Here is a 72,089-nt window from a genome sequence, read left to right on the forward strand (position 1 = left end):
CCTTAATGGGCCAGGGGCACCAGCCCCCCCAAGGCCCATGCGCATGGGAGAGGGGAAACCCTAAGGGGGAGGGCCTCCACTTGACTTGGGAGGCACTCCTTCCCCCTTTGGCCACCCCCCAAGCTCCATCTAGGGCTGGCCGCACCCCTTGAGGGGGAAACCCTAGATGGGGGGCGCAGCCCTCCCCCTCCCCTATATATATTGGGGTTTTGGGGCTGCCCAACACACGAGAACATCTCTCTTTCGGCGCAGCCCTACCCCTCTCCCTCCTCCTCCTCTCCCGCGGTGCTTGGCGAAGCCCTGCGGGATTGCCACGCTCCTCCATCACCACCACGCCGTCGTGTTGCTGCTGGATGGAGTCTTTCCCAACCTCTCCCTCTCTTCTTGCTGGATCAAGGCGTGGGAGATGTCACCGGGCTGCACGTGTGTTGAACGCGGAGGCACCGTTCTTCGGTGCTTAGATCGAAATCAACCGCGATCTGAATCGCTACGAGTACGACTCCTTCATCCGCGTTCTTGCAACGCTTCCGCATCGCGATCTACAATGGTATGTAGATGCACTCCCCTTCCCCTCGTTGATAGATTACTCCATAGATTGATCTTGGTGTTGCGTAGAAAATTTTGAATTTCTGCTACGTTACCCAATAGTGGCATCATGAGCTAGGTCTATGCGTAGTTTCTATGCATGAGTAGAACACAAAGTAGTTGTGGGCATAGATGTTGCCAATTGTTCTTGCCGTTATTAGTCTTATCTTGTTTCGGCCGTATTGTGGGATGAAGCGGCCCGGACCGACCTTACACGTACGCTTACGTGAGACAGGTTCCACCGACTGACATGCACTAGTTGCATAAGGTGGCTAGCGGGTGTCTGTCTCTCCCACTTTAGTCGGAATGGATTCGATGAAAAGGGTCCTTATGAAGGGTAAATAGAAATTGGCATATCACGTTGTGGTTTTACGTAGGTAAGAAACGTTCTTGCTAGAAACCTATACAAGCCACGTAAAAACTTGCAACAACAATTAGAGGACGTCTAACTTGTTTTTGCAGCATGTGCTATGTGATGTGATATGGCCAGAAGATGTGATGAATGATATATGTGATGTATGAGATTGATCATATTCTTGTAATAGGAATCACGACTTGCATGTCGATGAGTATGACAACCGGCAGGAGCCATAGGAGTTGTCTTTATTTTTGTATGACCTGCGTGTCATTGAATAACGCCATGTAAATTACTTTACTTTATTGCTAAGCGCGTTAGCCATAGAAGTAGAAGTAATCATTGGCGTGACAACTTCATGAAGACACAATGATGGAGATCATGATGATGGAGATCATGGTGTCATGCCGGTGACAAAGATGATCATGGTGCCCCGAAGATGGAGATCAAAGGAGCAAAATGATATTGGCCATATCATGTCACTATTTGATTGCATGTGATGTTTATCATGTTTTGCATCTTATTTGCTTAGAACGACGGTAGTAAGTAAGATGATCCCTCACTAAAATTTCAAGAGAAGTGTTCCCCCTAACTGTGCACCGTTGCGAAGGTTCGTTGTTTCGAAGCACCACGTGATGATCGGGTGTGATAGATTCTAACGTTCGAATACAACGGGTGTTGACGAGCCTAGCATGTACAGACATGGCCTCGGAACACATGCAAAACACTTAGGTTGACTTGACGAGCCTAGCATGTACAGACATGGCCTCGGAACACAAGAGACCGAAAGGTCAAACATGAGTCGTATAGTAGATACGATCAACATGGAGATGTTCACCGATGATGACTAGTCCGTCTCATGTGATGATCGGACACGGCCTAGTTTGACTCTGGTCATGTATCACTTAGATGACTAGAGGGATGTCTATCTGAGTGGGAGTTCATTAATCAGATGAACTTGATTATCATGAACATAGTCAAAGGTCTTTGCAAATTATGTCATAGCTTACGCTTTAGTTCTGTTGTTTAAGGTATGTTCCTAGAGAAAATTTAGTTGAAAGTTAATAGTAGCAATTATGCGGACTGGGTCCGTAAACTGAGGAGTGTCCTCATTGCTGCACAGAAGGCTTATGTCCTTAATGCACCGCTCGGTGTGCTGAACCTCAGCGTCGTCTGTAGATGTTACGAAACATCTGACATACACGTTTTGATGACTACGTGATGGTTCAGTGCATATTGCTAACGGTTTAGAATTGTGGCACCAAAGACGGTTTTGAAACGTCGCAGAACATATGAGATGTTCCGAAGACTGAAATTGGGATTTCAGACTAGTGCCCACGTCAAGAGGTATGAGACCTCTGACAAGTTTCTTAAGCCTGCAAACTAAGGGAGAAAAGCTCAATCGTTGAGCATGTCCTCAGATTGTCTGAGTATCACAATCTCTTGAATCGAGTGGGAGTTAATCTCCCAGATGAGATAGTGATGGTTCTCCATAGTCACTGCCACCAAGCTAGTAGAGCTTCGTGATGAACTATAACATATCAGGGATAGTTATGATGATCCTTGAGCTATTCGCGATGTTTGACACCGCGAAAGTAGAAATCAAGAAGGAGCATCAATTGTTGATGGTTAGTAAAACCACTAGTTTAAGAAGGGCAAGGGCAAAAGGGATACTTCATGAAACAGCAAATCGTTTGCTGCTCTAGTGAAGAATCCCAAGGTTGAACCCAAACCCGAGACTATGTGCTTCTGTAATGAGGGGAACGTTCACTGAAGCGGAACTACCCTAGACACTTGGTAGATGAGAAGGCAGGCAAGGTCGACAGAAGTATATTGGATATACATTATATGAATGTGTACTTTACTAGTACTCCTAGCAGCACCAGGGTATTAGATACCGGTTCGGTTGCTAAGTGTTAGTAACTCGAAATAAAAGCTGTGGAATAAACGGAGACTAGCTAAAGGTGAGATGACGATATGTGTTGGAAATGTTTCCAAGGTTGATGTGATAAAGCATCGCATGCTCCCTCTACCATCGAGATTTGGTGTTTGCGTTGAGCATGATTGGATTATGTTTATCGCAATACGGTTATTCATTTAAGGAGAATAATGGTTACTCTGTTTATTTGAATAATACCTTCAATTGTCTTGCACCTAAAATGAATCTCGATTGTAGTGATACACATGTTCGTGCCAAAAGATATAAAATAGTAATGATAGTACCACATACTTGTGGCACTGCAATTTGAGTCATATTGGTATAGAATGCATGAAGAAGCTCCATGTAGATGGATCTTTGGACTCAGTCGTTTTTGAAAAGATTGAGACATGCGAACCATGTCTATTGGTATATATGCATGAAGAAACTCCATGCAGATGGATCGTTTGGACTCACTTGATTTCGAATCACTTGAGACATGCAAATCATACCACATGGGCAAGATGACTGAAAGTCCTCGTTTTCAGTAAGATGGAACAAGAGAGAAACTTGTTGGAAGTAATACATTTTGATGTGTGCAGTCCAATGAGTGCTGAGGCATGCAGTGGATATCGTTATGTTCTTACCTCACAGATGATTTGAGTAGATGCTGAGTGTATTTACTTGATGAAACACAACTCTGAATTATTGAAAGGTTCAAGTAATTTCAGAGTGAAGTTGAAGATCGTCGTGACAAGAGGATAAAATGTCTGTGATATGATCATAGAGATGAGTATCTGAGTTACGAGTTTGGCACACAATTAAGACATTGTGGAAAGTGTTTCACAATTAATACCGCCTGGAACACCATAGTGTGATGGTGTGTCCGAACATCATAACTGCACCCTATTGGATATGGTGCATACCATGATGTCTCTTATCGAATTACCACTTTCGTTTATGGGTTAGGCATTAGAGACAACCACATTCACTTTAAATAGGGCACCACGCAATTCCGTTGAGACGACACCGTTTAGAGAAACCCAAGTTGTCGTTTCTCCAAAGTTTGGGGCTGCGATGCTTATGTGAAAAAGTTTTAGGCTGATAAACTCGAACCCAAAACGGATAAATGCGTCTTCATAGAATACCCAAAACAGTTGGGTATACCTCCTATTTCAGATCTGGAAGCAAAAGTAATTGCTTCTAGAAAGAGGTCCTTTCTCGAGGAAAAGTTTCTCTCGAAAGAGTTGAGTGGGAGGATGGTGGAGACTTGATAAGGTTATTGAACCGTCACTTCAACTAGTGTGTAGCAGGGCACAGGAAGTTGTTCCTGTGGCACCTACACCAATTGAAGTGGAAGCTTATGATAGTGATCATGACACTTCGGATCAAGTCACTACCAAACCTCGTAGGACGACGAGGATGCGTGCTACTTCAGAGTGGTACGTGATCCTGTCTGAAAGTCATGTTGTTAGACAACAATGAACCTACGAGCTATGGAGAAGCGATGGTGGGCCCATATTCCGACAAATGGTTAGAAGCCATGAAATCCGAGATAAATGGATCTTTAAGAAGAAGACAGACGTGGACGGTAATGTTACCGTCTATGAAGCTCAACTTGTGGCAAAGAGTATTTCCACAAGTTCAAGGAGTTGACTACGATGAGATTTTCTCATCCGTAGCGATGCTTAAGTTCGTCGAAATCATGTTAGCATTAGCTGCATTTATGAAATCTGGCAGATGGATGTCAAAACAAGTTTCCTTACCAGTTTTCGTAAGGAAAGGTTGTATGTGATACGATCAGAAAGGTTTTGTCGATCCTAAGGATGCTAAAAGGTATGCTAGCTCCAGGGATCCTTCCATGGACTAGAGCAAGCATCTCGGAGTCAGAATATACGCTTTGATGGAGTGATCAAAGTTTTTGGGTTTATACAAAGTTTGTTAGAAACTTGTATTTACAATAAAGTGAGTGGGAGCGCTACAACATTTCTGATAAGTATACGTGAATGACATATTGTTGATCCGAAATGATGTAAAATTTCTGGAAAGCATAAAGGGTTGTTTGAAAGGAATTTTTCAAAGGAAGACCTGGATAAAGCTGCTTACATATTGGGCATCAAGATCTATAGAGATAGATCAAGACGCCCGATGATACTTTCAAAGAACGCACACCTTGACATGATTTTGAAAGAGTTCAAAATAGATCAGCAAAGAAGGAGTTCTTGGCTGTGTTACAAGGTGTGAGTATTGAGTAAGACTCAAGACCTGACCACAGCAGAAGAGAGAGAAAGGACGAAGGTCGTCCCCTATGCTTCAGACGTAGGCTCTACAGTATGTTGTGCTGTGTACCACACATGAAGTGTGCCTTGCCATGAGTTGGTCAAGGAGTACAATAGTGATCCGGGAATGGATCACATGACAGCGGTCGAACTTATCCTTAGTATCTAGTGGACTAAGGAATTTTCTCGATTATGGAGGTGAAAAGGAGTTCGTCGTAAAGGGTTACGTCGATGCGAACTTTGACACTAATCCGGATGACTCTGAGTAGTAAACCGGATTCGTATAGTAGAGCAATTATTTGAAATGGCTCCAAATGGCGCGTGGTAGCATCCACAAGATGACATAGATATTCGTAAAGCACACACGGATCTGAAAGGTTCAGACCCGTTGACTAATAACCTCTCTCACAAGCATAACATGATCAAACCAGAACTCATTGAGTGTTAATCACATAGTGATGTGAACTAGATTGTTGACTCTAGTAAACTCTTTGGATGTTGGTCGCATGGTGATGTGACCTGTCAGTGTTAATCACATGGTGATGTGAACTAGATTATTGACTCTAGTGCAAGTGGGAGACTATTGGAAATATGCCCTAGAGGCAATAATAAATAGGTTATTATTATATTTCCTTGTTCATGATAATCGTTTATTATCCATGCTAGAATTGTATTGATAGGAAACTCAGATGCATGTGTGGATACATAGACAACACCATGTCCCTGGTAAGCCTCTAGGAGACTAGCTCGTTGATCAATAGATGGTTACGGTTTCCTGACCATGGACATTGGATGTCGTTGATAACGGGATCACATCATTAGGAGACTGATGTGATGGACAAGACCCAATCCTAAGCCTAGCACAAGATCGTGTAGTTCGTTTGCTCAGAGCTTTTCTAATGTCAAGTATCACTTCCTTGGACCATGAGATTGTGCAACTCCCGGATACCGTAGGAATGCTTTGGGTGCACCAAACGTCACAACGTAACTGGGTGGCTATAAAGGTGCACTACAGGTATCTCCGAAAGTGTCTGTTGGGTTGGCACGAATCGAGACTGGGATTTGTCACTCCGTGTAAACGGAGAGGTATCTCTGGGCCCACTCGGTAGGACATCATCATAATGTGCACAATGTGACCAAGGAGTTGATCACGGGATGATGTGAGTTACGGAACGAGTAAAGAGACTTGCCGGTAACGAGATTGAACAAGGTATCGGGATACCGACGATCGAATCTCGGGCAAGTAACATACCGATGGACAAAGGGAATTGCATACGGGATTGATTGAATCCCCGACATCGTGGTTCATCCGATGAGATCATCGTGGAACATGTGGGAGCCAACATGGGTATCCAGATCCCGCTGTTGGTTATTGACCGGAGAACGTCTCGGTCATGTCTGCATGGTTCCCGAGCCCGTAGGGTCTACACACTTAAGGTTCGATGACGCTAGGGTTATAGGGAAAGTATGTACGTGGTTACCGAATGTTGTTAGGAGTCCCGGATGAGATCCCGGACGTCACGAGGAGTTCCGGAATGGTCCGGAGGTAAAGATTTATATATGGAAAGTTGTTGTTCGGGTTCCGGGAAAAGTTCGGGTTTTCTCGGTATTGTACCGGGAAGCTTCCAGAAGGTTTCGAAGGATTCCGGAGGGATCCGGAGGTCCGGAAAATGTTCCACCACGTCCAATACAGCAGCATGGGCTGTAAGGGGCGCCCTAGCCTTAATGGGCCAGGGGCACCAGCCCCCCCAAGGCCCATGCGCATGGGAGAGGGGAATCCCTAAGGGGGAGGGCCTCCACTTGACTTGGGAGGCACTCCTCCCCCCTTTGGCCGCCCCCCAAGCCCCATCTAGGGCTGGCCGCACCCCTTGAGGGGGAAACCCTAGATGGGGGGCGCAGCCCTCCCCCTCCCCTATATATATTGGGGTTTTGGGGCTGCCCAACACACGAGAACATCTCTCTTTCGGCGCAGCCCTACCCCTCTCCCTCCTCCTCCTCTCCCGCGGTGCTTGGCGAAGCCCTGCGGGATTGCCACGCTCCTCCATCACCACCACGCCGTCGTGTTGCTGCTGGATGGAGTCTTCCCCAACCTCTCCCTCTCTCCTTGCTGGATCAAGGCGTGGGAGACGTCACCGGGCTGCACGTGTGTTGAACGCGGAGGCACCGTTCTTCGGTGCTTAGATCGAAATCAACCGCGATCTGAATCGCTAAGAGTACGACTCCTTCATCCGCGTTCTTGCAACGCTTCCGCATCGCGATCTACAATGGTATGTAGATGCACTCCCCTTCCCCTTGTTGATAGATTACTCCATAGATTGATCTTGGTGATGCGTAGAAAATTTTGAATTTCTGCTACGTTACCCAACAACCTTGTCTATCCCACCATGGCCGTCGACCACGAAGGACTTGCCTCACTAGGTTAGATCTTCACGAAGTAGGCGATCTCCTTGCCCATACAAACTCCTTGATTCAACTCCACAATCTTGACGGAGGCTCCCAAGTGACACCTAACCAATCTAGGAGACACCACTCTCCAAGAGGTAACAAATGGTGTGTTGATGATGAACTCCTTGCACTTCTGCTTCAAATGATAGTCTCCCCAACACTCAACTCTCTCTCTCACAGGATTAGATTTGGTGGAAAGATGATTTGAGTGGAAAGCAACTTGGGGAAGGCTAGAGATCAAGATTTATGTGGTTGGAATGGAATATCTTGACCTCAACACAAGTGTAGGTGGTTCTCCCTCAGAAAATGTATGTTGGAAGTGTAGGCATGTTCTGATGGCTTTCTCCACAAATGAAGAGTGGGTGGAGGGGTATATATAGCCTCCACACAAAATCTAACCATTACACACAAATCACCAAACTCGGTGGGACCGATTCAGAGAACTCGGTCAGACTGATTTAGTTCATAATGTGACCGATAGGCATTTAGGTGGGACCGATATGATCAACTCGGTAGGACCGATGTGCTAGGGTTAGGGTAAAGCCTCAACTCGGTTTGACCGATTACACAAACTCGGTGGGACCGATTTGGGTAATAAGCGAAACAGAGAGTTGGCCAGGCAAACTCGGTGGGACCCATTGCATACCTTGGTGGGACCTAAATTATTGCAATATGCAACAGAGAGTTTGCAAGCCCATCTCAGTGAGACCGAGATCCCATCGGTGAGACCGAATTGATTAGGGTTTCTGGCAGTGGCTATGTCAAGAGAACTCGCTGGCGCCGGATAGAAAGTTTCGGTGGGGCCGTGTTTGACTTTCGGTTTGGGACATATGTGGATGTGAGAAAGTGGTTGAGGGCTTTGGAGCATATCACTAAGCACTTTGAGCAAGCAAGCCATTAAGCAACACCTCATCCCCTCTTAATAGTATTGGATTTCCTATGGACTCAATGTGATCTTGGATCACTAAAATAGAAAATGTAGAGTCCCGAGCTTTGAGCCTGAGCCAATCCTTTGTCCTTATCATCTTGAAGGGGTTCCACATCCTCTAGTCCATGCCACTCCATTGTTGAACTTATATGAAACATACTAGGTAAAAGCATTAGTCCAACAAGAGATATGTTGACATTAATTACCAAAATCTCCCAGGGAGCACTTGTGCTTTCACATGGGCATTATTTAAAAGGGAAAGATCTATACATTAGCCTACTACGTGATCAGCAAACCGGAGATTCCGGATTCTACGCGCATAGTCCTTGTTTTTTTACATGTTTATTTATTTCATCAGTTGATAGGTGGGACCCATGAGACAAGTAGGACATAGTAACGACAATGCAATAGTATTTCCCACATATACAAATTTGACCAGTCAACTGGACAAAATACGGAGCTCTACGACAAGCTAGTGACCGTATAATTACTGTAACTCGTATTCAATGATGTATTGAGCTTATTCTGAAGTCCAATGACCGTATCGTGCTTCGACCTCAACTTCAGTGACCATTAGTGTATTTATCTCTATTCTTATCTCTGATCTTATAGCGGAGTTGGTGATGATGGTGTGCCTGCCAACTTGCAATATAGGCCGTCCGATCTATATCTAACGGATAGGAAGGAAACTATGACAATTTACCCGCACTCCTCTCCACATTTGCAGATAAAGCCTTCCCTCGTTCATCCTTTTCTCCCACAAGATCTCGATGTTTCGTGCAATGGACGGCCATCTTGCTAGTCTCTAGGAATATTATGAGGGGGGTGTCTCCAACAGTGTTCCTCGGCTTGCACCTAGCATCACAGTGGTTGAACTTGGAGTCATTCATCTGGTACATGTGGCATCTCAGATCTGGACACAAGATGACATACACCGTCAAGGTCCACGGTCAAGGGGGTCAGGGCGTACGCGACCTCTCACTGTGTCCGCCATTTGAAGCGGCGCACCGGCCCAGGGCGCCGCCCCTACACTCCCAGCTGTACCCGCCTCCTCGCCACATTCAAAAACCTACATTTAAACCCACGTGGAATGAGAGAAACCAACTCCGGCCACACACGTCCGTTCAGGGCATCTCCAATGGTTGTAAGATAGTTGTTGGTAGACTTTGCCACATAGGATTTTTGATGATGTGTCATACAATATATAAGGGAAGAGAGGAAGGTTGTATGTACATGAACCAACACCTCTTGCACAAGCTCCAATGTAGAATGAGAGTGCACCTTATTTATTATCTCACATCCTATTGGGAAAACTAGATGCAATCCATTGGAGTTGTTGTATGTTAAGGTGTTGGTTGATGACATGGCATATTTTACCAACAAGCTAACATACAAACTATTGGAAATGCCCTCAGGAGCAGGACGCCGGACAAGCTCCTCCTTCCACCATTTTGTCCACTCTTTCGGTGGCATCCGATGAGAAGGAAGAGCAGTTCTCCGGCATAAGAGCCGTCTGGGTGGCTCGCCGAGCCCGACAGTTACGAGCGAGGTAGCTCGCTTCTCTACCTACCTCGCCTAGCCCGTCCGAGGCAGTTGACGCACTAAGCTAGCGCGTGGTTCCGCAGCTGGCCTCTCCAATACAACTCGAGGAAGAGTGCTGAATTGCTCCATGCCGGCTTGTCGGGGAGCACGGCAGCACGGGCATCGTCGCTGCCCTCGACGCTGCCGCGTCATACATTGCCTCCAGTGTCTGCAACTGCGCCATCCGCCATCGACGCGCGCGTAGCCGCGACATGCAGGCAGAGAAAGAAGCCAGCGCGAATGTCGATGAGGTGACGCGGCAACACGTCCCCGCCCGTCGCCATCATCGAGGAGAAGTAGAACATGGGAGGAAGCCGCCGATTGTATCCCATGAACGCCACCGTCGAGGCGACGCCGACGAATACAGCCGGTGTCTTGCACGATTCTTCTTCTGCCGGATGCTGGAGGAGGACAAAGAGATCGGGCGGCAACCATTTAGATTAGGTATTTTAATTCTAGCAGGCTGGTTGTAATGGGAGTATTATAAGTAGTAGCATGCAAACTACATACGGAGCAAAATGAGTGAATCTACACTCTAAAATATGTCTACATATACATCTGTATCACTAGTACACGTCGGTGCTATACAAACGGTTTTTAACCCCTTTCCGCGATGGCATTTGGAACCATCGCCTAGTGAGTGTGGGCAATAGGGGGGGTCCTTCCCACACGACCCAGAAACCGTCGGGGATATGCCCTCCTGGCACACACGCTCGGCAAAATGAGGTCATGTGCGACCGGCGAGCGCTCAAATACGGAAATACGTACAGTAGAGCTAAAAAATACAATTATACAGGCGAAATTGTTTCCGGTCGCAAGTACATCCCACACGGTCAGTCCCCGGTAAACGTTTCCGTTCGTATGTACATCCCACACAGTCGCTCCAAGGAAAATGTTTCCGTTCACAGGTACATCACACACAATTCGTCTTGTTAAATCATTTCCGTTATTGAATGTATCACACACGGTCTGTAGAAGAAGCTGTGTGGCAAAGGCTGTCCATCACACATAGTTTTTATGTGGTAAACATTTGCGTGAGGTGGCCTAACGCAAACAGTATTCAAGAGAAAGTCGTGTGTGATTGTTCATTGATCCAACACGGTTTATTCCTAGAAACTGTGTGCGTTGCCTGAGGTCATCGCCCACGGTATTTTTTCAATAACCGTTCACAATAGCAAAACCCAATTAGTTGGCTAATTGCCCTATTATTAATAATCCATTTATTAATCTAATTGACATTCATATTAAGCACATAATATATTTCATTTCCATATTAAGGAAGCAGATTTTCATAATTTAAATTCATCCGAGTACAACATGATATAGCTTTAGCACTCAGCTACCCCATTACACAACTGCACTAGCACCAAGTTTCACATGTAACATGTAAAACGTTTCGAAATTAGCATCATAGACGGTATATAGACAGATGCATCTCATCTGGAAAATTGCGGAAGCGGAAGGCGAATATTGAGCCTTCATTCATGTTGAGGGTCTTTGCAACTTTAGGCCAGTGCCTGTGGATGATTGACCGTCCGTCCTTCGTACTCTTCAGGAACACTTCAATATTGAACCGAGGGTGTTGTATGAAAACCTTCCCCGCCTCCTGACCATAGAGGTGGTTTGAGAGGTAATCATTAGTGAACTGCTTTGGAAAGGCTTGAAAACAAGGATGTGCATAAATATCTTCTCTATATTGTAAATGGGGCAAAGGAATAAAAAAGGCAAGGTATAATAGTTAGTACCATCTTGTAGTGAACTGATGTCTTCTTCATTTTGCAGACAAAGATCTTGTTGTGTTTTGTCGCTAATTTCTTTATCCTAACAATCTTTCTGAGTTTCTTGACTTGATTGATATTCATGGACAACTCATTTCCCCATATGCAAAAAGGGTCAAACAGTGGGTCAAAACCTCTGACAGCAGGACCTACATGTGCAAGACCAAATTGTTAAAAACCTAAATATTAGAATGGTTCCTGCAATTGCACAATAATGTGCTATTAGACAACGGACAATGCACGTGCAGTTAACTAAACACCACAACAAATGAACCAAACGTTAACTGAGCACCACATTGCAAAATATAAAATACTCCTAATAGAAGATCAGACAGTTAACCAAACCAAGCATGCTTAACAACTTGGAAATATAGCAATTGTATTTGTTTCTCATGTATTTAGTAGAGCCAAATTCGATTTATTTCTCACATGGTATACAATAACAGAATGCACCCACAACAATTGAACATCGCATTGCAGAATTGAACCAAACAGTTAACTAAACACCACAACAAATGAACCAAACGTTAACTAAGCACCACATTGCACAATATAACATACTCCTAATAGATAGTTAACCAAACCAAGCATGCTTGACAACTTGGAAAATTGCACCGTGAAGAATTGAACATCACATTTGCAGAATTGAGCAAACAGTTAACTGAACACCACATTGCACGACATATAGAACATATACTCTAGAGTAGAAGATTGCATGGTAAAAGTAGATAGCACAATTCACTAGAATTTGTTAAGGAAGTGCAATAGCTAGCAAACTGAACATGGGTCCTTATAGTGAGCTAATAATACAAGCTACTCCTCATTGTTGGAGATATCGATGACGATTGGCTCCTTGGACATGGAAGAGGGAGAGGCCTCCGCTTCGTGGGTGCCCTCGTCGTAGTGGTGAGTTGCCTGAGCCGCTCCGGGTACCAACCTACTGGCTCTCGAGATGAGGTAACACTACTGAAGGATGCTGCTAACGAGACACTACGATCAGAGACCCTTTGACGAAACTGTGTGTGATGCATTAATCACAAACAGGGATGTAAAAAACCCATCAAAAAGGGTGCAAAATGTTTGCAATGGCGGAGCCATCAAACACGGTTCAGATTTTAGTTGTGTGTGCGATTCAGGGCACACGGTTAACCCATTCGAACTGTTTGCGATGAGGCAGAACAACAGAAACGGGCAGCCATATCAATGTGTGTGCAATATACGACATACAGTTCGCTCCGATGAACCTTTTGCTATTAGGGAGTGCAACATAAACGGTTAGCCAGATCAAGGTGTGTGTGATACAGGGCAAACGGTTCACTCGGATAAACTGTTTTCGATTAGCGAACGCAACAGAAACGGTTCAACTTAACAAGATGTGTGTGATACGTGGCAAACAGCCGACTCAGATGAGTTGTTTGCGATGAGAAATTAAAACACGGATGGTTAATACAGTTAGTTCGTGTGCGATTCTGTGTGTACAAAACACTTTGAAAAATGCAAACTAGTTGCTTGCGGTGGCTAGGAGTATCGCACACGATGCGTCTGCGAGTACTCATGTGCAATGATTAGTAAGTTACACATACGTTTCCTTATTTTAGCACTTGTGTGATAAATAACACGTGGCACCGGATACGGTATTCGGGTTGTGTGTGTGCTCCACTTAGTCTTCCCGCGCTCCAGCGAATGCTTCCCGCACTCCAGCCAATCCATCCCGCGCTCCACATGGGTGAATTGTAAAATCCACGCCTATTCCCTCACCGGTTTCCCACCACCAGCTAATGGCTTGCTGCATATAACCCAGGCGGCAACGCACCGTCGCGACACTCTGCAAAGATCTAGTACTCATCCATCTACCATTAGTTATTCCAAGCATGCCAGGCAATGATCAAAGCTTCGACGTTGACGCCTACCTACGTTACATCTTCGACGAGGAGAACGAGCCGGAGCAGGTCGGGGAGCAAGAGCTTTATCGGCCGGTGCAGGCACCATGGCCCATCGGCAGCGATATTGCTGTCACAGTCCTTGGGAGCACAATCGACATACTGCAGAGGAGGTGTGAGGAGCAGTTTGCCATCCACCGTGCAGAAGATCCAGAGCTGCTCAGCGGCATGATCGACGACCCACCCGAAGAGCTGCCATCACCAGTGCTCATCGAGAGCCTGATGCCCCACAAGGAATGGGCAGAGGACCTATGCGATTCAGTCAAGACAAAGGCAGCCTGCGGCTTCATCATTGCCCGCAGCGGCCGTGTCAATCTTGATCCTGATGATGTGGTGGCCAGGCTCGAGCGCATCCTTGGCGGAGTTGACGTCCCCAATGAAGTAGAACATCGCCAACGTGATGTCTTGAGGATGCAGGTGATCGATGGAATTTGCAACCAGGCCAGAGACATGGAAATGGAGCGGTTCCGCGGAGTTGTCATGCGCGCGATTGCACGCTGTCAAGCTCTTCTGGAAGAGGCCCAGCACCCCCAAGAGCCTCCCAGCGCTAGCAGCTCCGTAGGCGGAGGCGGGTCGGGACTCTTAGAGTGAACGGCCGCAAGGGCGCTATGCTGATCATGGAGTCCGAGAAGACCATCCTCGAAAGGCCGCCAGGTCAGCCTTTTAGCTTATATTATGTTATAATTGTATGCATATGTAGGTCGTGAGTGTTCTGGGCCTTGCCGCATTTGGCATTTTAAATCATCTTGAATATGTAAGACAATTATTAAGAATTATTAACCATTGCCATTGTAACTTTGCCTCAACAGCGAGCAGAGCGTGCGCAGGGACGCTAGAGCGGAGCGCGCCGCGGCCGCCTCAACGGCGAGCAACCATGTGGTCAACCTTCTGCCATCAATAAATTTTGACCTTGTTTCTCGTCACATTGCTGATTACAACGCAATAAGTAATTTCAAATCTTTTCACACCTATCAAACTAATATGTGTTCACACTTAGCACCGGGCTATAAAAACTACCCACTCAAAAATTACTTCATAGTTCCTCTCCTCATCACCCACAAAACTGGTTTTTTCTGTCAAGTCGTTCTGCCATGACCGGTAGGAGGAGTTTAGGGTGGACATATAACCAGGTAGCAAAGACCAAGGCCATGGAAGCACTAGAGAGGTCCTGCCGCGAAGCCGCAGCCGCAGCAGAGATGTCCCGGCGCGCCACGGAGCCCTCGAACGAGCTCTCACGGGCACGCGAGGGCTCTCACAAGCGCATTCGCGGCGTCGGCCATGGCGACGAGCCAGTGTTCCTGAAGTCCTTCGCCGGCGACGACGACATTCTCGCTGGCGTCACTACGCAGCAGGAGCTGGTCGATGGCTTGATGAAGCTGCTCAAAATCAGCGATGCCTTGGTTGACAAGGCGGCCGGCCTCGTCGAGCAGCTCATGGGTGACAATGCGAAGCTCCTTAAGTTGGCCGCCGAGAAGGAGGAGGAGGACGCCGGATGGAAGATGCTGCATGAGCAGAGCAGTGCCTCGGAGATGACGCTGAAAGCGGTCGTCGATGAACTGATGGGTGGCTTGAGAAAGCTCCGGATTGAGCGCGAGCAGAAGGTGGAGGAATCCCTGGCTGCTTTCAAGCAAAGTCATGAGGAATTGAAGAAGGATCTGGAGGATTTCGCCGCCCGGCGATCCATCGACGAGTAGAGACAGTAGCGACCCAGATCGTTGTCTGCAATTTTCTTCTTCTCTTGCCCCATGTCTTCCGGGCTTTGCCGCATGTGGCATTTTAAATTATCCGGAATATGTAAGACAATTATTATTGCGCCATTGTAAATTTTTCGTCGTATTATCCGTTGCCATTTTATTTGTGGTCGTATTATCCGTTGCCCTATGTGGCAATTTAAATTAGGGCGGAATACGAGTTGAAAACACGAATAGAGAAAATGCTTCCATGGGATCACAAGAAAACACCCTCCGTCCAGGTGCTTTAATTAACCCATTAATGGAAAAGTTGTGAGCGAGGCGGGCGGCGGCTGGTGCATGGAGGTCAAAGAGCTTGCTTCCCGGTGAGCATGGTTGGCCTTGCTGCTCGCACGTGTCCCGTCGAGCCTGCGAGGTTGACAGGATGCACGCGTCCCGTCGAGCCTGCGCGGCGGACTGCTCGCATGCGTCCTGTCGAGCCTCCACGGCGGACTTCTCGCTCTCATCCCGTCTAATCAAACAGCTGCCCGCACGCCACCGAGTATGGTTAAATTTCGACACTTTTAATATAATACAACCGTTTGCGATATTAACGTGTCAGCTTTTTGTTTCGAAAAGGACTTCGTTGGCTACTAATGTGTGCACCTCTTCTCAAACTGGACGATTTTTTTTACCACGGCATATATGTGCCATGTCATGAAACCATGGCAAGTTTCATGTTTTTTGGGTGACATTTTTTCATTTACTGGGATTTAAAAACAGAGATTCTCAATGTTTCAGGACGACGGCAAGTTTGTAATTCATTCCCATTCCTTAATTGAGACCTAAACATGCACCCAATGACACATGTACGATTTACCACCCATTTTGCTTCACTGGAGCATGTGGTTGTAGTTCAAATTTGAATTATGGACTAAATTAAATGCATATAAAACTTATAGTTCATCTCCAAACTCAATTAGTTTTATAAAAAAATCTATTTTAAGATTCATGGAATTGTGCATTGTAAAGGTAAAAACAAAAAGTGACAATTCATTTAGAAAAAAAAGGTTTGGGCAATTAAGATATGGAAGATTCTAGAGAACAAAGAAGAAGTGCTTGTGTTATGAGGTTTGTGCATTATGCTTAAGTTCAACCATGGAGTCTTCTAGATTGTACATGCATGTGGCAGAATCTGGTGGAATGTAGATGATATCCAACGGCCAGTAGTGATCGGATTTGCCATCTCTGTACCGTCGGATTGGCTTCATCCAACGACCAACTTTCAAATTTATTCGCACACTATATAGGTGTATAGATGTGTGTGTGTGTGTGTGTGTGTGTGTGTAGATGTGTCCCATGCTAGACCAAATAAAGTTTGAGCGCATGCGTGGGACGACCCCCCCCCCAAGCTGACATCGTACGTGTTGAACCAAGCTTGGAGTCGGGTACGGTGTTCGGTTTATAATCTAGTTGGTGGCCCATCAAAGCTGTGCATTTGGGATTTAAACACATCACACACCACCGTACCCATACATATTTTCAGGCCGCATGCAGTGTATACGGGGTCTTCTGATCGACCACGTCTCCCTTGTGCGTTTTTTGTGATGACACGCATATTTGTGGGCTCCCCAAGTGTATATATATCATCCCTTTGACCGATAATGAGGGGTATTATGTGTTGGCCATGAATGGATTCCTCCTAGTTCGTGTTAGGGCCGGTCACCGTCACATGTCGCTCAACCAAAGCTCGAGCTCATACGTTGTCGGGATTCCCTCCCACATGCTTGGATTGCTGGGTTCGACCTACCTCAAACCCTGCGTATCTCGTCCTTAACTACCTTGCCTTCATGGTTGTTGTCTGTATCGAGAGGTAGGCACCACATCTAAATTGTACATTATTCTATATTGAAAACACACATCACCCCTTCCCAACGTACATCATTTTGGCCCGCATGCAGGAGGTGCTGATTTTGTGGTCCCTCTCGTGCGATTTTTAAGATGGTTCAATCTATTGGCCCAAGCGGTTTATCGACAACAACAACTATCATTTGACCAAATGATAGATTCATTGGTCCGTCTTATGGTAGGTCATGGAGACATGCATGTATGACCAAAGTGTCGATCATTACTTGCATCCGTCCCACTGACACGAAGTGGGAGGTGGTGGGCCAAGCATCCTAGCTAGGTACGACATTATGTCATTATATATATCCTAGCTAGGTGGTTGTTAGGGTGCTTTCAGGTTCGCAAGGCAGGTGCCACCAAAGTTAGGCATTGTGTATTTAAAGTTTTAAACATCCCTAATATTTGTACATATATTTGGCCACTTCCAGGTGCTTCTTGACTTCTGGTCCCTCTCATCGATCTTCAACGACGCGCCCAACCGTGGGCCCACGCGGTCAAAGTTGTGCATTGGAATTTTGAACATCACAGACCACCATTTTCACTCATATATATTTGGGCCACATGCTGGTATGGCTGTCTTTTGACCCTATCTAACGTTATTTTTTGCTACAAAGACTCTGATGACGCTCAACGGACACGGGGTATAATATCTTAACCGTGTGCGATACAAGTGCGATGTGAATCACCACGCCTGCGCAAGCGCGAGCAAATTAAGGTGGAGGTACTGGCTCAACCATGTGCGATGCAAGTGCGCTGAAATCACCACAACCGCAAAAGCGCGAGCAAATTAAGGTGGAGGTACTGGCTCAACCGTGTGCGATGCAAGTGCACTGAAATCACCACGACCGTGCAAGCGCGAGCAAAGGGTGGAGGTACTGGCTTAACCGTGTGCGATGCAAGTGCACTGTAAAACCACTACCTGTGCAAGCTAAAGGTGGGTAAGTTCATTTGGAAATTAGGACGAACAGTGTGCGATAGACCAGCTAGCTAGAAATATAAAAAACAAACTACCCACCTTGAGCGTTGCAAAACTCGGCGGATCCGCGCCACTTTTCCTTATTGTCATACACGCATATTGTTAATGGACCGTGCGCGATCTTGGGCACTCCCGCCCCGCATCAATTCCTTTACCCAAATTTTAGTAGCCGCCGTACTTCAACCGTCGCCCACACTCCTCCAGCACCGACCTTATAGTAAAATTGTAGTAGCCGAGGCATTTGAACCGTCGCCCTCCCTCGTCCACCACCATCTCAACACACCATTACTAAAATTTTCAGTAGCCGTAGCATATCCTCAAACACCAACCCCCCTCCATAGTCCCCCACCCACCCCCTCCCCCCCTCGAACCCTAGCTCGCGACCGCCGCCGGCCCCACCGCCAACCCCTGCCGGTCTGCCCGTTCCTCCTAGCTTAGATAATAAAGTTCAGGTTACCCAGTGATTCCCATACCGTCGCCCCACTCCCCTGAGTTTTTAGATGAGGACTGCGGTGTCCCTCCCCACCAGATCCACATCCCCTGCTCCAGAATGTCACAACCTAAGCTCGACCACGTATCCCGGGGAGCCCGATGAGCGTTCGGCCAAGAAGAGGTTTCTCATGGCCTCTCCGGCGGATGTTGGCGAGGTGGCCGCCGTTCCCCCCGACCTGTCGATCTCGGAGCAACACGTCGCCGCGGAAGCCGGAGAAGAAGTTGACTACGTTGCCATGCCGAAGGCTTCATGTCAGCGGGCTAGCGTATTACTATATCTCAGGAAAGCTGGCTATGACATCAAGCTCGTCCACACCGACGGCTTCACGCGGGCCATGTCACAGGTTAAGTGGTCCATCCCCAACCCCTCTGGTTCAACCGCCGTCGATCTATTCGACGGCCCTGCCGCTGATCTCCTCCGCCAAGCGGTCAAGGATTTGCGAGCTTTATACGCCATCAAGCCCATTTTGTCATTTCTGAAGGACATGTTCTACGGCGGCGGCTTGGGATCCTCAATTGCCAAGTCAGATCTCATCGACCACGACCACGAGGAGGGCACCCACGAAGGTTCTTCCAAGGCAAAACAGCCCATCTGTGACATCAGAGAGTGCACCATGGGTATGTGCTCTTCCAACTGGAAGGATCCCATCCATGAAATGTGAGGCAACATTCTATCAGCAAATCTTACCTTTTCTAGCTTGCCAACCCGTACCCTTTGTTGTAGTAGTGCCGTGTTTAATTATTTCAGTTATGCAAAAGTGTATAGTTCAGTAGGTCTATGTGATGTTTAAGTATGAATTGTCCACTTCAGTTTCACGAATGGCTATATTTGGTTCTTTATAGTGAGTAGATGCCTTGTTTATGTATATTTGGTTGTTAGGTTGGTTGGAGTGAGCATTTTTTCAGTTATCAAGCAGATGCCTTGTTTATCTGTATTTGGTTCTTAGTTTGGTTGAAGTGAGCATTTGTCCAGTTATCAAGCAGATGCCTTGTTTATCTGTATTTGGTTGTTAGGTTGCTTTTTTTAGCATTTGTCCAGTTATCAAGAAGATGCCTTGTTTATCTGTATTTGATTGTTAGGTTGCTTTTTTTTAGCATTTGTCCAGTTATCAAGCAGATGCCTTGTTTATCTTTATCTGCTTGTTAGGTTGGTTGCAGTGAGCATTTGTCCAGTTTTCAAGCATATGCCCTGTTTATCTGTATTTGCTTGTTAGGTTGGTTGCAGTGAGACTCTGTCCAGTTGTCAATGGCTATATCTGGTTATTATACTGGTCATTTATGCCTTGTATATTTCAGTCATTCACAATGTGTTGTTCATTATGTGCAAGTCGGAACTGTGCCGCTCGACTACATCAATACCAGTTTTAACGGCTATATTTGGTTCCAGTTATTCCTGGTGTAGTTAACACATGCCCTTTATTTCATTTTTACACATTTATCCAGTGTGATGTTTAAGCATTACCTACATTCTATTCATTTTAAAAATACCAGTTTGAATTGCAATATTTGATGGCTGTTAAGCCTGCTGTCCGTAACATTGCCTTCCATTTTATATATGCTTTAACAGCATGCTGAAACCAACACATTCAAGCTATCATTTGGAGATGATGTTGTTTACCTTTGCTATATTTGTTTGATGTTAAGGTTGTTGTACTTATCATGCCTTTCCACTACTTATGCAGGACAATAACGGGAGTGGCCACCATTTTCCACCGAGCTTAGCTTCATCCCTCAGCTTGTACTCCCCCTGTCGTTCCATAATGTAGTGCATATAGATCCAGGCCTGGACACTAGTTAGCTTCTAATATTGACTTGTTGCTTGTAGGTACATATGCCCTTGGCAAGGATCCATGCATCGACCCTTTTTGCGTATGGGGCAATGAGATATTGATGAACAAGCATTATGTGAGGAAACTGATAAGGATTATTAGCAAAAATATATGAATGGTGGCAAGCAAATTATTTGTTTATGCTCTATCCAACACAATAGTGACCTGTAGGATGGTAACTACAAACTCTGCAGCCTTCTCTTTTTACTGCCCATAATGACTTGTTAGACAACAATGTCTGAATGTTTTTCGTTCCCAGTGGTTCCCGAAGCAGTTCACTCAAGATTACCTCGCAAAGTACATGATTGGTGGACACGCAATGAAGGTTAAAGTATTTCATCCAGACTACAATGAGCATCGAGAAGTCCCAATAAAGACAGTGAAGGATGGACGGGCAGCCATCACAAGGGGTTGGCCTAGAGTCGTGCGCGCATTACGCATGGAGGAGGGCACAATATGGGCATTCCGCTTCACCTTCTCCAGCAACCAGAATGTCTTTTGCCTCTCTCTTTACAGTCTTTAGTACAACTGTGGTTCATCATTCTTTACTTGGTGCTTCTGTAGTTCTTCAGTATATGTACCTATGCATCGAATTATGCATTCGTGGTTGAACCTATATTTGTAATAAACATGGTTGGATACGAAATAAGCGATTTCCTACTTTCAAATTCAAAACATGTGATTTTTAAATTAGGGATTAATTAGGGATTACATTGCACACGGTTTGTGAAAGCGAAACATCTGCGATATACGTGGAGATCAGAAACATTTCTAGGATTCACTACGTGTGCGATCAATCTCCACTTCACACACGACTTTCTCTTGAAAACTGTTTGCGTTAGGCTACCTTGCGCAAACGTTTACAACATAAAAACTGTGTGTGATGGGCAGCCTTTGCCACACAGTTTCTTCTACGCACCGTGTGTGATGCATTCAATAACGCAAACGATAAAATTATTAATATCGTGTGCAATGGCAACGCTATCACAAACGATTTAACAGGAAAAATTGTGTGTGATGTACCTGTGAATGGAAAAGTTTTCCTTGGAGCGACTGTGTGGAATGTACATATGAATAGAAACATTTAGGGGGGACTGACTGTGTGGGATGTACTTGCGACCGGAAACAATTTCGCATGTATAATTGTATTTTTTTAGCTCTACTGTACGTATTTCCGTATTTGAGCGCTCGCCGGTCGCACACGACCTCATTTTGCCGAGCGTGTGTGCCAGGAGGGCATATCCCCGACGGTTTCTGGGTCGTGTGGGAAGGACCCCCCTATCGCCCACACTCACTTAGCGACGGTTCCAAATGCCATCGCAGAAAGGGGTTAAAAACCGTTTGTATAGCACCGACGCATACCAGTGTAAGCACGTGCACGCTGAGAAAACACATCGTACTCTTTGTTGAAGGTACCGACGGTGGCCTCGATAAAACGCCACGAACTATCATTTAAAGCAGCCAACCGCGTCGCGGCGTCGGTGCGCGAGGTGTCGATGGTGGCCTCAACGGCAAGGTGCTCCTCCAAGATCTGGGGGTCGGCATGAATGGCAGCCATCGCGACCTCATCCGCGCGTGCGGCCGCGATTTGCTTATCCGCTGCCAAATGCTCCTTGAGATCCTGGCTATACTGCGTGCATCATGGCTTAGGGCCGCGCTTATTTGGTGGAGGTGTCGGTGATTTGGGTGGAAGGTGTCGTGCTCGCGCCGGCGGTCGGGGCATGTGGGATGAGAAAGGTGGAAGAGGATGGTGGTCGGGTGTGGATTACCTGCCTGGATAGGCGAGGCCGAGCAGCATGAAGGAGAGTCGCCGGCGAGGAGGCGGCGCTGCAAGCAAGGAGTGAAGGTTTCAAATTGGAAGGGAAGGCGGAAACAGGGGAAATGTGGCTTTTGGTAAGGGGGGGGGGGCGGGGAGGTAGATATTTCCGCGGAAGCCGAGAATTTGGAATCGCTTCAGCCAAAAAAATGGCGCACAAAGTGTCATCAGACACGGTCCCTTATTCAGAGCGGGCTGGGGACTGTAGCCGTCGCACCTTCTCCCGTAAGCCGTATGCGTACTATAATCCGACGGTGCTCCAAGATATTTTGTGCTGCATCTCACACGGTTGGTGATAATAAACTGTGTGGGATCTACTCGATTTTTTGTCTTGATTTGTATTACATAATGGGGTCACAGCGGCAATGGACGGTGTTTCAATTGCTAGACCTTTTATCTGCAGTTAACATACAACTATATGTGTGTCGTAAAAAAATGGGAATTATTCAGGGTTAGTTTGGAAATTTCATACATTAAATTGGTTTTCTAGCCATTTCACCTGCACAATTCAAAATTAAAGCACATGCACATGGTCCGGTGCACCAACATGGGTTGTAAAATAATATATGTGTCCATGGGTTTATGCTTATGTCCCATGCAAGAGAATGAGGATGAATTTTGAACACCACGGCACCGTGGCTCTCCAGCAAATGTTGAGGTACTTGCTTTTGTAATTCTAGTAAATCCAAAACCCGTCTGAAATTCATGAACCTTGGCATGCTATCATGGAATGGCATCAACATGCTGGGGTAAAAAATATTGTACCATTTGGGGTAGGTTGTGGTATAAGCTTCTCACAGACCAGAGCTTCTCACAAGAAAGCCTCATGGTTCCGTTAGGGAAACATGTCACCTTTCTGGACATAATGATATTCGTCGCCTCTTCTTCATTTCAATTTTTTCCTGGTGTCAACATAGAACAACAGGAGTGTCGTGTTAAATTTCGGATTTTTTCGGGGAACGTTTGAACATTTTTATACATTAGTTGAGTTTTCTAGGCATTTATGTGCATAATTAAAAATTGAACTACATGCACATGCTCCGTCCATAAAAACGGGTTGCAAAATCAAATGTTTGTCCTTGGTTGCATGCTTAGGTCCCATGCAAGAAATGAAAACGAATGTCAAACACCCTACCACGGTCACTCGGCCGCAAACATTGAGATACCTGGTTTTTATACTCTAGTAAATCCAAAGCTTGTCTGAAATTCATGAAACTTGGCATGCTATCATGGAGCGGCATCAACATGCCGTGGTAAAATTTTTTGTCCCATTTGGGTCAGGTTTGGGGATATACTTCGCACAAACCAGAGCTTCTGAGAACAAGCCTGATGGTTTGGGTAGGGAACGTCCCACCTTTGGGGAAGAAACGATATCCATTACCTCTTATTGCTTTCAAAAAATTTCTCATGTCAACATAGCACAACAAGAGTGTTGTGTCAATTTTTGGGATTTTTCGGGGTTCATTTGGACATTTTATGCATTAATTGAGTTTTCAATGCATTTATGTGCATAATTCAAATTCAAACTACATGCACATGCTGCAATGCATATAAACGGGTTGAAAATTCAAATCTGTGTCCTTGGTTGCATGCTTAGGTCCCATGCAAGAAATGGGAACGAATGTCAAACACCCTGCCACGGTCACTCGGCTGCAAACATTGAGATACCTTGTTTTTAAATTCTAGTAAATACAAAGCTCGTCTGAAATTCATGAAACTTGGCATGCTATCATGGAGCGGCATCAACATGTCGTGGTAAATTTTTTGTCCCATTTAGGGCATGTTTGGAGATATGCTTCTCACAAACCAGAGCTTCTCACAACAAGCCTGATGGTTTCGGTAGGGAACGTCCCACCTTTGGGGACGAAACGATATCCATTGCCTCTTATTGCTTTCAAAAAAATTCTCGTGTCAACATAGAACAACAGGAGTGTTTTGTCAATTTTTGGGATTTTTCGGGGTTTGTTTGGACATTTTTATGCATTAATTGAGTTTTCAATAATTTTATGTGCATAATTTAAATTCGAACTACATGCAGATGCTCTAATACATATAAATTGGTTGAAAATTCAAATATGTGTCCTTGGTTGGATGCTTTGGTCCCATGCAAGAAATGGGAACGAATGTCAAACACCCTGCCACGGTCACTTAGCCACAAACAATGAGATACCTTGTTTTTAAATTCTAGTAAATACAAAGCTCGTCTGAAATTCATGAAACTTGGCATGCTATCATGGAGCGGCATCAACATGCCGTTGTAAATTTTTTGTCCCATTTGGGGCAGGTTTGGGGATATGCTTCTTACAAACCAGAGCTTCTCACAACAAGCCTGATGGTTTCGGTAGGGAACGTCCCACCTTTGGGGACGAAACGATATCCATTGCCTCTTATTGCTTTCAAAAAAATTCTCGTGTCAACATAGAACAACAGGAGTGTTGTGTCAATTTTTGGGATTTTTTTGGGTTCGTTTGGACATTTTTATGCATTAATTGAGTTTTCAATGCATTTATGTGCATAATTCAAATTCGATCTACATACACATGCTCTAATGCATATAAATTGGTTATAAATTCAAATATGTGTCCTTGGTTGCATGCTTATGTCCCATGCAAGAAATGGAAACGAATGTCAAAAACCCTGCCACGGTCACTCGGCCGCAAACATTGAGATACCTAGTTTTTAAATTCCAGTAAATACAAAGCTCGTCTGAAATTCATGAAACTTGGCATGCTATCATGGAGTGGCATCAACATGACTTGGTAAATTTTTTGTCCCATTTGGGGCAGGTTTGGGGATATGCTTCTCACAAACTAGAGCTTCTCACAACAAGCCTGATGGTTTTGGTAGGGAATGTCCCAGCTTTGGAGACGAAACGATATTCATTGCCTCTTATTGCTTTAAAAAATTCTCGTGTCAACATAGAACAACAGGAGTGTTGTGTCAATTTTTGGGATTTTTCGGGGTTCGTTTGGACATTTTATGCATTAATTGAGTTTTCAATGCATTTATTTGCATAATTCAAATTTGAACTACATGCACATGCTCTAATGCATATAAATTGGTTGAACATTCAAATATGTGTGCTTGGTTGCATGCTTAGGTCCCATGCAAGAAATGGGAACGAATGTCAAACACCCTGCCACGGTCACTCGGCCGCAAACATTGAGATACCTAGTTTTTAAATTCTAGTAAATACAAAGCTCGTCTCAAATTCATGAAACTTGGCATGCTATCATGGAGCGGCATGAACATGTCGTGGTAAATTTTTTGTCCCATTTGGGGTAGGTTTGGGGATATGCTTCTCACAAACCAGAGCTTCTCACAACAAGCCTGATGGTTTCGGTAGGGAACGTCCCACCTTTGGGGACGAAACGATATCCATTGCCTCTTATTGCTTTCAATTTTTTTCTCGTGTCAACATAGAACAACAGGAGTGTTGTGTCAATTTTTGGGATTTTTCGGGGTTCGTTTGGACGTTTTTATGCATTAATTGAGTTTTCAATGCATTTATGTGCATAATTCAAATTTGAACTACATGCACATGCTCTAAAGCATATAAATTGGTTGAAAAATGAAATCTTTGTCCTTGGGTGCATGCTTAGGTCCCATGCAAGAAATGGGAATGAATTTCAAACACCAGGGCACCGTTGATTGCCGGCAAAACGTTGAGATACTTTGTTTTTAAATTCTAGTAAATCCAAAACTCGTCTGAAATTCATGAAACTTGGCATGCTATCATGGAATGGCACCCGACATGCTGTGGTATTTTTCATGTCCATTTTGAGAGAAGGCGCACTCGAATGACATCCAACAAAGGCATTTTGAAAAAATAGTTGCCAATTTAATATCTCAAACGTTTGTATAATTCAAATCGTGTGCGTTCTGTTAACCATTCACGTGACGCCACGTGTCTTCATTTTAATGGCTATAGGAGGTGCCGTGTGGACAACTACTTGACCTTGACTGAACGGGAGGCGTGCGATCGGAGTCCGGTGCGCAGTCTGACTGAGAGGCGTGCAAGTTGTCCTCCAATGTGCAGGCTCATCGGGAAGCGTGCGAGGTGTACGCTGCGCAGGCTCACTGGGAAGCGAGCCCTTTGACTTCCATGGCTGCCCGCCTTCCTCTCCATTAATGGCGCCCGAGCCACTGTTTAATACGGACGGCCTTACTGTTCGCCTCCCATTCCCCTCCCTCCCGCAGACCTCCACCAACACCATGGCGCAGAATGATCATCTGCCACTACTCTTCAAGTTTGGTGAAGTCGACTCCGAGCCGAAGGAGATAAAAAATAAGGAGTAATGGGGCCTCACGGACATGGCCCAGAACGAGCTGGCCGCGGCGGTTGCTGCCCCCGCTCCCGTCCCAGCTCCCATCCCCGCGCCCGCGCCAGCAACCATCCCCGTAGCATTGACGGGCTGGTCGCCGAGCACTATCGCAGAGCTGGAAGCCGCGGGCGTCAGCGAGGTCTCTGCGGACCCGTGCGAGCTCGTGTACATGCCACCGCCAGCACTCGTGCCCTATACACATTCAACGCAATTAAATTCTTTAAAAAAAGTGATATGATTTCTATGAAACTTATAAGTCATGTATGTCAAATTAACCTCTGTGTACTTGTTCTCGAATTAACCTCCGGGCCTTTTTGCAGTGTATCACACACATCTTGTTAAGTTGAACCGTTTATGTTCTCTTCCCTAATTGAAAACATTTCATTCGACTGAACCGTATGTAATATATCACACACACCTTGATCTGGTGGACCGTTTATGTTGCTTTCCCTAATAGCAAACAGTTCATCGGAGCGAACTGTATGCCATATATCTCACACACATTGATATGGCTGCCCATTTCTGTTGTTCTGTCTAATCACAAACAGTTCGTCTGGATCAACCATACCCTGCATCGCACACGCAACTAAAATCTGAACCATGTTTGATGGCTCCGCCATCGCAAACGTTTTGCACCTTTTGGACGGTTTTTTACACCACCGTTTGCGATTATTGAATCGCACACAGTTTCGTGGAAGGTTCTCTGATTGTAGTGTCGCGTTAGCAGCAACCTGCAGTAGTGTATGTTGTATTCCATTTGAAATATCTAAAAAGACTTATATTTAGGAATGGAGGGAGTAGTAGGCAAATTTGATGAGGTGGCATAGAATTAGATGAAGAAAGAGAGGGTTGAGTATCATATTATGATACCGTATGGAATTAAGACCTTTTCCAATGCAAATGTGCTTAGATGAGATGCTAAGTGCATTAAATGGCTTAGCAACTCAAGTCTCCAATGCATAGGTGCTTAGTTTGTTGTTGCTAAGTTTGCTTCATTTAATTAGCTATAGACTCAAAATTTTCTTTCCACCTAGGTACACGCGCTTAGCACTGTTTCTTCCTGGGGTCACCAAACTAGTCTCTCTCTTATTAATTAACTTTCCACATCATATTTTATGCCTACGTGGCAGGCTTAGCACCTATAGTAGTATACATGGTGGAGCACTAGGAGAGGCCTAAAGTTACTCCCACTATGGTTAGTCTTTGGCCTTGTTCGGTTCAACCTCCTCCCAAGGGGTTTGGAGAGGAATGGAGGGGAATTTGGCTTGTACATGATTTAATCCCCCACAATCCCTGTTAATCTATGTATATTGTGGGCATGTTATTTGACCCCTCATTTTGCCGCGCTACGACCAGTGTGAGTGTTTACACCATCCTCTAATTTGGTGGATGCCAAGCCGGCCCAAGCCACAATTAAGCTGGAGGCGTCTCTTATTTTCTTTCGAATGGGCAATAAGCTGGAGAGCTGGAGAGTGTCTCTAATGGGCTGCCTCTAGTGTTAAGGCCCTCCAGTATGAAACACAGGCAGTCGACTGGGCCGATACAAAAGCCTATCCATCTTAAAGCCCATTTGTTTTTGTTTGTTGTGAGGAGAAGCCTATATTTCCTGAAGAGGGGGCGATCCCAGAAAAACCCTCCTTCCTCCTCGCTTCCTTATACTGCAGCTCGCTGGACTCTCCCGCTTCCATCACCCCCCAATTCCCCTTGCTCCCCATCTTCCTCACTCGTCCCGAAAACCCCACTCACCTTCTTCCTCACTCGTACAGAAAACGCATGCTCCTCTTCTTCCACACCTACAGAAAACCCCAGCCCTCCTTCTTCCCCGGCCCACTCGCACTGCCACTAGGCTCGTCTCTGGCTACTTTGCTCAAACCCATGAGGTCGGCGCGACGGCCGCAAGGAAAATGGAGTCGGCTGGCCCCAGCGCCAAGAAGATGAGGCTCCCGCCAGCGGCGACGCCGGTTGTAGATCCTGCACCCGGCAGCGCGGGGAGAAGCGGCGACCCCCCCACCCGGAACTGAGGAACCGGTAGAATCTCCCATGGACCGCATCAGCGATCTCCCGGACGTTATCCTTGAGGAGATCATCTCGCTTCTCCCCACCAAGGATTGCTGCCGCACACAAGTCCTCTCAACTCGGTGGTGCCCTCTATGGCGCACCGCGCCCCTCAATCTCGACTGTGGTCAGATATCTGTCCTTCCTGAATTTGATCTCCTCAGAGCCATCGTCTCCTCTCACCAGTAGGGCCCTATTCAATGCCTCTGCATCCCAACACGCTACCTGCTGTCCATACCCGGCACGGTGAACGCTTGGCTGACTTCCCCTGAACTCGAAAAACTCCAGCAGTTTGAGTTATACGATTACCACGAAACCGAACACCAAGAATTTGTGCCCACACCACCATTGTCCATCTCGTGCTTTTCCTCCTCTCTCCACACCGCCACCTTCGCCCAGTGCCATCTACCAGATGATCTGGTACAAATGCTTCGACTCCCATTGCTAAAAAAACTTTCGCTTGTATTGGTTTATCTGTTGGAGGCCTAACTGCACAACATCATCCACTCCAGTTGCCCTGCCCTGGAGCGCTTGTTGATTGTTTTGGGAGTAGAAATCCGTATTAGTTGTCTCCAAATAAAGTCGCCTCACCTTAAAAGCATCAGAATTGCTTTTGTAGGATAGCAGCTCATCATCGAAGATGCCCCTTCACTTCAAAGGTTGCTCCTTCATTATTGTTATAAACCTTGGCAAATAACTGTCGTCTCTGCGCCCAAACTGGAGACCTTGGGTGTAATTCATGATCCGTTTAATGATCACAAGAAGTTGGTGTTTGGCTCCTCACTTTTTCAGGTACCGTATATTATCATCTACACATTTGTAATCATAATCTGCATTTTCATTTGTGCGTATAAGTTTTATATCATCTTGGAGTACACTTTGGGTACTAATATTATGTTATATGCTCAATGAAGAGTTCGTCCATGGATAGCCTATCAATGTTGCTGGATTCTGTCAAGATCTTATATATCGGAATGTTTAGTTATGATCTGAACATAATTATTGTCGGATCTCGGGTTCCGGCAAAACCCTCAAGGTTCGAACTCTGGGGTGCGCGCGGAGATCTCCCCTCCTACCGATCTGCGTCCTTGTTTTGCTACGATCTCAAGGGCTAACTCGACGAACTCGCAACACAAGGGACACAAGATTTACACTGGTTCGGGCCACCGTTGTGGTGTAATACCCTAATCCAGTGTGGTGGTGGTGGTGGATTGCCTCTTGGGCTATGGATGAACAGTACAAGGGGAAGAACAGCCTCCTGAGGTGAGGTGTTCTTATGCTTGGTGAACTGGTGGAAGGGTTTGATCCCCCCTCCTCTCTGTGGTGGCTAGTCCTATTTATAGGGGCCCTGGTCCTCTTCCCAAATAATGAGCGGGAAGGGATCCCACAACGGCCAAGTTTGAAGGGGAACATCTAGTACAACTTATCTTGACAAAAGCGGTCTTCGCCTGCAAAAGGCTCTAGTGGTGACGCCGCCTGGGCTCCATGGTGACCTCCGCCTTGCCGTCCTTCCAGTCCTGGTCTCGTTGCACTGATATGGAAGCTTTGCTTGATGCCTCGGTACTCCACGCCTGCGCTTGCTGCCTTAGGACCAAAGAGGAAACGAGTACGCTGTGTGCGCTGGCGCCTGCCTGCAATACAAAAAAAATACACTTCCGTGATGATACGTGTTTGTCACAGTAGGTCGCGTTTTTTGTCATGCATGTACATCCATGACGATTTTATGACAGAATCAAGATAGTCATACCTGTGCTGTCGTAGAAGTGTTCCATGACATTACCAAAATTATCATCACGGAAGTGTCCACTTCCATGACGATATGAAGTGCTTTCGTCAAGGGTGACCGACACATGGCATCCACCGTAACGGAACGCCGTTAAGCTATCGCGTCGGGTTTTGGATCCGATAACCCGTTAACAGCCCGGACCAATGGGGATTTTCCATGTGTAAAATCATCATTGACTGACGGATCCACGCGTCAGCTCCGTGTTGGCACAGGTGTCACTCATCCAACGGTCGAGATGGGCCTATGATATGTTGACACGTGGACCGGCCTAAAACTGGCCCATAAAGTATAAATGGGCCGGCCCAACCGAAGGCCCATAAGATTTGGCGGACCATAATGGGCCGGCCCAGCTAAAGGCCCGCAAGATTTTACAGACCATAATGGGCCGGCCCAGCTAAAGGCCCACAAGATTTAGCGGACCACAATGGGTCGGCCCAGCTAAAGGCCCACAAGATTTTGCAGACCATAATGGGCCGGCCCAGCTAAAGGCCCAACATTCTCTGTCAAATCGGCCCGTCAACGGCCTGTCCTAAACTTGTCATCAACGCGGCCCATGGTCACTTCTGGCCCGTTAACAGTCCGCTAAGTAATTGGGCCGAATTACGGCCCGGTGTATTTCCGGCCTGTTAAAGGTCCTGCTTCATTTGGGCCCATTTACAGGCCATCAAAACTTTCAGCCCATCAACGACCGTGAAGGATTTGGGTCATATTCGGCCATGTCTGACATTTTGCCTGTTAGAGGCCCACTATAGATTTGGGCCACTTTCGGCCTGTTAACGCCGGACGAAAACCATGGGCCATATGTGGCCCAACGTCATATCGGGCCCATTAACAGCCCATATAAAAATGACGATAATCTAGCCCGACCGAAGTTCCGGCCTGTTAAAGGCCCGTGTATTAGGTCGGCGCATTTACGGCCCGTCCGAATTTCAGCCTGTCAAAGATCCGCATCATAACTGGGCCACCATTTCGGCCTGCTAAGACCAGTGGGTTATTTGGCACAATCAGGGCCCAATCTCACTTTCGGTCTATTAAAGGCCCATGTTTTTATGGGCTCGAGATATTTGCACATGTGAACGGCCTACTTTTACTGAGGGCCCAAATTATGTTTAGGCCTAAAGGCCCACTATGGGCACAGGCCTACCAGAAAAATATGAAAGCTTATGCTGATTTAGGCCCAGATATTTTTAGTGGGCTACATGCCAATTTTGGCCCGTAATCATTTTTAGCCCAATTGGAATGGGCCCGATGAATGTTGGCATGTTGGGCTCCTACGAAGCTTTTGGCCGAATGCATTACTAAGATAAACCTACGCTATACAAAAATAGCGTCGTAATTACTGCAGCCTGCGGCAGCATCATAAATGTTGTATCACAACAAAATAAATTCCAACCATACAACAAAAAGCCTGTTGGCATAAAGTTTACAGTCCTTCCAGATAAAAGCACCATCAGATGTATAGAAGCACAGATCATTTGACCTGAGTGCTAATGTTTCAGGCTGTAGAATCTGATGGAGCAGCACGATCTTCACCTTTTTTCCGCCATTGCTCTTGAACAACGAAGCGAATGTCTGATAGTCTGGTTTCAAAACCATTCATATCTTGACGACATTTGTCAACCACTATTCTTGTTTCCAAAACGACGTCCATTAGGGATTGGACTTGTGTCTGGAGCACAGATATATCACTCTGTCTAGCAGGAAGATTTTGTTCAGTAGGCGATTTGGACGAGGTTACCTTGACAACCAACCCAGAATTACGCAGGAAGGTGCTTTTTGCACTGTTAGTGGAGAGATACTGACGCACTGCAGCAAGAGGTGACATTGTGCCTGTGGTAGCCTCATCACCTTCAGGTGGTTGTGGCTGTTCAATCATTTGTTCCATAGCTTCCTGAAAGTTTGAACTTGTAGATTAGTGTACCAGATAAGTTACTAATGAGACAAAAACAAACAAAGTAGGTTAAACATTTATACATAACTTATTTTGGTGAACTACTGTAATACATTAGCATGTATTGTAGTGCCAACTACATAATAAAATCACTTTCAGAACATATGTCCATGTAGCATGCCTACTGTATTGTCTATTTCCTCACATTCGTTGACATCTAAGGATAAAGAGACATGGTTTAAAGTAGGATGAACATAGTATGACATCATTCATATCATGGGCAAACAGATATAAAACAAACAAGCTATTTTATCATTGTGTGCGCACGTGAACATAACAACTAGATTACAGATCAAGACCAAAAGAATATCCTTCATCTCTTTTAAACCATGTAAGGTGAAATGATACGTTAAGACAACTGTGTATAAAAGTGAACAGAGTAACTGACATTGGCTGCAAACCAAGTAGTTAAATGAACACATCACAGTACCAATCAGTTCAAAGGCAGGAGGAGTAAGGACTTACAACAGCAGCTTGAACTGGTGTGCTCATGCCCTTCATCTTGCTGGTGTGGCAATCCTTGAATATTTGCACTGCATTCGGTTCAGGTTCTTTTTGGTCCGCACGGGCTTTCCTCTGTATTTGGAACAAGTCAATATAGATACGATAATATGGCACAAAAAAAGAAGGAAGTAGCAGCTATTTACAAGAGCCTCGCAGTGTGCAATATAGCTACGAGATCCTGTTGTCTGTTGGAATTTCACTTTAGAACGGTTGGTTTTGTTCTTCAAACAGTTAGCCTAGAAGAAAGATACACTTGTAAGGCACATACATAAATACAAGTTCAATATGTGGTCTGATCAAATATATATAGCCTACCTGATACTTTGGATCAGACCAGTGTTTAACGAGGGCTGTCCAGTCTTCATCTGTAATATATTCCACTGGAGATGTTTGGGCGATTTCATTGTTAGCCTTGCCTTCAAAGTGAGATTTTCTAAGGTGGTACCGATACTGTCGCAGAGCAGACTGAAAAACATGAGTGCATGCTTGTTTAGTTGCATCATCTTTCGGATCCAACTTGAACCTCATCTGTTGAAAAAAGAATGTGAGTCTTATTAGGAGGAAGCTAGAAAGTATGGGACAGAGCAAGACAATATTACTAATTGCGATGAATAACATTACTTACGGATAAATGGTCAAGGAAGGTGTTAAACTGGGTATTGTCTTTCTCATTCCTGTACTGGATCCACGTTGGGAGGATACGTGCATGACACCTAACGGCAACGGCTGCCTCTGATACTAACTTGGCTGACTCTGTAGCATCACGTGGCCTTTTTAAACCTGCCTCAAAATGGATCTCCATTCTTCCTCCTTTAGATTTTGTTAATCTGTCAAGCATTATCCCTGATGTCTGTTTCCGCTTGCGCCGTGGTGCTAGTTCAACAACGAATATGGAAAGTGTTAGTGTACATCAAACTGTGAGAGTACATATAAAGGAGCATGCAACTGCAACTTGACTCGGTCAGGTACCGTCTTGGTGTTGATGCTCATGAGGTTCATCCGATCTAGCCAAGTCCTGTTGTGTCAGTAGTGCTTCGGAAGTAGTGTTAGGTGTGAAGGCAGCTTGGGAACTGGCCAGTTCCGGAGCAAACGAACGAGTAACTCGTTGAGATGCTGGTACAGTTGAAGCGGATGTTGCAGCAGGTGGAGCAGGTGATACTGTGTTTGTAGATTTAGCCGGTGGACTTGGACCTTCTACTGCACTATAAGTACCAGCAGAATCTTGACGCCAGATCCTTTTCTGTTTCACCCGACGAGTAACAGCACTCCCTACTATATTATTTTCCTTGCTCTTTTTTGACTTTGCCATGTCAAGCCGTACCCACAACACAAAAGAATAAAATCGCTCTTCAGAACTCATTGATGCATGATACAGACAAGCAATACTTTGATGTAAGACAACCGTATGAGGATGGAATACGTAAGAAAAACAGGACGACATGACATATTCACAGCTACGATGTGCAAACTAAGCAGAAGGATTTTCAAGAAAATAGAAGTAATGCAAGCTAGACACCATATGAAAGATGCAACCAATATTACTCTGCCAAGTTAAAAGTGTCTTGTCATAAGTGGCAATTCAAAAAATTAGAAGCAGTACAACGTAGAAATCAATGCAAGATGCAACCACTATCAAACTGCCATGTTAAAAGCGTCCAATCATGAGTGACTGATGCGGGATACACAACAGCAGTACTTTGATGTAAGAACATGGTATGATAGATAGATGCAGTGTATTCTAGACACAGAAAGCCATGTCATATGCACATGTATAACGTATAAACTCAGCAGGTGCAATTTAATCAAAATAGAAGAAATACAGGCTAGACAACATATGCAACATGAAACCAATTATCACACTGTCAACTTAGAGCAAGCACCTGCGATGGTGGAGTACGGGAGATGAACTCATCATGTAGACTTGGGACTTCAACTTCATTAGCAGTAGCAGTGGCAAATCTAGAGAGTCTCTGTTTGCGTCGGTGCGGAGGACCACCAACATCCCCTAACTTACTCTTTTCCTTCCTATTTTCTGATATTGCCTTATGAAGTCAAAACCACAAGAAGATGAATAAAATTAGCTCTGCATAACTGGTTGATGCATGATACAGACGAACACTACTTTGATGTAAGGCAAGCGCAGGATAGGAGGATGGAATATATACAAAAAAGACAGCGTTTCATATTCACACGTACGATAGGAGGATGGAATATGTATGAAAAAACAGTAAGCGGAAGGCATTTCAACAAAATTAGAAGAAATGAAAGCTAGGCACCATATGAACATGCAACCAATATCACTCTATCAGGTAAAAAGTGTCTCGTCGTAAGTGCCATTTCAAGAAATTAGAAGCAGTACAAGCTAGAAGACAATGCAAGATGCAACCTACATCACAGTCCCAAGTTAAATGTGTCTTATGGGTAAGTGATCGTTGCAGGTATAAGTTGTAAGCTACGCAGATGCAATTCAACATAATCAGAAGCAATACAAACTAGACATCATACGGAAAACGCAACCACATATAACAGTTCCAAGTAAGAGCAAGCACCTGTGATGGTGGAGTAGGGGAGATGTGCTCATCATGTACACGTATGTTCTAGAAACAGGAACACGTGTCATATTCACAGGCATTATGTGTAAAGTAAGCAGATGCAACTCAAGTTAGAAGCAATACAAGCTAGACATCATACGCAACATGCAACCACATATAATAGTGCCAAGTTAGAGCAAGCACCTGTGATGGTGGAGTAGGGGAGATGTGCTCATCATCTACACAGCTACGTTGACTGTCCAGCCTTGTGTTGTCTTGCGAATCTTGTTGGGAGGATGGCGGAGTAGAATCTGTAGAGACCCCCTGTTTGAGTTGCTCCGAAGGACCACCATCATCCACTGCCGGACTAATTTCCTTCAGCTGTAATGATTTTGCATTGTGAAGTCAAACCGATAAGAAAAAGGAATAAAATTCGCTCTTCAGAACTCATTCATGCATGATACTGACGAACACTACTCGGATGAAAGGCAAACACATGATGCGAGGATGGAATATGTATGAAAAACAGGATGGCGTGACATATTCACACCTATGATGTGGTAACTAAGCAGAAGGCATTTCAACAAATTAGAAGCACTGCAAGCTAGACACCATATGAAAGATGCAACCAATATCACTCTGCCAAGTTCAAACTGTATGGCGTTTCAACAAATTAGAAGCAGTACATGCTAGAAATCATATGCAAGACACAACCAATATCACAGTGGCGACTTAAAGGTGCCTTATCATAAGTGACTGATGCGGGATATGCAAGAACAGTAGTCTGATGTAGAAACAGGAACACATGTCATATTCACAGGCATTATGTGTAAAGTAAGCAGATGCAATTCAACAAAGTTAGAAGCAATACAAGCTAGACATCATACGCAACATGCAACCACATATAATAGTGCCAAGTTAGAGCAAGCACCTGTGATGGTGGAGTAGGGGAGATGTGCTCATCATCTACACAGCTACGTTGACTGTCTAGCCTTGCGTTGTCTTGCGAATCTTGTTGGGAGGATGGCGGAGTAGAATCTGTAGAGAACCTCCGTTTCAGTTGCTCGGAAGGACCACCATCATCCAATGCCTTGCCAATTTCCTTCAGCTTTATTGATTTTGCATTGTGAGGTCATACCGACAAGAAAAAGGAATATAATTCGCTCTTCAGAACTCATTCATGCATGATACTGACGAACACTACTCTGATGAAAGGCAAAGTCATGATACGAGGATGGAATATGTACGAAAAAATGGACGGCTTGACATATTCACACCTATGATGTGGTAACTAAGCAGAAGGCACTTCAACAAATTAGAAGCACTGCAAACTAGACACCATATGGAAGGTGCAATCAATATCACTCTGCCAAGTTAAAACTGTCTCGTCATAGGTGGCGTTCATCAAACTAGAAGCAATACATGCTAGAAATCATATTCAAGACGCAAACCAATATCACACTGCCAACTTAAAGGTGTCCCATCATAAGTGACTGATGCAGGATACACAAGAAGAGTAGTTTCATGTAAGAACATGGTGTGATAGACAGATATAGTATGTACCAAAAACAGGAAAGCGTGTCATATTCACATGTATCATGTGTAAGCTAAGCAGATGCAGTTTACACTAATTAGGAGCAATACAAGCTAGACACCATATGCAACATGCAACCAGATATCACACTGCCAAGTTAGAGCAAGCACCTTGGATGGTGGAGTAGGGGAGCGGAGACTTGGACCTTGTAATGCACTATCAGTACAAGGAGAATCGGTACAGATGCTCCGTTTACGTTGCTGCAGAGGACCACCATCATCGCCTTCCTTACTCTTTTCCTTCCTCTTTCTTGATTTTGCCTTGTCAAGTCAAACCCACAAGAAAAAGGAATAAAATTTGCTCTTCAGAACTCATTGATGCATGATACTGACGAACACTACTTTCATGTAAGGCAGCCGCATGATAGGAGGATGGAATATGTATGAAAAACAGGACGGCGTGACATATTGACATGTATGATGTATAAAGTGTAAACTAAGCACAAGGTGCTTGAACTTGTTAGAATCAATGCAAGCTAGAAACCATATGAAAGATGAAACCAATATCACTCTGCCAAATTAAAAGGGTGCCCTAACAAATGTATTTGACCAAATTAGAAGCAATACATGGCAACAGGCTAGAAATAATATGCAATATGCAACGAATAAAGGTGACTCATCGTAAGTGATTGATGCAGGATACAGAAGAGAGGTAGTTTCATGTAAGAACAAGGTTAACACATAGATGTAGTGTGTACCAAAAATAGGAAGGCATCTCATATTCACAGGTATAGTGTGTAAACTAAGCAGATGCAATTTACCCTAATTAGAAGCATTACAAGCTAGACACCGTATGCAACATGCAACCACATATCACACTGCGAAGTTAGAGCAAGCACCTGTGATGGTGGTGTAGGGGAAGTGCGGTCTTCAAGTATAGAGCTACGTTCAATATCTTCATTTAGGCTTGCTGTTTCTTGAGAATCATGTGGAGAGGATGAAATTGCATTCTTTATAAGAGTAGTGCGTCTCATATTAACCCACGGGCGTGACTGTCTCATCATAAGCGATAGATGCAGGATACACAAGAACAGTAGTTTGATGTAAGAACATGGTGTGATAGGCAGATGTAGTATGTACCAAAAACAAGAAGGCGTGTCATATTCACATGTATAATGTGTAAGCTAAGGAGATGCAATTTAACAAATTAGGAGTAATACAAGCTAGGCACCATATGCAACATGCAACCAGATATCACACTGCCATGTTAGAGCAAGCACCTTGGGTTGTGGAGTAGGGGAGATGAGATTTGGAACTAGCACTGCAGTACGAGTAGCAGGAGAATCTGCAGAGATCATCTGTTTCGGTTGCTCCAGAGGACCACCATCATTCCGTGCCTTCGTCCTTTCAGATTTTGCCTTGTCAAGTAAACACACAAGAAAAAGGAATGAAATTCGCACTTCCAAATTCGTTGATGCATGATACTGACGAACACAACTTTTATGTATGGCAACCACATTGTAGGAGGATGGAATATGTATGAAAAACGCTAAGCAGAAGGCATTTCAACAAATTGGAAGCAATGCAATCTAGACACCATATGAAAGATCCAACCAAAATCACTCTACCAAGTTAGATGTGTCTCATTATAAGTGGCACTTCAACAAATTAGAGGCAATACATGTTTGAAATGATATGCAAGATGCAACCAATATTACACTGTCAACTTGAAGGTGTATCGTCAGAAGTGATTGATGAGGGATACACAAGAAAAGTAGTTTGATGTAAGAACATGGTTAATAGAAAGACGTAGTATGTACCAAAAACAGGAAGGCATGTCATATTCACAGGTATAATGTGTTAACTAAGCAGATGCAATTTACCCTAATTAGAAGCATTACAAGGTAGACACCATATGCAACATGCAACCACATATCACACTGCCAAGTAAGAGCAAGCACCTGCGATGGTGGTGTGGGGGAATTGCGGTGATCAACTAGAGAGCTACGTTGACTATCTTCATTTAGCCTTGCTGTTTCTTGAGAATCATGTGGGGAGGATGACACTGCACTCTTTAAACGAGTAGGGCGTCTCACAGTAACCCACTCGGGTGACTGTCTCATCATAAGTGATTGACGAGGGATACAAAAGAGCATTAGTTTGATGTACGAACATGGTTAATAGACATATGTAGTATGTATCAAAAACAGGAAGGCATGTCATTATCAAAGGTATAATGTGTAAAGTAAGCAGATGCAATTTAACCAAATTGGAAGCAATACAAGCTAGACACCATATGCAACATGCAACCACATTTGACAGCGCGAAGTTAAAGCAAGCACCTGGGATGGTTGTGTGTGGCAATTGAGATCATCAACTGCAGAGCTACGTTTACTGTCTCCAACTGCTGACACTGCACCCATTAGAGCGCTGAAACGCTTAGTGCTTATCTTCGAATTACACTGGAGCGACTTCTGTCTTTTCTTTTCTGCATTCATCAACACTGCGTCAGAGTCTGAAATACCCATGCATAAAAAAACAATAGTGTGAGTATGGGTGAAGTGTGTGCACAATTAGTACAGTGTAAAGGTAGCAGATAGCAGGTCGGTGAGAAATAAATGACGGGAGACATATGATAGCTCTACAACATGCATGGCACACTAAATTACTACAGGATTCTATGAAAATAACAGTCGACTGAAAACAAATAGGTCAGTCCATTTTTTCTGCACCGTCCGATGTACAAAGAACGGGCAGATCGCCTTCATCTACCTCCAGCCAGTCAGTGTTGACGATCTTCCTCGAAACGCCAGCGACCACCGGCCCAGTATTCCTCCCCTGCCTGCACCCTCCCCTCGACCTCACCGCACCGCCGTGCTTGGCACCGCCCCCCGGCCATCCATTCAAGCCCCGCCGACCTCCAGATCGGGCGCAAGCAGCTCCTGCGCCCCACACCCCTATGATAGACACCGATGCGCCGCTTCCTCGCGGAACAGGCGGACTAGGTGCTCCGCGCGCCTAAGCGGCTGCTGCTTCTTTTAATTGTGGTTCGACTGACCCTGAATTGAAATCCAGGCGGGCTACTGACCTCTAGCAAAGGTGAAATAGTAAAGGGAGGAAACCTTATGCATTTAGTATCACGAAGAAGATGCAGTTAGAAGTGCTCAACTAGTTTCTTTCGTGGGATGAATACGGTGTGAGCAGAGACGTAAGATTTGCACGAATAAGGGAAGAGGAGTACCTCTTTCTGCTGGCAGTGCTATGTCCTCCTTCTGTTTTTCTAACGATCTTCTTGTGGTTCACTGGAAACGAGAAGTTGTGGAGGACGGTGGAGCCTTGGACGAACCCATGGCCAAGTTGTTGAGTGTGGTGCGGTGGCCGTCTGTCGGCGGCGGGGAACCAGATCCGTGGCGGCGAACGACGGCGTAGCGGGAACAGCTCCGATGCGGTGGACGGTTGCGACAGTGGAGCGGCAACAGTGAGGCGCAGGACGGCATGGTCGGAGTGGTTCTGGTATGGCGCACGTCAGCGTCGGCGTCGTGGAGGCAGCTCTGCCTTGGCTTCAGCTACTAAGTCCTTGAGGGCGTTGTGGTTGCGGTTGCGTTGGACGATGACGTCGGGGTACCGGCTCCGGTGTGATGGAGGAGGGCGGCGGTGGATTGGCCGCTATGGGGTGGAGGATGGAGGAGGCTGGGGTTTCGCGGCTGATGGAGAGGGCGTTTTCGCGCCCACGGAGTATGAATGGGGAAACAGAGGGAGGCGGGGAACTAAGGGGGGACAATGTTTCGGTTTGAGACGCGCTTGTTTCAAATTTGGGGAAAGTTACAAACTTTGCCCCCATCTAAAATTTCAGACATATTGCGGGTTGGGGGTAGGACAGTCATGTCAGGTGTCCCAAATGTGGGCGGGATAGATTTCGGCTGTGCGCATGGGTGTTTAGGCGCCCACGGCATATGAATGCTTCTCGGAGGCGGTTGAGACTGGCGTCTTGGTGAAGTTACAAACCTACCCCGGTTTAGACCTTTGGACATCGGGCCGATAGGCTACACGGGCCAGAGTCAGGACAGTAATTTCCTACCACCAAACATTAGTCTCGCGCGGTTTCGGGTGACCAGAGGCCTATTTGGCGCTTCGTTCAATATTTGGGAGCAGAAGCATTAACGTTTTCGGTTCTCTTGAATTGAACTTTCAGGATTTGTCAAACTTCACAAATCTTTACTCTTGAAAATCCTAAAGCTACGATTATTTTGGAATGGAGGGGGTACATTTGAATATACATTGTACACGAGTATATATTAAAAAATATGCAACTTACCTCAGTTCATGCATGGTTCCAGATATAATCTCCTTGGTTGCAAAAAAAAGTTAGATATGCGTATGAATATATATAGCATGTTCAAACTCACAACAAAGATTGATGCCCCCTTTTACATCTGATTTACAAATGCCATTATCTCGGGTTCAAATAGATGAATGCACTTCCTATGAATTCGAATCTTCGAAACCCCCTTTATGTTGAATTCGACATGTATTCTATTTCGTAGCTAGCAATTTGGAATGTATCCATGCAAGTGACAAATGTATAAAGTGCTTCACACTAACAACATGGAGTGCACTAATTAATGTTTATATATGAATTGCAAAAGAATCCATTACCTGTATTTCAAACCGCTCTCACTCTATGGATCGATAATATGATAAACACATGCACATGCTAGAATTCAATAGAGTATGGGTGTCTGATAGACCGATTTTCGTCCATACGCAATTTGCAAAATTCATGATCTCATCCAAAAATAATAATGCCATTTATATTTTAATTTAATGCGTAGAACCGCCTTTTACACGTAGATGCACTATGCCTCGGCCCATTCTCACAAATGCGTTATATCTCTCTCTATCTAACGCATAAGTGCACACACTTTATATGCATCGGCATTTCTCTTTCACACATGCTCACAATCTCTCTCAGGGTGTCGGGGTGTCTCACGCACATGCTCTCTCTGTTTCTCTCTCTCTTTCTGACTACTATGTACCACTCTTTTCACTAATCTCAGTTGGAAAACACTATTTCTCTCACATGCATATATACACACGCGCGGTCTCTACTAGCCCTCTATACGGACATATATGTGCCTATGTGTCTCCCGCACGCACATTATCTTTAGGCCTCTCTCGCACACATTGCCCCCCCTAGACACACCTCTCTCTTAGTAGTTGGCAGAATCATATCATTCGGTAGGATATCCCTGGCTGTTAGGCTGGATGGTAATACGAGGCAAAGTTTTACCCTAGTTCGGACCCTTGCAGTTGAAGAAAGAGCCTACTCCTGGTACTGTATATTAGTGATAGGGGTGTGTACAAAGTACAGGTGAATACCAGGCATTCTGCGTGTGTGTATACTATCGACGAACTAGCTAGCCCCCAAGCTTCTATAACATACTGGGGCCCTAGGGTTACAAATCATATATAGTTGGCTTATCAATAGTGGGGATAGAGTCCTCCGCGACTCTGGTAGCTTCGTGTTGTACGCCGAGTCCTCCACATGGGTCTTCATATAACGCGTCTCGGTCCAACCTATATGTGGCGCAGGATGGAACCGACCCATGAGTCTTCATGTTGACCCACCACAACTAGAAATGATGTGCCCACCACACCACACACGCAATCGGCCACTAAGAAAATAAGCATATACAATAGTACAACGGTATCTAGCTCACGATACGTCTCCATATTTTGTTGATGACACTGACGGACTTTGTATTTGATGCGTGCTCCGTATTTTGTTGACGACACTTACGGTCATTGTATAGCGAAAGCACGATATGGTCACTGGACTTCAGAATAGGCTCATCATGGTCACCACATACATTCTGTCGTGCTAACCAACATGTGGTTGGATGGTTAGGAGGACAGTGGTTTCTCGAGCCCACCAAGGTTAAAGTCCCGGTGCTCGCATTTATCTTGTGTTAATTTCAGTATTTTCCCGCGATGTGTGTTCAGTGGGAGGAGACGTTCCACTCGACTACGAGGCACCTATGGTGACTTCGTAAAATCTCAAGATCATATATGTTGGCCCACTCTCTCGAAGGTGCTCATAGGGGTAGGGTTCGCGTGTGTGCACTTATAGCGGTGAGTGCTTGCGTGTATATATGAGCCCTTGCGTCTGTACCGTGTTAAACAAATACATGTCATGATTATACAGTCACTGGCTCACCCGTACAATTCCATATTTTGTTGATGACGCAATCAATGGACCAGTTAAACGTTCCACGCGGCGCAACTAGTGTTGCACCATCGGGGCGCGTAACCGTGGGGCCCACCTGTCAGCCCGTATATGAAAGAAAGAAATGGTAGTTTGAGTCTGTACTGTGTTAATAAAATAGGAGTACATTTTAGGGTGATCATACGGTCACTGGCTCACCATACAGCTCCGTAATTTGTTGATAACACGATCAATTGACCAGTGAAACGTTCCACATTCAGCAACGCACATTACCATAGGGCCCACCCGTCAGCGCGTATATGAAGGACAGAAATGGTAATAAATTAGTGGTCGATGGGTATTCAAAGTCGTCAGACCTCTGGTTGGCAGTCACCGGCGGTTGGGGGGCCGTTGATTGGGCGGTGGGGTGGGGATCGCCGGGGAAAAAGCTCGGCGCGGGGGGGCCTAGAGGGATGGCCGGTGCGGCGGCAGACCGGCGGTGGGGAGTGGTTTCAGGGAGGGCGGGGCGGCGTGGCGGCGCGTGTAGGAGATATGCCCTAGAGGCAGTAATAACAGTTATTTTGTATCTCCAAGTTTGTAATGAATGTTTATGATCCATCCTATAACTGCAATGATTCTCGAGTCTACAATATCCACGAGGCTCGGAGGGAACTCATATGCACGTGTGGTATAATAAACGGTAAAATATATTCCTAGTCTTGCCTCTAAGACTAGCTCAAGTATTGCATGATGATCCTGTTTTCCTGATCATGGGCATGACTATGCCGGCAATTTTGAGGGCACAATGTTGGTAGAACGCTTGTGTTGAATCAACCTGGATTGATGTTATGCTATGAGATACCTTCGTCACAAGTTTATGGTTAATATCATTGAGATAGTTAATGTTTGCATAATTCCTTAGACCATGAGAGTATCAAGTTCCTTCGTGCTTGCTTCATGAACTTTGGGGTTTGTTAAACGTCATCCGTAACTGGGTGGCTATTACGGCAGCTTTCGGGTTCACGGAAAAGTATAGGAAGTAACAAGATAGCTCAAGATTGGGATTTGCTCCTCCGACGATGGAGAGATATACTCAAGCCCTCTCGGTGTAACGGTATCCATCATCGTCTGGCCAGACACATTGTGATTTGATCACTGGGATGCCGGAACACGGAAACGAGAAAAGAGAACAAAACCGGTAACGAGGTAACTTGCATGCTGGACAAATTGTTGATCCACAGGAATGCAATAAATCTCACCTCAGGTGTTTGTGACATATCGCGAAGCAAAAGGAATAGCTCACTGCAACTGGAGGTTCACTCGAATATTTATTCGTGTGGGTATAGGGGTCAATATGGGTGTCCACGGCTCCGATGTTGATCATTGATCGGAAGGGGTTCCGGGTCATGTCTATACTTCACCGACCCTATAGGTTCACACGCTTAAGGGTCATCTATCTGCTGAATACTAGACAGGGAGTATGAGAGAAAATCACCGGAAAAGTTTCGGACACCGGAAAGGTTTCGGACAGCGGAATCGTACCGCAGAGAGAGGTCATCGGATAAGTTTCGATGGTACCGAAAAGTTGTTTCGGGATATACCACTAAGTAAGATTGGTTTCGGCAAATGCCTGATAATTCTTGGAGGGTGACAGAATCATTATGGAAGCTTTTTGGAATTTTCTAAGATAAAAACCGGAAATGTTCCGGAGCTGCCGGAGCCACTTCAGATGCGTTTCGCAGATGAAAATCACTAAAACCGGAATTGTTTCGGAACGCGTTGAAAATCATTTTAGTGGGTACTGGAAATGTTCTAAGCCCACATAAATATTTTCAGTTCGAACGAACGCTGAAAAATGTCGTCGTGAATAGTGAAAGTGCTTTTTGGGATAATTTTGGAGAGCCACCTTTTTGACTTGGTCAAAGTTCTAGAAGGAAGTGGCTTACAAGGGAAGGAACCCCATTTGGGGGGCCCCCTAGGGGTGGCCGGCCATGGGTGGTGGAGCTCCTTCGAGCTCCACATGGCATCCCATTTTGTCCTTAACACCCTCATGTGTGACCTAATGCATGGGTTTTTTTGGTAATTTGTGGAGGCACACTACCCCTTGGTTTTCCTATAAATAGAGGAGGTGAGGGCTGCCATCTCTTCATCCCTTGCTCTCATACACATGCCATGCATTATATGGCTTCTTCTCTCCCTCCCACGAAAAGAGTTTCGTAGAGCCGTAAGGCTGTCTGGGTTCCGGCAGGAACTAGTTCTGGACGGCGAAGCCCTGCCGGATAGCTGACACCGTATGTGTGCAACCCCGTAGAGAGATTGTAGTTTCGATCTTTTGCCCGAGGGGCTGTTTCGAGTGTCCTCCCGAAGGGCTGTCCGAGTCTCCGTCCGAGTTTCGAGGGTCCTCCCGAAGGGCTGTCCGCGACATTGTCCGGGGGACTGTCCGACCGCCTCCCGAAGGGCTGTCCGGAGAGGGAGTACATCCTCGCGGTTGGGAGGTTGTAAATCCTAGCTGCGTGGATCTGCACCGACGATCTACACCGACTCTTCTTCCGCTGCGCTTCGAGTCGGTACGGATCAGATCTAACCTTGTATGCAGTCTCCATGGTGGTCCTGGGCGTGCTCGCTATACCGAAAATTTTCGTTTTCTGTCGCGTTCCCCTACAGTGGCATCAAGAGCTAGGCTATGCGTAGATGCAGGTTACAATCTAGAATACATGGAGATGTATGGGTATTGCATAATATAATTTTGGAGTAGATGAGATCTATTGCTGAAAATTATTTATGCGGGTGACATATGAAATCTGTTACCCGACGTTCTTGTTGCTTCCCTAGAATTTGCGTTTGCTCAATCTCGAGACAGCATGGTGGAATTTGACAAAGTTCTGGCAATCCGTGATCCTGATTGATCATGGAAGTGCTATCAGTTCTTTTGGTTCTGCCATAGTCAAAAGAAAGATGAAATTCGCAGATGAAAGGGCATTGCAGATATGATCTGCACGGGGGTCATGCGTATGACGAAGTTTAGTATGGGGCTCGAGATTTAATTATCTCATGTTTCATACACCTCGAGATGTTAATCTAGCAACTTGAATAATCATACTTGATGATAAAACGTTGGTAGCTGCGGTTTAAGTAAAAACCTTAGAAGCCACGTAAAATAAAATTTTGCATAAACCGATTAGAGGCGTCTAACTTGGTTTTGCAGGATGTGCATGTGATGTGGTATAGCAATGCTCATATTCATTTTTATTATGTATGAGATGACTATATGATGTAACTAACATGACCTGCGTGTCATGATTCTGCATGATGGCTGGAGCCATATGATTGCACTTTAATGACCTGCGTATCAACCTTAAGTAATGCACTTATTTTATTAGCTATAGAGATAGCAATATTATCTAGTGCATCGACAAGGTGGTGGCAATCTTCGCGAAGGTGAACACCGACGCAAATGCCAAACACGAAGAATTGAAAGACTTCTCCGTCAGAAAGGGCTATACCATATCATGCTAATTATGAATTGCCTGAGATGTTTATCCCCTATGATGCACCCTTCTTGATTGCGCGGTAGTCGCTTTTATTAGGGTGATCTCTCACTTAAAGATATCAAGTAGATAGTGTTCTCCCAAGTGTAGCACCGTCACGGCACCTATCTTTTCGGGGTGCGCCGTGTCACACGGGTACGAACGATTAGAGAAGTGTGAGGCGGGTGAGTTGAGACCTCGCAGCGAGATCACTTGGTTGTCTTGACGTTCAGGCATGACCGTCATGAGCTCGGAACACACGCATCGAAAGATGAACTAGAGTCACATAGTGATGTAATTGGCAAGTTGGCCTACCGGTTAAGATTTTCGTCATCAGTGGTGTTACACCAATGGCGAACAATCAAGACACGGATCTTGAATCACTCATAATCAATTTTGAGAGATATTGATTTGGGTGGGAGTGCATTTTAGAATAAAATGTTTATTCACTAGTGCAAATTTCATTATAATCAAAGTCTAAGTGAAACTTGTGTTTTCGTTGTAGATCAAATGGCTCACAACACCGCGTTCAACTTAGGCCCGATGTTAGAGAAAGAGAAGTTAGCTACGACTGGAAACAACTATGCGGACTGGGTCCGTAACCTGAGGATTGTCCTCAGGAGCGCTAAGAAATTGTACGTGCTTGAAACTGCTCTTTCAGCTAAACCGGCCACCGGAAGATGAACAAAATGTCTGGGCCACTAAGGATGATGATCACAACTTAGTGCAGTGCCTCATGCTAGCTTGCATGAGTCCAGGGCTTCAAAAACGTTTTGAATTCCATAAAGCCCGTGATATGATCCGGGAATTGGATGCTCTGTACAAGGAAACCGCAAAGTCTGAACAATATGATATCATGAAGGCTTTGATGGATTGCAAGATGGCTGAGGGTAGTTCAGTTGGCGAACACGTGGTCAAAATGATTGGCTATTCTGAAAGGCTTAAAGCCCTAGAATTTCCACTTCCATCTGGCCATATGATGGACATGTTGCTTTCTTCACTCCCCCTGTCTTACGACGGTTTTGTCATGAACTACAACATGTCAGGGATGGAGAAGACACCGGAAGAGGTGCTCGCCATGCTGAAAACTACAGAAGGAGGACTGCGGAAAAATCGCAAGCAAGTGTTGCTTGTGAATAAAACCACCAGTTTCAAAAAGAAGAAAGGCAAGCCAAAGAAGGGCAAGGGCACCGGTAAGACCGGCTCCCAAAGCAACTCTAAGGGCGGAGCCAAGAATGAAACTGAGTGCTTCTACTGCAAGGGCACATGACACTGGAAGAGAAACTGCAAGAAGTATCTGGAAGATAAGAAGACCGGGAAAACCGGAAAAGGTATAATTGTTATACAAGTTAATGTCATTGACGTTTGCTTGCTAGCAAAAACTCTAAGTCTTGGGTATTTGATACCGGATCGGTTGCTCACATTTGCAACTCGATACAGGGACTTCAGAAGGTGTGCAAGCTAGCAAAGAATGAAGTCGTGATGCGCGTCGGGAACGGCGCTGGGATCGCCCCTCAAGCCGTCGGCATTATGCCTCTACGTCTCCCTTCAGGATTTATCTTAGAACTAAGTAACTGTTATTTTGTTCCACTGTTGTGTAGAAACATTATCTCCGGATCATGTTTGGTACACGATGGGTATTCGTACAAGTCTGAGAACAATGGTTGTTCACTTTATTGTAAGGATATGTTTTATGGATTTGCACCCATTGTTGGGGGGCTTTTCATACTAAATCTTGAATGTGGAAATGATGTCTTTAACATGAATGCTAAATGCCTTAAGAAGGCTGATACCACCACCACTTTCATGTGGCACTGTCGCCTTGGCCACATCGGTAAGAAACGCATGCAAAGACTCCATAAAGATGGAGTTTTACCGTCCCTTCATTTTGAATCATTTGACACATGTGAAGCTTGCCTGATGGGGAAAATGACCAAGACGCCATTCACGGGTCATCCTGAACGGGCAGGTGAATTATTGGAAATAATACATAGTGATGTATGTGGTCCAATGAACACAGGTGCACGGGGTGGATATTTTTACTTCGTGACTTTTACTGATGATTTGAGTAGGTGTGGCTATATCTACTTAATGAAGCATAAATCGGAAACCTTTGAAAAGTTCAAAGAATTTCAGAATGAGGTAGAAAATCATCGTAACAAAAAGATTAAGTTTCTGCGGTCTGATCGTGGAGGCGAATATCTTAGTCATGAGTTTGGCCAACATCTGAGTGATCGTGGAATCGTTTCACAGCTTACGCCTCCCGGAACTCCACAGAGAAATGGAGTATCGGAACGACGTAACCGGACCTTGTTGGACATGGTAAGGTCAATGATGTCTCTTACAAATCTTCCAATATCTTTTTGGGGTCACGCACTACTTACTGCTGCTCACACACTAAACAAAGCACCGTCTAAATCTGTTGAGACGACGCCACATGAGATGTGGCACGGGAAGAAACCCGACCTGTCGTTTTTCAAAATTTGGGGTTGTGAAGCTTATGTAAAGCGTTTACAGCCAAGCAAACTTGATCCCAGATCAGACAAATGTTACTTTGTAGGTTATCCCAAGGAGACAGTTGGGTATTCTTTCTACCACGCCTCCGAGAACAAAGTGTTTGTTGCAAAACATGGAGTCTTTCTTGAGAAAGAGTTTCTCACTAAAGAAGTGAGTGGGAGGACAGTACAACTTAATGAGATTAGTGAATCTTCGGCAACCGTTGATATGGCTAAGGAACCGGAAGAAATTCCGCTAATTATCCCTACAACCGAGCCGGAAGTTGTCGCATGTGATGCGGAGACTTCAGACAATGTTGTAACTGAACCGCGCAGATCAGGTAGGGCTATCCAGCCACCTGAGTGGTTTCATAACGAAATCTTCATTCTTGAAGACGATGAACCTGCGCACTACAAGGAAGCGATGGCGGGGCCCAGCTCAAAAGAATGGCACAAAGCCATGAGATCCGAAATGGAATCCATGTACGAAAACCAAGTTTGGAACTTGGAAGAACTTCCAGAAGGCGTAAAGCCCATTGGTTGTAAATGGATTTTCAAAAGAAAGACGGACGCGGATGGTAACATTACTATCCACAAAGCTAGACTTGTCGCGAAAGGGTTCACACAAGTTCCAGGAGTGGACTACGACGAGACTTTCTCGCCAGTAGCTATGCTTAGGTCTGTTCGGATATTGCTAGCAATTGCTGCTTATTTCGACTATGAAATATGGCAGATGGATGTCAAAACGGCTTTCCTAAATGGAAACCTCAAAGAGGATGTATACATGATACAGCCAGAAGGTTTTGTCATTCATGAGGATGCTGGAAAGGTATGCAAACTTCAGAAAGCCATTTATGGTCTGAAGCAAGCATCAAGGAGCTGGAACATTCGTTTTGATGAAGTGGTCAAAGAGTTTGGCTTCATCAGGAATGACGAAGAATCTTGTGTTTACAAGAAGTTTAGTGGGAGCGCAAAAGCATTTCTAATCTTGTATGTGGATGACATATTGTTGATTGGAAATGACGTGAATTTTCTTAGCGAAATAAAAGACTCATTGAAGAAAAGTTTTTCAATGAAAGACTTAGGCGAAGCGGCATATGTATTAGGCATCAGAATCTATAGAGATAGATCAAAATGCCTGATAGCGCTTAGCCAAAGCACGTACATTGACAAGGTGTTGAAAAGGTTCAACATGGAGAACTCCAAGAAAGGCCTACTCCCCATGTCACCTGGCAGAGTGCTTTGCAAGAATCAGAGTCCTCGGACTCTGGATGAGCGAGTACAAATGAATGATGTTCCATATGCCTCGGCAGTTGGTTCTATTGTGTATGCCATGCTATGTACAAGACCAGATGTTTCCTATGCGCTAAGTGTTAGCAGTCGGAACCAAAGTGATCCAGGGTTGGAACACTGGGCCGCAGTCAAGGGTATTCTTAAGTACCTCAGAAGGACCAAGGATTTACTCCTTGTGTACGGAGGTGATGAAGAGCTCATTGTAAGTGGTTACACTGATGCAGGCTTCATGACTGACCCAGATGACTTCAAATCTCAATCAGGCTACGTTTTCATATTGAACGACGGCGCAGTTGATTGGAAAAGTTCCAAACAAAAGACTGTGGCGGATTCTATGACGGAGGCGGAACATGTTGCTGCTTCAGAAGCCTCCAAGGAGGCGGTATGGATCAAGCAATTTCTTTAAGACCTTGGTGTGGTTCCTATTGCCCAGGACCCGGTGGAGATCTATTGTGATAATAGTGGCGCCGTGGCTCAGGCAAGGGAGCCAAGTTCGCACCATAAGACAAGACATATTCAACGCAAATATAAACTCATTCGACATCATGTCGAAGAGGGTTTAGTGAAAGTACGCAAAGTTCACACGGATCTGAACGTGTCAGACCCGATGACAAAGCCTCTACCACGAGCAAAACATGAGCAGCACCGGATAGCCATTGGTGTTAGGGAAGCCATGTAACTGGATTATGACTCTAGTGCAAGTGGGAGTCTGTAGGAGATATGCCCTAGAGGCAGTAATAACAGTTATTTTGTATCTCCAAGTTTGTAATGAATGTTTATGATCCATGCTATAACTGCAATGATTCTCGAGTCTACAATATCCACGAGGCTCGGAGGGAACTCATATGCACGTGTGGTATAATAAACGGTAAAATATATTCCTAGTCTTGCCTCTAAGACTAGCTCAAGTATTGCATGATGATCCTGTTTTCCTGATCATGGGCATGACTATGCCGGCAATTTTGAGGGCACAATGTTGGTAGAACGCTTGTGTTGAATCAACCCGGATTGATGTTATGCTATGAGATACCTTCGTCACAAGTTTATGGTTAATATCATTGAGATAGTTAATGTTTGCATAATTCCTTAGACCATGAGAGTATCAAGTTCCTTCGTGCTTGCTTCGTGAACTTTGGGGTTTCTTAAACGTCATCCGTAACTGGGTGGCTATTACGGCAGCTTTCGGGTTCACGGAAAAGTATAGGAAGTAACAAGATAGCTCAAGATTGGGATTTGCTCCTCCGACGATGGAGAGATATACTCGGGCCCTCTCGGTGTAACGGTATCCATCATCGTCTGGCCAGACACATTGTGATTTGATCACTGGGATGCCGGAACACGGAAACGAGAAAAGAGAACAAAACTGGTAACGAGGTAGCTTGCATGCTGGACAAACCGTTGATCCACAGGAATGCAATAAATCTCACCTCGGGTGTTTGTGACATATCGCGAAGCAAAAGGAATAGCTCACTGCAACTGGAGGTTCACTCGAATATTTATTCGTGTGGGTATAGGGGTCAATATGGGTGTCCACGGCTCCGATGTTGATCATTGATCGGAAGGGGTTCCGGGTCATGTCTATACTTCACCGAACCTATAGGGTCACACGCTTAAGGGTCATCTATCTACTGAATACTAGACAGGGAGTATGAGAGAAAATCACCGGAAAAGTTTCGGACACCGGAAAGGTTTCGCACAGCGGAATCGTACCGCAGAGAGAGGTCATCGGATAAGTTTTGATGGTACCGAAAAGTTGTTTCGGGATATACCATTAAGTCAGATTGGCTTCGGAAAATGCCTGATAATTCTTGGAGGGTGACAGAATCATTCTGGAAGCTTTTTGGAATTTTCTGAGATAAAAACCGGAAATGTTCCGGAGCTGCCGGAGCCACTTCAGATGCGTTTCGCAGATGAAAATCACTAAAACCGGAATTGTTTCGGAACGCATTGAAAATCATTTTAGTGGGTACTGGAAATGTTCTAAGCCCACATAAATATTTTTAGTTCGAACGGACGCTGAAAAATGTCGTCGTGAATAGTGAAAGTGCTTTTTGGGATAATTTTGGAGAGCCACCTTTTTAACTTGGTCAAAGTTCTAGAAGGAAGTGGCTTACAAGGGAAGGAACCCCATTTGGGGGGGCCCCGTAGGGGTGGCCGGCCATGGGTGGTGGAGCTCCTTGGAGCTCCACATGGCATCCCATTTTGTCCTTAACACCCTCATGTGTGACCTAATGCATGGGGTTTTTTGGTAATTTGTGGAGGCACACTACCCCTTGGTTTTCCTATAAATAGAGGAGGTGAGGGCTGCCATCTCTTCATCCCTTGCTCTCATACACATGCCATGCATTATCTGGCTTCTTCTCTCCCTCCCACGAAAAGAGTTTCGTAGAGCCGTAAGGCTGTCTGGGTTCCGGCAGGAACTAGTTCTGGACGGCGAAGCCCTGCCGGATAGCTGACACCGTATGTGTACAACCCCGTAGAGAGATTGTAGTTTCGATCTTTTGCCCGAGGGGCTGTTTCGAGTGTCCTCCCGAAGGGCTGTCTGAGTCTCCGTCCGAGTTTCGAGGGTCCTCCCGAAGGGCTGTCCGCGACATTGTCCGGGGGACTGTCCGACCGCCTCCCGAAGGGCTGTCCGGAGAGGGAGTACATCCTCGCGGTTGGGAGGTTGTAAATCCTAGCTGCGGGGATCTGCACTGACGATCTACACCGATTCTTCTTCCGCTGCGCTTCGAGTCGGCACGGATCAGATCAAACCTTGTATGCAGTCTCCATAGTGGTCCTGGGCGTGCTCGCTATACCGAAATTTTTCGTTTTCTGTCGCGTTCCCCTACAGCGCGGGCCGGCCGCGGGCGGCGGGGGCTGGTGGTTCGGCCGGTGGTGGCTGGCGGCTCAGGGGGGTGGAGTTTGATGATAAACTGGAGGCCCTTCATTTCGTATCCAATGGCTGGAAAATCTAATGACCAGAGATGAAAAAGTCAGTCGACTGACGTGTAGCCTCATCCCGCACGTACACATGCACGCACGCAAGACACGCACGAATGCAGGCGTGCAACACTGACACGTACACATAACGTACACACGCACGCATGCTAGCGTGCAACACTGACACGTACACATGCACTCATGAACACACGCACGTACACACCCATGCATGCAACACTGAAACGTACCCTTGCACGCACGCAACACCCGCCCGCCTGCATGCACACAGCACATGACGCAAGAGACACACTCAACCTATACGTGCATGCACCCTTTGGGACATGGATTGTTACGGGTATTAATCAATCTTATCTGTGATAAGCAGAACATTGATGTTTGCAGCGGTCTTTATGAATCACAACGTATCGAACGGGCTATCAACATAGTAGGCTTATCTACATGAAAAAAGATGACATCACACTCAATGAACAATCATCGGTTTATGAAATGCCCGCTTCTGACCGCCCTGGCCCACCAAAGGTTCCTCTGCTGTGCGCTGCCTGCGTTGGGTCACTGACATGCAGGCCATGTACCCAAAGAGCCCACACGTCAGTGGAAAAACGGTACGATGTCCTAGGTCAGAGTCGAGGGCGCCACTCGCTGCATGCCCGGCTGAACACGCCTCCTTGCCGCATTCAAACGCCTCCATGAAACCCGCCCATGTGGAAGCCGAGAAACCCACTCTGGACACACGTCCGTTCATGACCGGGCCGGCATTAAACGCAACGCCGGCCGAGCTCCCCCGTCCGCTATCTATTTAGACTCCTATTTAAACGAGGCCAAACGCCGGCCAAGAATCGCACACCTCCGCCGCTCCCCTATCTCCTCCTTCACCATTTTGTCCACTCTTACAATGGCTTGCGAAGAGTAGTTATTCCGCATCCAAGCCGGCTGGGTAGCCCGCCGGATACGAGCTATGCAGCTCGCTGATCCACCTCCCTCCCCTCGCCCGACGGAGCCAGTTGCCGCCCCAAGCCGGGGCGCAGTTCAGCAACTCGCCGCTCCAGGCCAGCTCGACGAGGAGCGGCGCACATGCGTCGTTGCTGCCATCCATGCCGCCGCCTCATACCGCGTCTCCCGTTTCTGTGGCCGAGACTCCCATGCCGGCGGCCGCGCCATGCAAGCAGCGACAGAAGTCGGGTGCGCGGAGAGCGACGAGTCGGTGGCCAGCGCCTCCGCGTCCGCCACCATCATCAAGGAAAAGTAGAACATGGGAGGCCGCCGATGCTTGGGTCCCATGAAGGCCACCGCGGAGGCGACGCCGGCGTACACAGCAGGTGTCTTGCCGGATCCATTTGTTGAGAGGACCTTCGTCGACCCCGCATGGGCTCCACGGAAGAGGGGAATGTTTGGATGAACTCGAGCCGGTGCCGGCCATGGCGAAGTAGTGGCCGGTGATGAACTCGAACCGGTGACGGCCACCATCATCTTCGGCATCAGCCAATGATATCAGTTGGGCAGTGGGGAAGCGAGCCGTCCTTTGCGCTGAAGCATATACCTCCGGGGCTCCCGATAGTCCGGTGATCATGCTGCCGGACAAGAGGAACACAAATCGATCGGCGGGCGACCATTTAGGCCAGGTATTATATACCTGTGCTGTCCAGAACTAGCACCGCGTAGTTCATTTGAATGTAATGAAATCCATCATGTTTGTATGAAAATCCGGTATTTTATATGATTTCCGTCGTTGTTTATATGAAATATCAACTTGTCTACGTGTTTGCGTGAATTTCGTCCGGTTGGTTGAGTTGCTGTCATAATGTGTGCGACTACGGTTGGATGGCGTAATTTGCGGGTCGCCGGTCGGTCTGTGGGCGGCTCGGGCGGCGTTGTGGGACAACAAAAATACAGCTCGTGCGAGCTTGTCTCCAACGTGCGCGTGCATGACAGCATGAGCACCCGAGCCATTCCTCGTTCATCGGTGGCAAAGGCACCGGTGGACAAAAGGGTCGCCAATATTTTGGCTACCCCGGGCAAGATCCAAACAGCCCCTCCCAACAGATTCAAATCCCTCGTTTGCCGTGGAATTTTTCCATATGTTGTTTTCATGGACTAGCAAGATGCCCGTGCATTGCACGGAACATCTAGATGCATTTTTTTTACAAACTCCCGCATGCATGCAAGGGATAATTAATGTCCTCCTTTGCTAGTACCACGAGGCAAACACCATTAATATTGCATCGATTAGTGTTAGTGGGCTTGTATATCTGCAAATTGTAATTTTGATAGTGGCCCCTTGTATATAAAAATGGAGGGAGAAAGATGAGAGATAAGGTGAGGAGGAGTGGGGCATGGTGGTGACTGGTGGTCGGACTGGGCGGAGGCATGGGGATGGACACCGCATTATGTCTAGGTTTGTATCTCTCTCACACACACACACGTAGGTGGGGGGCTTGCACAAAGAGAAGAGGTTCACGCACGGCGCACGTACTCCCGTCTCTTTCCCAACCACACCCGCACGGGTACACGGTGGAGCTCATTTCTGTATGAAAAGGCAGCCCACGTGGTAATTTGACATGTGTACTGGTTGTCCACTTGGTGGAGGGAGGATCGTCTACCACGGGTGAACAAACAAATTGCGACTTGACGTGTTATGTTAAAAAGAGGGAAACCATGTGGGGCCTACCTTAGAGGCAAGGCTCTATACACTGGAGTACTTTTGATGTGTCCCGTCAACTCGCAGAACGAGGAGAAGCTTGCTTAGTACGCCGTCTCCCCCGCCCACGGGCGCGGTGGCTCACAGGATGAGGTGAAGCTTGCTTACGAGTAGTAGTAGTAGTAGTAGTAGTAGTATTGTACGCCTTACGCCCGCTCCCACGCCCACGCGCGCGGTGGCTTGCAGCACGAGGAGAAAATTTTACTACTCCCTGCATTTACTCCTCGTCCCTACTACGTACCTTGGTTAGAGAGATTATCATATTGTTTGGAATATATATGTCCTTAGTACACCCTCCATTTACTTATACAAGGCCACTATAAAAAAATACATTTTGCATCTATACAAGGCCACAAATAGTAATTGAGACAAAAGTTACTACTCCCTCCTTTCCAATTTATGGCTCAATTTCAAAATCTCTCCAACCAAGGTAGACGGTGAGTGGTCGAATTAATTTCGTAGTTTGCACAAGTAATTAGTACGCTCATTTTTCTCAAGAAGTTATGTTTACCGAGGCATTAGTTAGAACGAATGCATGAATGACCACTAAATTCCATGAACTTGTACATGCATTGGTTAGTTTCCTCTTGACACTGCTTGCGTCGGGTGATCTAACGCACCTCGAAATCCAACATGTAATGGTACTACTACTAGTATAGTAGAATTGAGACTTATCAAACGGAAAAACGAATGTTTTTTAGATGAGCCCTATAAACCCTAGTGGGTACGTACTCCGTAAAAACAGATTTTTCCAAAACTAAGTCGCTCCCTTTCATGAATACTGTAGTATACTCCTCCGTCGACGCTCCCTTTCATGAATTCTGTAATTCCTGTCACCGACATGTGGGACATATAGCAACCGGGTCGACGTGTCAAGCACCAAATAACAGTGCAGAACAGCAGGGGGGACGCAGCCCACTCGTACCGGCCCAGTATTAGTAATGAGCAATGAGACGTCAAATCACAATGCCGCACCTTCCCAGACGGACGAAGCAACCATTATTTCACACTTCGGTTCGCCATCATCTCAAACCACGTAGTATTGCTTCTGCCTCAAGAGGGACACGCGCATCGCCTTGGTACATCATGACACGTGGGACCGCATGACAGGCCATGCTCCCCGCCGATCGCTCGTAAAATCACCTCATTTTACTATACTTCCTCCGTATCGGTTTACTACATGGCATGCACGTCGTTCTAGGTTGAGAATTTAACTGGCTATATATGTGATGAACAGTACTCTAGCCTTTTAAAAAATGTATACTTTTGTACAGTAGTACTATCGATGGATTGCGCCATGGAGCAAAAATTGAAATTAAAAAAGGTGGTACATATAGAGAGCGCTCGTCGCCAAATTATGCATATAGTACTATTAAAAAAGCTAGTACGTGCTTAATTGGGGTGCTAAATTCTATTAAAGAAATACTAGTAGTATGTACATACTGAAGAGTTAAAGTAACGAGAAGAAACATAACATAGTTCTGCTGGGGGCTCAGCACAACACACCCCTCAAATTAAACTAAGCACACCTGAAATTAAACTATGCAACTAATCTGGTAGACACTGCATTAGAAGTTAGAACCACCATGAGCAACGACACTGCCACCTTACTCGGAGTCCTCGTCCACGTCCTCGACTTCGTCCTTGTCCCTCTTCCTCTTGGCCGATACTTCTTTGCTTGAACCGCACACTTGGCTGTTGCTCTTCATCCAACCCTTGTAGATATTGAAACAAAGGTAGCCATCCATTGCAACGTAGTGGATGTGGTCTATATCTAGTACATTCCGCTGCCATGCATGACGATGAAACGTGTAATGAGGTTTTCTCCAGTTTACGGTACGAAGGATGAACCATGGCTCCTGCCAGGGTCAGCATTGAAGGCTGACGAGAGGGCACCAGCCGATTCTTCTGGAGGTCGAAGGGGTTGCCTACAACGAGGCCTATCCGACCCATGACTTCTTTGTCGTTCTTAAAGTCTACAGTAACGAATTTCACTGTTTTGTCCTTCGAGGAAGTTCTTAAAATCCTGGCACTCAACGTCGGCATGGCATATGTGGTAGACCAAGCAAACGTTATGTACGCAAACCTGGATCACGGCGGGCTTCTTCCTCTCTTCGTCCTTTAGATCCTTCTCTCGTCCCAGGACTGTGGTGTACTCAACATCTAGCCCAGCGACCCACTCATCATCTGAGTTTTCGAACATGCGTCTGAAGCGAGAAAGGCATCCTTTCACCGTCGCGGAAGAACGGGTGTAGATGACGTCGAACTCATCGCCGGTGATGGTTCTAACCTTGTACTCACCGCCGATCGTGGAGATTTGGGACGCCATGGATTTGGGAGGAGGGTTAGGATTAGTGGAACTGCCGTAATGTGAATGGACGGGACGACTAGGAGCGAACCGCCGTAGTATTGAAGGACGTGCGGGGACGAGTAGGAGCGAACTGCCAGCGTGCGAACGGCAGGGTAGTGGCTTTCCATTCTCCCATGATACGGGCTTCCGAGAGCCCTTGGATCTGAGATCGAACGGTTGCATGGCGTGATTCTAGACCTATGGGTGAATATCCTATCCTGGAGGGTTATTCTGCAAATTTTCAGCAACTTAGCATGCGACCGTTTGATCTCAGATCCAAGGGCTGCCAGCAGCCCGTATCATGGTCGCGCCTACCACGACCGTCGCGTCGCTCGCGCGGTCGCGCCCTTGGAGATTTAACACGGTGCGTTAGGCTATCTGATGTTGGCATGTCATACATAGTCATCACTTAGTCACTCATACTACAACAAGGTTGGCTATAAGGTTGGCTATAAGTGTATTTTTTACTTCTCTCTATCTCTTTCTTCGTACTCCCTCCGTCCCATAATATAAGAACGTTTTTGACACTAGTGTAGTGCCAAAAACGTTCTTATATTATGGGACACAGGGAGTACTAGTATTTATTGCATTTGCCAAGGAGTGACCTCTTCCAATGAAATGGTGTGCTTATAGTTTTTTGCAAGTTTGCTTCATTTAATTAGCTATAGACTCAAAATTGTCTTTTCACCTAGGTACACGCGCTTAGCGCCGTTTCTTCCTTGGGTCACCAAACTAGTCCCTCTCTTCTTGATTAACTTGCCACATCAGACTTTATGCCTATGTGGCAAGTTTAGCACCTGTAGGAGCAAGTAAGTACAATACTGCGCTTTACATGGCATTTTTGCATATGTGGAGGAAAGAGAGGCAAGGCAAAAGTGGAGAAGTGGGCTCTCATGCAAGAGCCAGCCTCTACTACATGGTGGAGCATTAGGAGAGGCACCTGTATGGAGGTGGTCCGCATTCGGGAGACTCACGCCGGTCGTAGCGCCGCAGTTAAAATGATAATGGCAAGTCAAATCATGGGGCCCCACCTGTCCAGCAGTAACTCGCTGTCAAATCACACAACCCTACGTTTGCAGCAGCCTACTCCCTCATCTTCTCGCGTCTCCGTCGAACCTAGGGGGAACTGCCCCGCCTACCGTGTTGGAAAAGCCCCGCCCTCGACTTTTAAATACAACTACATCCGCTTAAGAATCCAATGATATACTTTTTGTGACATAGTAAGTCATATTTAGTTAGTCAAATGGATGACCTAGAACTATGTGCACGCCCTATAAAACGAGACGCCTAACAATAAAAAACCAAGCCGGAGAGGGTAGTTCAGCACATATCTTTTTAGATCAATATAGTCGGGATTCACCAAGGAGCAAAACCAAGTGGTAGGCTGCTCATGTCGTGTTGGCGTAGCAACTCAAGCAGGGTCAGTTCGCACATGAAATGGCGACACACTTAACATGACCCCTTTGGCCGACATGTGGCTCATCCACCGTCTTGTTCCACGTGCGATGCACCAAATTACAATTCGGAGCAGCGGTTGGAATTGGAGGCACCCCTGTCGTAGTGCCGCAGTAGTAGAAATGAACGATGAGGGGTCAAATCACAAAGCCCCACCTTTCCTGCATTAAGCTGGACGGACGAAGCAACCATCATTTCACTCTAGGGTGCAAGAGCATAAGGAAAAGGGAAAACAATGATGTGTGCGGCAGCTACCTAGGGCACCCTAGGGTAGGGGTCTCCACTACAGATCCTCTTTTTTCTTGAAAGCGCCTCCACTAAAAATCGGCTTCTCCCTCGTCCTCTTGAAGAAAACCGATGATGAGTGCGGCGGTAGGGTTTGTAGGAGTACTATGGCGTGCGGGGCCACGTCATAGTAAACGAGTTCGAGTCGACGCCTTAAATATGTGTGGGCCACTTGGTTTTACGGGAACGAGGCACCATTTTGGGTTCGGGGACCAGTGGAGATATAGTACGTACAAAAAATTGTGGACGTAGGTTCGACCGAAAGGCAATGATGCATGGGCCCTGCATTTTGATATACCCGGGGCCGCGTGAAATTTGCTACTCTACTCAAAACTAGTAAGGTACACATGCATTGAACGCATGAGATTTTGAAACTAAATTATGAATAAATACACACTATAGCATGTAAAGCTTTGAGTCATATATGCATGATGTAGATGTTCGTTTAGTTCATATAGTTCATCTCATTCAAAATCAATTAGTTTTATAAAAATGTTAAGATTCATGGGGTTGTGCATTGTAATGCATAAAGTAAAAAACAAATAATGGCAATTCATTGAGAAAAAAATCAATTATGATACAGAAGATTCTAGAACAAAGGAGAAGTGCTTGTGTTTTGAGGTTTGTGCATTATGCTTAAGTTCAACCATGGAGTCTTCTAAATTGTACATGTGGCAGATCTGGTGGAATGTTGATGATATCCAACGGCCAGTAGTGCTCGGATTTGCCATCTCTACACTATCGGATTAGCTTCATCCAGCTACCATCTTTCAAAGTTATTGGCACACTATATAGTTCTTGTGCCATAGTTGCATGTTTTGGAAAAAAGCTACTAGTGGGTTGTACTATCTATTTAGGAATAGAAGATGTATACATGGAAGTTGTAGGGAAAGAGATGACATGGAGCATCTCAATTCCTATGAGTAGGGATTGGAAAAGATATGTCATTTGGTTCACATCATAGGTACTTTTCTATTGAATCTAGAGATGACATGTATCTCAATTCCTATGAGGAGGGATTAGAAAAGAGATGTAATTTGGTTCATATCATAGGAAGTTTTCTATTGAATATACGCTAATGTTTATTTTCCTTTGAAATGAAGGGAGTATAGGAATCCATTCATATGAACCAAGTGGCTCTAAAGCTATAGAAATGATATCATGTTTATTTCCTTTGAAATGTGGAGTATATGAATCTATTCCTATGAACCAATTGGCTCTAAAGGAAAAAATCCTATAAAAATCATATCATATAGAGTTCCTATGATGTTCCTCGACACCAAAGGATGGTTGAAATTGCTGCGGGTAATACGATGGTCTTTCTTTGTAGACTCCTCCCCCATCTTTATAGTTACCTCTCGAAGATGAATGAAATGATATATACAGGGTATTCTACATGTGCAATTTGGTACACGAAAACTCGGTAAAAGTTTGCGAGGTTCGAAGTTTCAATAAAGCTATATGCACTGCATTTCGGAACGGAGGGAGCATACGACAGTTGCTAACACTCACGTGGAAGATTTGTGTGTAGGAGGAGTGGCTGTTCTATTAAATGACATGGCAAAACTGACACTGTCGAATGCCGATCTAACGGTTCTTACGGCATTCGTCAGGAAAAGGCTTGTGGCGAACGTTTGTCGGATAATGATTTACGGACACATGCATTGCATTGATACGTGCCCCCCCCTCTCTCACGCACACGCACCCTCACGAGTCACGACTCTCCCGAGTCCTCTCGCAGACTCGCACGTCGCACCCACCGTCTATCTACAGGTAGACGTCATGCACATATGTGCTCTTCACACCCTACCCTCAGAACTTCTAAAAAACAAAAGATGTCGCGCACATTTTATTTTAGCTCACACGTCACACACTTATATACTATTACTCTTGCGGGGAACGTTCTTTGGGCATAGTATATTGTACTCTCACGAAGAGAAGCGGTGCACGCATGCACTAGTTCTCTCACACCCACTCGCGAGTACAAGTAGGAGCGCATTTTTTTGAAGCTGGTACAACAAAATCACTCCACTATATATATAAGCAGGAGCCTTTAGCGCTTGCTGTACTAGGGTTCCTCTTGTTCACTCTCTCATGCTCTCCAGATCTAAGCAAGACATAGGTGGCGACACTCTCTCTCAGCTCACGGCTGGTCACAAATCCGGTCGGACAACCTCGACCGGGGCAGGGGTGTAGGTGCATCGCTCACGCTGTCGTCGGCGGCGAGGGAGGAGACCAACGGCCGCCCGCGCGTCCCGATCGGCGGCCGTGTCGTTCTCTCCGAGAGAGCGCCGGCTCGGGAGGGCCTCCGACCCCTTCTTCCTCCCTGTGGTGTTGTGGCCAAGATGCGGCCTCCCGACGCCGTCTTTGCCCATGCCGATGACCCTCAGGTATATATTCCTTCGAAACGGAACACCTGCCTTGCTCTACTGCCCCAGCTCTCTTCATGTGGATCTTTTTCTACTTCCGTCCGCTATTCCAAAGCCACCTAGACTTTTACTATTATTAGAGGTAAAGCTAGTTCATACAGTCGACTCTAAGAGTTGGTTCAAACAGGGAAGAAAGTGGGAAAGTTGTAGCATGAATCTAGGACTTGGTTCTAAGAGGAAACGGGGGAAAGTAGTAGATACTGGCTACCCAACCGGTCTCTTGGTTGAAAAGATGAAGAAAGCATGGTGGATGGCGAAGGGTGGGGGGAAGTGGACCTATCTCTTCGTTGAGAAAGGAAAGAAAGTGACGGGTGTTGGGGGACAACGCAAATGAGAATGAGCAGGTCTAGATTTCCTGTGCTCACATAGGAAAATGTCGCCGAGGAGATAAAAAATGGGACAAATGCAGACATGTTGTCTGAGTGTTTGCCGCTCTCGGCAGCCACATCTGCCTCACCACTTTATGCCCCTGCTGTCCCTATGCCCATATCACTACTGTTAATGTAAAATCACATGAAGCATTAAGCAATGCCACCTAATGTCACTATAAGTAATGGTCTAGTGCCGTCGATAAATTGAAGCAATGCCACCACCATTTTATGAAGTGCTTCCGTCTTGCTTTATTTCCCATGAATTGTGTTTTTGCAGTTACACTTAAATCTCACACCGCTAACATTGCTTCATCCCAGTGGAACTACACAAATTTGATTGCACATTTACTGACCATGTGCTACTCTCATGATAGTAATACTAATGCTATTGTTCTACATGTTAATCTAGTGGCATTGTTGATGTGATGTGATGCTACTTACTTAAGGACTCTTCATACTGTCAACCTAGTGCCAATTATAAGACAATAGATGCTGCTGTTAATCATACGCCACTGCAAATACCTGTCACTGTTTAAATAACCGTATTTTGTATTTGCGCAAACAGGGATGTCTGTCTACATATCGTTTCGGGATGTCTGTCTCCGTATCGTTTCTATCCGCGCAATCAAAAGCACACACCTCAGTTTTAGTACGATTGCGCAAAATGAGATGGCTATCCCTCGTTGCTGTCGTCTAACCTCCAGTCTTCAAGGTATTCCTACATTGTTAGTAACTAAGGTAGAATGACCAACGCAATCTAAAAGAAGCTGATTCGTATGTTTTACTTCCTGATTGCAGTGCAGGGACGAGCGAAAACAACTGCATCCTAGTCCGGAATGCACTTTCTACCAGTTCATCCATGGACCGAGGACTAGCTAGCACGGCTGCATGGCAGTTTTTTGGACAGGTGCGCGGACAAGAGGCATTGTGGTCTGCTTATTTCTGCAAATAGCGGTGCTTAAATTTAGTGGAATGCATAAGAATTTCACCTGGTCAGTACACTGCATGGTTCAGTTCAGCATTCCAGCTGAGACCACAATTATAATTGGTTATTCTGGAATGAGAGAACCTAACCCTGGATGGTGGCAACAAGAAAAAACCAGAGTGAACTCTAGAAAATTTAAGCCTTCCGGGAGGCCCTTTGCTCAGAGAAGCCTTGCTTGTTTTTTCCTGATTTGTAAACCTTCTCACAACTTTGTCTTTTGCTGTGAACTAGTATATGTTTGTTATGTTCCATGAATCATTGAGATGTATAAAATTTCTTAACTTATGCTTTTCATGTTTTTTTTGAAGACGAGTTTAATGTGAGTGTTCCACATGAGCACTGGACTAGCGTGTGAACGTTTGGAATTTACATTGTGGCCTCAGTTAACTGCATGAACCACTGTAACAAGATACATAGTTGCTTATATGTCAGACAACAGATTGTTGATTGTTAGCTGGTCGATAGCCTAGTGTTGAAGTGAGCTGAGCCAATGTGCCGTGGTTTGCACAACTTCTTACAAGTGGGGTAGCACCAACAGTGTTTACAAGTACTAATGTATACGTCAGCGCACAGTTCTTGAACGAGTGCTCTATTTCATCAAAAAACACACTGCTTGTATGATAATCCATGACAACTTATGTCTTACCATGCCATATTCATGAAAAAACTAGCGAGGACGCATCTGTTTCGGCAACAATTACGATGGTTCTCACATGATTCACGGGCACACAAAAGTAGCAGCAGTTCCCATAGACGGATTCAAATAGAGTACTACCCCCTCCGTTCCAAATTACTCATCGCAGAAATGGATGTATCTAGAACTAAAATACATCTAGATACATCCATACCTGCGATAAGTAATTCTGAACGGAGGGAGTATTAAACACTAGCTGGGGCAACTATTTCATGCCTCGATCTAATTTGGGCTGGACACAAGACGGACCTTGCCATGAACATCATCTAGGACGTCCCGCAACAGCTCAATCCTGTGAACCTTCATGAAGACAACCTTGTGGCCTTGCCACTGATAAACTTGTTTGTGGAGGCATGCCACGTCATCTTCCTGCGTAAGCTTCACAAGAACAGTATGCCTCACAAATGAAGGAGTAGCTTTGAACTTCTTGTGCTTCAGTACACCCTGGACAACACGCCTGACAACAGTGTGGCTGGAATACAACTCTTCATTGGTATAACCGCAAATGGCTTCCAGGATCCAACAGCCTAAGAACACTGTTTTCCCAGTGCGTATATTTAGGTCATCCGCCTCATAGCGAGTGACATGTACAACCACACAATCCTTGTCTGCATCAGGGCTCTAATTGAAATTGATATGAATTACTTGTCAGTATAAGAAACACAAGTTATTTAAACCACTATGTATAGAATGGCGTTGAAGCTAATAAAATTTTGCATTATTAATCACCACATACTTAGATGAAAAACCACAATCGAGATCGGCAAAGAAGAAAAATCACCTTGGGCAGCTTAGCGGGGGGGGGGGACACATCCTCGAAGGGGGAAAACTGCTCCTGCAGTGCCACGGGGGATGTAACCTCAAACGGGGCGTTGACCATCTCAGTAGTGGCCGTGAATGTATCTGGGGTCGGCTCGGTGGCTGCCTCCATCTTCTTGGAGCTCTCTGTCTCGTGGGGATCAGCCTCCCGCGTCTGCTCCAATATCGGCAGATCTTTGTCTGGTTCTTCTTGGTCCATCATGAAACTGACGAATACTAGGAGACCACTGAAAGGAAAACACAATCGCAATGACAATGAAACAAAAAAGAGAGTGAGGATCGGTTACTGCTTTTCAAAAGTTCTTTTTTTATCTGAACGAAAATATACCAACATCACGGATCTGCTTACCTTCCCTTCGTTGGGAGAGAAGAACAGTGGCAGATGCGAGTGTTGCCTTTCTTGAAGACGGTGAGGGAGAAGGGGATACAGCGAAGAGTGAAATGATGGTTGCTTCGTCCGTCAAACTTAGACTGCGGGGAGGGGTGGTGGGGTTTTGTGATACGACGGCTCGTTACTGCCGCGCTACGACCGGGGTGACTCTCCGCCTGCATTACTGCCTTCTAATTTAATGGATGGCATTTGGGCCCGCGCGCTGCATGGCCCGCATGTCGTTGAACAGAAGTATAACGGCATTCAGTAGAGGGAGACGTTTCAATGACCTAGGAGGAGCCAGAAGCGGTAGAGTGTCTTCACTGTACTAGTAGTAATTGTTTTTCTAGGTAGCTGTAGAGTGTCTCCACTGTACTAGTAGTAATTGCTTCTCTGGGCCCAAGACAAAACAGCCCATTCACACTAGTAAATAGAAAATTCAATTTAAAAGCCCATATATTTATTGAATGAGAGGCGCTACCCACACCCAGCACACCGCCCCCCCCAAAAAACCTGGGTGCTCTTCTTCCTCCTCGCTCCCACCAACCTCACGTCAGCTCGCTCCACTCGTACCCCCAAATTCCTCACCTCACTCCTACAGAAAACCCCAGCTCCCCTTCTTCCTCACTCCTACAGAAAACTCCCAGCTCCCCTTCTTCTTCACTCGCACTACAACTTGGCTCGTCATTCGTTACTCTGCTCAAATCCATGAGCGCGACGCGACGCCCTCGAGGAAAATGGAGTCGGCTGACCCCAGTGCCAAGAAGATGAGGCTCCCGCCAGCGGCGACGCCTGTTGTAGATCCCGCACCCGGCAGCGCGGGGAGAAGTGGCGACCCCGCCCCCACCGGATCCCAGGAACCCGTAGAATCTCGGGTGGACCGCATCAGGGATCTCCCGGACGCCGTCCTTGGGGAGATCATCTCGCTTCTCCCCACCAAGGATTGCTGCCGCACCCAAGTCCTCTCAATTCGGTGGCGCCCTCTATGGTGCGCCGTGCCCCTTAATCTCGACTGTCGTAAGCTATCTGTCTTCAATGATTTTGAAATCCCCAGAGCCATCATCTCCTCCCACTAGGGCTCCGTTCAAAGCCTCTGCATCCCGTCATGCTACCTCAGCAAGCATACCATGCCCTGCACGGTGGACGCCTGGCTGAAATCCCCTGAATTCACAGAACTACAGCTGCTTGAGTTCTACTATTCCCATGGAAATCACATACCACATACCGAACGCCATGAACTTGTGCCCTCAACACTTATGTCCATCTCGCGGTTTTCCTCCTCTCTCCACACCGCCACCTTTGCGCTGTGCTACCTACCAGACAATCTGGTACTAAACCTTTGACTCCCATTTCTCAAGAAACTTTCACTTGTGCGGGTTCGTATATCGGAGGCCTCATTCCACAGCATCATCCACTCCAGTTGCCCTGCCCTGGAGTGCTTGGTGCTTGTTTTCACAGTTAGAATCGGTTGTCTCCAAATAAAGTCGCCTAACCTTGTAAGAATTGGAATTTCTTTTGACGGAAGGCAGCTCATCATCCAAGATGCCCCTTCACTTCAAAGGTTGATCATTGATTCTAGTTATTCACCGTTGCAAATAACCATCCTCTCTGCGCCTGAACTAGAGATCTTGGGTGTAATACATGATCTCTGTGCTTGTTTCAATATGGTGTTTGGCTCCACAGTTCTTCAGGTACTTTATATTATCATCTACACTTGTAACCATAAGCTGCATTTTAAATTTCTGCGCATAAGTTATATATCATCTTGGAGTACACATTTTGTACTAATATTATGTTCTATGCTCAATGAAGAGTTTCTCCATGGATGGCCTATCAATGGTGCTGGATTCTGTCAAGATATTATATATCCAAATGAATAGTTTTGATCTGAACAAGATTATTGGCTTGCTGCAATGCTTTCCATGTCTGGAGAAGTTGTATATGAAGGTGATAATTTCACGCACATTGGAAGCCCGGATATAGTGTACTAGAATTAACCGTTCAGCTGTTGCTCTTTCGACACTCTTTTTTAGACCTTAACTGTTTTCAATCTTCATGTCTATTTAGGCAACAGGACGGGGTAAGAAAGTTATAACCAATCAGTGGATTCGTAAGCATCAGGATTTTCTCACTTCTCATGAGATTCGATTGAAGACAATAACGCTAGAACGATATGTAGCCAACCGTGCAAACACTAGATATGTCACATTCTTCCTGCTGAATGCGAGGTTACTATTGTCCATCAGGCTTAGGTTTATCAGCAGCATGGTTTTGACGGATGGGTATGTCGAAGAGCAAAAAAAGGAGTTTCAGGTGGGCAAAAAAGCTTCTAAACGTGCCGGGCTTCTATTCACAACATTTTGTGGTCATAATCCAGTAAATTTTACGACCCAGGATGTTCATTGTATGGACCTGACCGATCCATTTGACTGTGACTGCCGAAAATAGTGCTGGCGTTAGATGTTGTTGCCCTTTTCAACCTGGGTTTTTTTGTAAACCTGATGAACAATTAACCCTCGTGCTTTTGTATAGTTTGTAAGCTGGAGTTAGATGTTCCTGCCCTTTTCAACTCGGCTGTGACTGTCATATTTTCTTTGAAACAAGGCAAATGGCTTGCCATTTGTTTAATTTAGAGTGAAATATTGTAACAAATCTCAACCAAGGGAAATAACATCACTCTCGCTGGCTGCTTGAGCTCACTGTGCATGACAGAAGCCAAGTGATTAGCCCCCACCAGCACCCACAAACTTATTTCGAACTAGCACATCAAATGGGCTGTAAATTTTCATAGGAAAGGCTAGATGACCGTGACAGATTTGGATTCTGACATTTGGGACCCGCGAGGAAATAGCCTATCCAAGGTGGTGTCGATTTACTAGCCAGTCAACAAACGATTCTGCCTACCAGCCGTTGGATTGACATCCAACATCTGTCGTGTATCTTCTATCTGTTGTCTTCTTCTTCCTCCAGCCGCTCAAACCAAACCACCCCGTCGGCTCCGCCTGTTCCCGCCTCCCATGGCTGGCTGCGCCTCTGCCGCCCTACCGTACGTACCCTCCAACGTTGGCCAGTCCCTCCCTCTATTCCCCCACACGTCCTGTTATTCTCTGGCGACGTCAGCCCCAGCACGCACCCGCTCCCGAACCAGTCAACCCTCGTACTCCCCTCCGCCTGTGACTGGATCGGCACATCTTCCATGGCTCTTGTTTGTTCCGTCCGAGGCCTCGCCGTTGTCCTCCGCCTTGCGGCCTTGGTTCACTCGCCGTGCGCGGTGCGCCGCCCTCTTGCATTGTCAACGTCGTCAACAACCGAGAGGAACAAGGAGATGACTGTACATGGAGAGGATGATAGTAGGAACCCACTAGTGTCATGGCAGTACGCAAGCAAGTGCCTCTATATTACAAGCCCAAAAATATGATTCCTCCTAATGGTTGGACATCTGGGGCTCACGCCATTGTCAACATAGTCAATAAACGAGAGAATTACACTACGAGCGGTTGACACCAGGGACCCAGCAGGTCGCGCATGTTTTTTTTGAGGAACAAGCTGTTGTTATTTATACTAGTTTTAGCGACGGATCTGGGTAACAACGGGGCTGTGCAGGGGCTGTGGCCCGTCTAGCCAGGGTTTTATTTATGTTTACCACATCATGAGCCCAGTTGTGTTTTTTTCTTGCTGAAAATGGCTAGCCCAGTTCTATTTTTTTTAAAGAAATACCCAAACAAGGCCTACTTGCTTTATCAGCCCTGCTAGGCTGCAAATCTTTCAAGACGAGGAGAGTTTCATTCGGTTTGCCCAGAAATGAGCTGTACATTTTTAAAACACATCAAACCGGGAATTAGTTTCAATTTTTTTCATTACAAGATTTTAAATTCCATTGATTTTTATGCGTGGACAATTATTTGGATTTTATATTTATATAAATTATTTTTTCAAAATAGTTTGAACGTGAATCGATATTTCTGGATTAAAAACAGTTGGCCGCACCGAAATATGCAAAATTTCGTATACTTTTTAATCGTGGCCACAATATGGGGTGTAATGCTAACAAAAAAAAGATGGGCTCAAAAAAAATTCTTAAGAATTAGCAAATGGGTTGTACATTATTAGAAATAATGGCAGATGGGTTGTATGCTGTTTTCCACAGATTTGAGGTTGACGCGTATGCTTTCATAAAAAAAAGGTTGATGCACACGCAACGCCCTGTCAACTTAGTCAACACACGAGAGCAGTGACTGTTGGATGTCCATCCAACGGTTGTCGTGCTTCTTCAATCTCTGCTCTTCATGCTCCAGCCGCTCAAACAAGCGCCGGCGGGACTGCCTGCTCCCTCCTCCTGCGGCCGGCTATGCTGCCGCGCAGGCCTCACGGCCCCACCGTACTCCCATCGCTTGCCTAGCCATCCCTCTACTCACCCACACCTGCTGTTATTCTCCGGGGATGGCAGACGAACCAGTAAATCCTCGTACTCCTCCATGTGGGAAACAACTGCCGAGTATTCCCTGGCACCATGTCGTTCCCTTCCTAGGCCTCGCCGTCGTCCACCGCCCTGGTGATATCGGCGCGGCCTGGTCAACATGGTCAATGAATGACATCCATCGGAAGTGGACTGTATGTGGAGAGGCTGACAACTGGGTCCACGGCCGCACGCAAGGAAATGCCTCCTTATTACGCGCAAAATAATGATTCCTCCACCTGACAGCTAGGACCCACAGGAAGGGCCCCTGTATTTCGTGAAAAAAACATTCCCCCGCTGACAGGTCGGACCCACCAGCTATATCTTCGCACCCAAGGAAGTGCCTCCTTATTACGCCCAAAAAAATGAATACCCCCTGCTAGCCGGGACCCACCATATTGTTGGGCTGACTTGTGGGCCTACTAAGTTGACGGGGACAGAGGGCTTTGTCAACTTAGTCAATACTCCAGTGACCGTATGATGTCCATCCAACGGCCATAGTGCTTCTTCAACCTCTGGTCTTCTTGCTCCACCCGCCCAAAGCAGCGCCGGTCGTGCCGCCTGCTCCTGCCTCCCGTGGCCGGCTGTGCTACCGCGGAGGCCTCACCGCCCCCATACTACTTCCACCACTGGCCAGGCCATCCCTCCACTCACCCACACCCCCTGTTATTCTACGGCGATGGCAGCCTCACACCGCAGCCGAACCAGTGAACCCTCATAGTCCTCTCCCCGTGGGCATCCACTGCCGCGTCTTCCCCACTTCCGCGTCGTCCCCTTCCTAGGCCTCGCCGTCATCCACCGCCTGGTGCTCTCAGCGCGGCGTGGTCAATGTGGTCAATGACCGACTTCCATCGGAAGAGTACTGTACGTGGAGAGGCTGACAGCTGGGTCCACGGCAGCCGCAAGGAAGTGCCTCCTTATTACACGGAAAATAATTATTCCTCCACCTGACAGCAGGGACCCATCGGACGGGCCACCAGTATTTCGCGAAAAAATGTTTCCCCCTGACTGCTGGGACCCACCGGATGGGCCACCGTATTTCACAAAAAAGTGTTCCCCCCGCTTTCAGCTCGGACCCACCGGAAGTGCCTCCTTATGACGCACAAAAAAATGAATACCCCCCTGCTAGCTGGGACCCACCTTGGTGGGAGGCTGACTTGTGGGCCTACTAAGTTGACGGGGACAGAGGGCTTTGTCAACTTTAGTCAATATGAATGATTCTAGCTCCAGTGACCGTACGATGTCCATCCAACGGCCGTAGTACTTCTTCAACCTCTAGTCTTCTTGCTCCAGCCGCCCAAAGCAGCGCCGGTCATGCCGCATGCTCCTGCCTCCTGTGGCCGGCTGTGATGCCGCGGAGGCCTCACGGCCCCCTACTACTCCCACCGCTAGCCAGGCCATCCCTCTACTCACCCACACCCCCTGTTATTCTGCGGCGACGGCAGCCTCACACCGCAGCCGAACCAGTGAAACCTCATACTCCTCTACGCATGGGCATCCACTGCCGCGTCTTCCCCGGCTCCGCGTCGTCC

Source organism: Triticum aestivum, chromosome 5D, assembly GCF_018294505.1.
Source record: "Triticum aestivum cultivar Chinese Spring chromosome 5D, IWGSC CS RefSeq v2.1, whole genome shotgun sequence".
Classification (NCBI taxonomy): Eukaryota; Viridiplantae; Streptophyta; class Magnoliopsida; order Poales; family Poaceae; genus Triticum; species Triticum aestivum.